General features: G+C 37.6%; 1 protein-coding gene across 4 annotated transcripts; it reads left to right on the forward strand.

Annotated features, from left to right (window-relative positions):
• Positions 1-5288: 5288 nt before the first annotated feature.
• On the forward strand, positions 5289-40288 carry VRK1 (VRK serine/threonine kinase 1). Of its 4 annotated transcripts, XM_030452079.1 has the most exons (14): positions 7343-7350; positions 8257-8294; positions 11087-11248; positions 12760-12815; positions 17377-17446; positions 17852-17939; positions 19323-19431; positions 19570-19662; positions 20659-20791; positions 21952-22072; positions 23095-23153; positions 24210-24388; positions 27928-28018; positions 39036-40244. In XM_030452079.1, the coding sequence occupies exons 3-14, from the start codon at positions 11092-11094 to the stop codon at positions 39116-39118; spliced, it is 1239 nt and encodes a 412-aa protein (XP_030307939.1). In that variant the 5' UTR covers positions 7343-7350; positions 8257-8294; positions 11087-11091; the 3' UTR covers positions 39119-40244. The 4 variants fall into 4 exon arrangements, with proteins under 4 accessions (XP_030307938.1, XP_030307941.1, XP_030307939.1 ...); XM_030452078.1 differs by lacking the exons at positions 7343-7350; positions 8257-8294 and adding an exon at positions 5289-5381 and having other exon boundaries at positions 39036-40288; XM_030452080.1 differs by lacking the exon at positions 8257-8294.
• The last annotated feature ends 31801 nt before the right edge of the window (positions 40289-72089 follow it).

Raw genomic sequence — 72089 nt, forward strand, 5'->3', positions numbered from 1 at the left:
GCTTTGGAATCTATTTGGTATTTACTTAGTGTAATATCTTTTAACACATTTTATGTTTTCCTCTGTATATGGCTAACAGTCTGTAAGCTTTGCTTGCTAGCAAGAAATAGATAGTAAAAATACATAAGCAAAATGCCATGTATTAAAGTTAAATATAAAAAGATAAAGCTGTCATTTTAACCTACTTTCAGAAAAAGAAAACTTCAAAGAGATTGCTAGAGAAAGTAACAGTTACATGGTGATATTTTATTTTTACCATGACATAAATATAGTGGGTTTTTTGGTTTTTTTTTTTTGCTATTTACAAGCAACAGGAGTTAATGCTGCATTGTTCAAAAATCCACTGTGGAAAACTTACAACAGCTTGGTGACCTTGGAAGTCAGGTGATGTGTTTTAGAAGTGGGCAGCATGGAACTGTAAATAGGGAGTAATTATACAAAGTCTTGCAAAGCATGAGGCTCTGCCTGTTTGTATCAAAAGAGGGTTTAAAAATATATAACCACATTCTTCCTTGCATTTTCATAGAACCTAATCTCCTTGAGAAATCACTATTTGATCAGTCAGTCTATTGCTAAGGGTAAGGTCACCTCATTCAAGAGATTTGTATCCTCTGAGCTACAAAGGATAGTAAATAAGTTTAAAGATTCCTGGTTTCTTATTTAAATAGCGTGTACTGAGAACACCACCACTATTTAGCAGAGAAGTGTTTGGAGGTATGCTAATAACCACAAGAAAATTTCAAAACTCCATAATGTGCTTTAATCACCAGCTGGAGATCAAAAGCCACCATGTGATTTTATACAGCATGGGTAGCTTCCAGAACTGCCTTACATGGAGAGAGATCAATGGTAAAATTGGTAGATACAGCAAAGCTTTTGCAATAAAAGCGTTTTATGTATCTTGTTCAAAGCATTTAAGTGCCTTTTAGATCACTGATTGAACCATAGACATTATAAAGTGGAACCTTTTAATACCAAAATAAATTTGCAGAATAAAATTGCATTTTAGGAAAAAGCATGGCACTGCAACAGGACAGATAATAATTCTTTCACATGTAATAGGATATATGAAGTGTTTGATGATAAACAGAAGTTCTTTGTGTCATTTCAGTGAAATTCTATGTATTGTTGTTTGTATATATATGAATGCATCTACAGAGTAGGATATGTAGTGCTCCCCAGATAAAAATGTATGCATACCTATAAATATAGCTTCTAAGATGGGTGAAGACACTTCACATCCAAACCAGTCCAGTCATTTGTTTTTAAATAGAAAAAAATGTCCATGCATATGATTTTGGACCTCGACCAAAGAAAACATACAAACCCTTTAGAAACTCAAGAAAGTCCTCTAATTTGGATTAGTTTAATGGACTTCAAACAAACTTAGAAGCTTCTTAGGAGCTTCAAGTTATTTAAAATTATTCCCTTTAAGAGCTTCATATCACGCCTGTAAGCATCACAAAACTTCCAGAAAAAGTGAAACTTTCAATGGATCTGACTCAGTGGCTTTTCTTCAATAGCATTTTCATTAATTTTGATAATACTCCATCCCCTTTCCATTAAATTATTGGGTACTCTCTAGAGTTTGTACCTCTTTCCTAGATTCTACTCCTTTGTCTAACTATTTAACTGCTTATTTTTGGGAATGAATAAAGAAGAGATTTTCAAAGAGCTTCAAGATTTACAGAGATCTTTCCTGCATTGGCATCTTAATTTTGAATTTAATGTTTTGAACAGCACAATTACTAATACCTTGTCTTACTTTTGGTCTTACTTTGACGTTTGCTACAAATTCTCTTCATCACATAAAGCTAAAAAACTTCACACAGCATCCCTGTGTCTGATTCTTCGTGTGTGTAAAAAGGGGTAAATAGTTATTTGTCAAAGTGATTTTTTTATTAAATTCTTTAATTATTATGAAACCACATTGCACCTTCCTTTGGTGAGGTGAGCTTGGTGACAGCTTTACTGCATGTTAAATTTTCTAGTCTAGACAGATGTGTAATAACTTTAATGAGCAAAAAAGTTGTCTCACCAAATGAATGAATATTCAGTAATAGTTGATTCCCCCTGTATTCTTATTTACTGCTTTCTGAGGGAATTAGTAAATAAAAATTCAAATTCCCATCTGATCAAATACTAAAATTATTCTTAACTTGCAAAAACACCTGGAAGGATCTTAAACACATGGCAAAGCTATTTTTATTCCTAGCTCGCTTTTAACAGGAGTCAGACACAATAGGATGTTGTACTGGTCTACTGAAATACACACAGGCTCTGAGGTTACCAGGCAAATAATCTTAAATACTTTCAGAATGGATGTTAGTGGCTGAAAGATAAGAATGGATAACTCTGGAGTTCCATACTGCTATTCCTAGGCAATAGTGATTACCCTTTTAAAGTTTAATAAAAGTACATTAGAGAAAAAAGCCCCACACCCTTAATTAAATTTATACACAGCTTTCCACTGAGGAAAATAGAGTGAAGTCTCAATGAGAGGAAAAAAAGAAAGAAATTTTTCAGTAATCACATTTTTCCCTAGTGTCAATATACTCACACTGCAGGTCAACACATAAATATGATGGGAAGCATAATTTTTTGTGCACCACAGTATGTACACTGTGGGTTGATGGTACTACAAGGCTACTGAGTTAAGAACTGCTATGTGGAAACCCCACATAGGACAGTGCAGATGCTTTCATCAAGCATTTGTAGTGTTACAGTCTCCCCATTAATTTTTTATTTGTTTGTTGATTTTTTAAAATTTTCTTGAAATATTTTTGCTTTTTAAAGCACTGCGTTTGGTATGGCAAGGTGTTTGTGAAATGTACAAGGACTTTTCTCATCTTATAAAATAGTTTAAAAAAAAAAAGACTGCTGGAAAGAAATACATGTTGGAGTTCTGAGTTATTCTATACTTTTTGGAAGAGTGGAAATGTGAAGATCATCATGTAAAAAAAACGCTGCATCATTTAAATCCAAACTCCACAGTCCACAGGTCATTTAATGGTTCCATAAAGAAATAAAAAAAAATCATGTGAGTTTTTATGGATATAACTTTAATGAAAAAAACGTAACAGAAATTTCGTATTATTTTAACATACAGGTTGTAGGCTGTAGGTCACCCTGCTCTGGCTGGGGAGTTGGACGTGATGATCTTTTGAGGTCCCTTCCAACACCTAACTTGCTGTGACTCTGTGATCTTTTGTTCTATTATTCCCTTCTGATGTCTTGCAGAACTTTAGTCCGTAAACCACAGCATGAAAAACACTATGCTAAAAGAGAAATTAGCATAGCAGAAGTATAACACACTATTTACACTACTATTATTTGGAATTCTCCTATTTGATATTTGGAACCCTCACATTCATGAATTCCTTTGTTACATTCTATCCATCCTTCTGAGAAAGCACTGATCCTGCTTAAGAGATCTGGGTTACATTCCTGACCTTGCCTAATAATTTCTAAAGACCTTAAGAAAATATTTTAATCAATCAGTGCCTCAGTTTTCTTACTGTAGGATGAAATGGTGGGGCTAAATAATGATCTTTTTGCTATTTTGAATCTTTGAGGCAAATTAGGCAAATTATTATTTATTAGGAAAATTATATTATTAGGCCATTTCTTAATATTTGCCTAATATTGAGGATATGACTCTCATGTCTTCTAGACTTCATGAGTATATATAGCCCTCCCAAAAGAATAGACATTTATGGAATGACTGTTCTTCATTTACTCTGGATATTTCCCAGCCTTCTGAAAATCTCAAGGTCAATCTAGGTTACTTTATGAGATACCAGTTTAAAAGAATTCATACTGTATTTTGATCACTAGTTCTTGAAGCATTCTTGTCAAGCCACATAAAAAATGTCATACTGCTCATCCCCATTGCTATCTTCAAAGTATGAAACTGCCTATATACTACAGTACAGTAAATATTGCATATTTACAGCTATTTAGAAGAAGCATTTGAACTTTTCTTAACAGCTGTGTCTGTATCGCACACATAGATTGGATTGCTCATTTCATTTAAGATTAGAGAACTTTTAAGGCAAAGAGATAGTCTTTCCTCTAGAGACAAATCAATTGCCAAAGCTAAAATAATTCTTCAAGCATATTTGAAAGTTCTAGTCAGCACATTCCAGGAATGCTCTTACAGTGAAGGATGATAATGAGAAACCCATTCTATGCTTTTGAATGTTTGGTCAATACTTGCTTTTCTGAGTTCTTGTCAAACAATTGACAGTAACAGGGAACATATAAGAAAACTTGCAGCAGTATTGAAGCACAAGCATCCAGAGAGGCTAAACAAAGTTCCTGCCCTTTAGTGTATGGACACGTAACATATGAAAATCTTTTTGAACAAACTTATAGATGGCATGGCAGGATTTACTTTACATCCCTATGGCCTGATTGTTAAATTGTTTTCAGACTTACACTTTCAGCTTTTCACTAATGAATGGATTATCTATGAATTTTTTCATTTTCTATTTTCTATATCAGCATAATCCCAGTAATCTGACATTAAAGATGATGGTGCTTCAAGTGGAACAGACTACTGCACATTATAGTGTTTCACTATAGTTTCAAATAGTCTTTTGGTCTTTCGTATGAGCAGTAATACCTTAGAACATTCAGAACAGTTCAGATTCTAGAATATCTGTAGAAGTACCTAAGATTCATAGTATCTGTTATTCTTAATGTAGCCCAAGTTTTCAAGGAAATATTCTATTGAAGTTCTGTCATAATGAACATCCTATGACAGTTGTCTTAAACTATTTAGTATCTCCAAAATTGCAGCATATGGAGCTGGTGGCCATGAAAACAGGTTTCAGATCCCTAGAAAATTAACAACACAAGACAATTATTCTTTAGTTTTCCTTCTTCATTCCCTAAATTTCATGTTTTGGCATATCTTTGATCTTCCGTGAATGTCTCCCACTCCTCAGCTTGGCAGCAGCAAGTGTGGGCGTGCACACACTTGTACCTGGCAACAGAAAGAGATGTAGTAATACGGGGGTTATCGGCACACGGCATCAGCCTGCGAAGGGGCTTTCGAGACTTATTTTGGCTGAAAAAGCAGAGATTTCGTGCCGGTACTCCGTGAACTACACCAGATCTTGGCCAATCGCCGGCGCGGTGCCTGCTGGGAACTGTAGTCCATCACCTCGGACGGGCGAAGGTGACGAACTACAGTTCCCAGCAGGCACCGCGCCCGAGGCGGGGCTAAGGCGGGCAGCCGTGTCGCGGCGGTCCAATGGTGGCGAGCAATGGTAGGAGGTGGGCGCCGGGGCGGGCGGGCCGCCTGAGGGCCCCTGGCAGTGCGGGAATTTCGGACGGGGCGGAAGAGGCGGCGGCGGGGCCTGTGCGCGGAGGAGGTACCTGAAGCCGGAGTCTGCTTTTGGGGTGTAGTTTTTTTAGGAGGCGAGTCTTTGAGGCGCTGTTTCCCTTCGCTTTGGGCGCGCCGTGTGGCCCCGGCCCCTCTGGCGGGTCGCGGCCGGGTTTGCCCGCTGCCCCTCGCGAAGGAGGCTGAGGAGGCTGGGGCTGCCGCCCGGGCCCACTCGGGCCCTGTTCCTCCCTCTCGTCTGCGGGAGGGCCCTTTCCTTGTGCTCCCCTTGTCCTAGCCCGTGGCACCGAAGGCATCTCCCTTGGCCGGCAGGGAGGGAGAGAATGGGGGCAGGTGGGTAAGAGCTCCCCCAGGTTCTCTCCTGAGGTCTGGTGCACTCCCTACCCCCCCCCTTCAGGGGCTGCTTGCCTCTGGGGGGAGCGGCCTAAGTTGTTTTCTTTAGGTGTGGGTTTTGTTTGTTTGTTTGGGTTTTCTTGATTGTTTGGTGGTTTTGGGGTTGGGTTTTTTTTTTGGTGTTTTTTTTTTTTTTTTTAAACACTAAGGCAGTGAGAGGGAAGTGAAGTAAGAGGCCTACTCATTGTCACTCATTGTCCCCTTTAGGAACATACAGTGTGGCTAAAACACCAAAATATAACCTTGGTTGGGAGGCATTCCTGAGTTTCACCATAAAGTGAACGTAATGTTTTCTTTTAAGTACAAACTCTACGAATGACTAATAAAAATCTGCACTTTAAGGATTAGGACAGGCCGTTTGTGTAGAGCTAAGCTGGTTTCTGCTGGTCAGTGGCTGGGGTTTTTCTTCACTTCCTGTTTGATGTTGTTTGCCTTCTTTGCTTAAGACTTAAGCAATTGTAGGCACTGCAAGCCTTGTTTTCTTTTGTTTTCAATTTGTTCTTAAAGCTTTTATTAATTCATGGTGAATCCATGGGCTCTCTTTGTCATTAACAAAAATATAAAATCTAATGCGAAATTTCCTGTTGCTTTGACTGTGCTAGAAGACTTGTGCCTTCCTCTATAGGAATAAGCTGTCCAGTCAATAATTTGGTATAGACCCCAAAAGAGGTAGGGATTTCTAATGAATTTCAGCGCTGTTGATTTTATACAGTGTGCCAGACTATCAGAAGTATTTAAGTGTCTTGCACACAGGCAGAGGTTCTTGCTGGTGGTGCGGTGATTTGGATTAACAGATGTCTTGGTACCTTGTAAAACTCATTATATTTTTTTATTGCACTGTCTGAGTGATCCTTGGAATATTCAGGATAACCTTAAGAAGAAAATGTAGTCTTGAGAAGCCAATTTAAAATTAATTATCAGTACAGTTATTCCTCTTTAAATGACAGTTTCCTCTCTGAACAAGCTGCATTCTGAAATTTTAAGAAGTCTGCCATGCAGCAGTACCTTAAAAAAAAAAAAAAAAAGTGTTGTTTGCTCAGTATCCCAGTATGGTGTTATTGGGATGAAATGCTTCTCATTAATTGTGGTTCACCAGTGTAAATTTATTCATTTTGTCTAAAAAGATGTTTTCTTATTTCCTGGGGAAAAGACCCTAATGCCTCTCCCTCCTTAACGACCATTAATTAATTATCAGATGCCTTAGTTGCCAAGAAGTGAAATTATAGCAATACTCAGAAATGTAACACAATGATAGACCAGACACAGAATGTTCAACTTCTGGGAGAAAGTCTTTGTTCACTTTTTCCTTCCTTTGGTTTTGTAAGTCACTGATACTTTAGGTAACCTTTTTTTTTGGGGAGGGGGTGAGGGGGGGGGTGGAGTTCCTATGAAACAGTTTGTAGGATTCAGGAGTGTTCAAGTGTCATGTTCTCTCCCTCACATGGCTTGAGCAGCAGCTCCATTCTGGTTTTTGTTTGTCTTTATTTTCTTTTTTGCAGTTTTGCTATGACTGATGAGCAATACATATTGATACATAGGTTTCAGGTCTTGTGGGACTACCTGTTTATGAAGAAGAGCCCAGGTCACCAGCATGCCCTCTCTGTCTTGTGGGTGAAAATAAGTCCTACTGAGACAACCATAAAACCAACAAATTCCAGAGAATAAAGGATGATCAGGAATAATCCAGTCTGTCTTGCCACACAGTACAATGACTTCCTTGAAAATAAATTTGACTTACATTAATTTTGGAGTTTATTGACAATGGATGCCAACATAAATCGAGAAGTGGCTATTCATATTTATTTGAAGAGTTCAAGTATCTCTACAGAGTAGCAAGCATTGCAGACAACATTTGTAAAGATAATAGCACTGATGCAAAATTGTCTGCATATCACAAGTGTGCCGTGTTCAGTTTCTTCCAAGATCTTTTATGAGGGAGAAGTAGGAGAAACAGCCTTTATAATGCTAAGAGGCTTTTGGAGAGAGTTTAGACACATAGACTTGTGTTAGTCATACTTGTTAGTGGCAAATCTTTGTTTTCAGGATACTGTAGCTGCATAAAATGCTGCTGTTTACAATACTGCACCTTGAAAACTGTTCTTATCAGATACCTTACCTTAAGTAGGGTCAGGTCTGTTTGATACTTGAATAATAGTATAGTACTTGACATACGTGGCACTCTGTTTCCAAGGACTTAGGATGGTTGCAGGCACTAATGAATTAATCTTCACAATACCTGTGAGTAGAAATATTCACTGATAGTGAGAAGTAATTGAGATATAGTACAGTTAAAGTGTTGGCTTTTTTTTTTTTTTTGTATGTATGAATTTTTAAAGGTGAAGAAGTAGGTGACTTTATTCCAGTTGTGCAGTGTACAGTAGGCAGCTCTGAATCGTGTTTGCTGGTTTGGAAGTTTCCTGACAAAGCCTTCGTGTTTGCAGTATCATGAGTTGAAAAGCACATAGAATCATAGAATTATCTTTTTTCATTATTTTTTTCCTTTTTTTTCCCAGTACTATATTTTCATGTAGAAAATTCTTGCAGTCTCCAGGTGTGTTTGATTTCAGTCCACATAAGATCCTTGAATGGATTTATCCAAATAAATGTGAAAGTGTGTGCAGCCAATGCTTAAATATTTCCATGGATAACAGCTCTTTTGTAAAAGAGTGAGGGCTTAATATTGTGCATGCTGCCCATTGAAAGCGATCAGTGTTTGGCACCTATGGCCTACTGATAGTTTGACCAACTTGTAAGTAGGCACAGTGCCATCTTAACAGATGGATATGAATATAGACAGCCAAGAAACCATGTATGTGTATCTAGTGTATTTGTTAAGGGCAGGGTTCCCAGCTGGGGATGTTCAAATGTCCATTTTGAATTTTTGCTTTTATGGATAAAGGGAAGTTGTAATTAAATTTTTTTAAAACTTTTTTTTTTTCTTTTTAAATGAAATACCTTCAGGCATACAGTTATTGACCAAGGCAAACAAAAAATAATAATAAAAAAATCTGGCAACACCAACTACTTTATAATACTCCTGAAGAGCTAATTTAATTCCCTTTTAAGTGAGGCTGCTATCAGGAGACTCAATGTGAATGTCAAAGATGTGAAATGTATCAATAGTTTAATTACACTGGCTTGCTAGCTTTATTGACAAAGAGGCTATACCTTTTACTGGACAGCAATGTGTTCAGCAATCAGGCACCCAAGTGCATCTGTCTAGGTTTCACTGGAATTATTTTCAGTTACTCAAAGGTCAAGGGATGCAACCCTTCAAGCCCTCTTCATGTTTCTTATATTGTTCTTAGCTTGAAGACATTATGCTCATTTCATATACATTTTTTTACCCTTTAGATGACTGATCTTGTCTCACATCTGAGTCATTAGGAACAGCTGCTGAGTTTTGTACTTCTTTTTCCTTATCTGAGTCAGTCTTGGGGATCCAGACTTCTGGTTTGTTTTCTCATTAGCACTTCTAATAGTTTATCTGATCTGAGTGTCCTCAGAAGCTGCTTACAGGTCTGCTGTGTGGGGTCTCATGGGAGCAGAGGAGAGGGGCAGAACCACCTTCCTTGACCTGCTGGCCATGATTTTTCTAATGCAGCCCAGGATACTGTTGGCTTTCTGGTCCGCAGGCACACATACTGGCACATATTTTGCTTCTCATCAACCAACAACCCAAAGTCCTTCTTGTCAGGGCTACTCTCAGTCCTTCTCTGCCCAGCTTGTATTTGTTCTTGGGATTGTCCCAACCCATATGCAGGACCTTGCACTTGGCCTTGTACTCATGCATTTTGCATGGGCCCCAAGGAATGTTGCTGATCTCCACTTGCATATCAAGCTATTGACTGAACCTCTTTGATTGTTATCATCCAGTCAGTTCCTTACATGCTGCTCTGTCTGCCAAGTCCATGTCTTTAGAATTAAGAGACAAGGGTGTTGTCAGGACATAGTCAAATGAGTTGCAGCAAGTCCAGGTGGATGGCATTAAATGCTCTTGCATTATACCCTAACCTGTAACCCAGTCCTAGAAGGTCACCAGATTTTTCAGGCACCATTTGCCCTTAGTGAAGCGACGTTACCTGCCACTGATCACCTCCTTATTTTCCACATGCCTTAGCAGAGTTTCTAGGAGGATGTTTCAGGATCTTTCTGGGTCCAGAGGTGGCTGGCCCGCAGTTCCCAAAGTTGTCTTTTATCTTTTAAAAACTAGGATTATTTTTCCCTTTTCTAGTCAGTAGGAATTTTTCCAGACAACTTCTTAAATGTCATGCATAGAGGCTTAGCAATTTCATCCACCAGTTCCCTCAAGACCTACAGGTGCATCTCATCAGGTGCATATAATTGGGCACCTTCAGATTCCTAAGGTGGTCTAGAATCTGCTCTACATCTCCTGTGGGTGGTTCTTCACTCTCCCAGCCACCAGAAGCTTTTCTTGTTGCCCCTGACATTGCTTTTAGATTTAATTCTGTCAGGGCTTTAGCTTTGCTGTTGTGGCTCACGTCTGCTTGGACAATTTCTCCATATTACTCTCAAGCTCCCTGTCACTGTGTGCATGCTCTGCAGGCTTCCTTTTTGTATTTTGAGGTTGTCCAATCTGAATCTACCATAAACTCAAAACATTTGCTTGCTCAAAGCGAGACCTTTTCCACAGAAAGATGCACATGCTTGGTTCCAGTGGCCACTATGTTATCGCTGGTAGTACTGCTTATCTGAGACTGCTGCTTTCTTCCAGCCTCAGGTAATACTTTTACATGTATGATCTCAGAATTTATAGTGATTTACAACTTTGTTGATGATCTTCTAAATGCTGCCCTGTAACAATACAGATTTTCATTTTTGTTGTTTGTGGTTACATAGGAGAAAAAAACTCACCTACTCAGTGGTTTTGGGGTTTTTTTTGTTTTTTTGAGTTTCTTTTTTGGTTTTGGTTTTGTTTTTTTTTTTTGTATTTTACAGCTAAAAGTAACTCCTCATTGTTACTGAAGACATGTAATATGAACTTTTTCATTTACTTTTTCTAAGCTTAGACCTAAGATTGGTTGTGATTGAGTATGATAAATAGTGAGATTTTTCTAGCATGTATTATAAGAGACCTTTTAGTAGGTTTCTCTTGCATAGTATTTTGCTGTCAATTTTTTAGTGATACCTGCAAAAATTGTTTTTCACTTGGAATTTGTTCCAATGAAAGTATTGGCTACATTTCTTTTAAAGTATCTGCATAGTAACAAGTTAAAACTTAACCATACTTTCTCATCCATATAAAAGGTTTCTACATAAAATAAGTCTCCTCAACATCATATAACATGCTTGGTTTTTTTTCCTTCTCTCTGCTCCCTCCAGGGAAAATGCCTTCTAATAAGAAGAATACTGGAAAAAGAGCCCCCACAAAACGGAAACTTGCTGAAGTGTTTGCTCCAGGGGAGGTTCTAGCAGATACATCAAGAAAAGAATGGAAGTTAGGTGTCCCTATTGGGCAAGGAGGCTTTGGACGCCTATACCTTGGTAAGTGTAGTTGTCTCTGATAATGCTTTAAAATGGAGAGTGATATGTTTATCCTTATTCAAATCAATAAAAAATTGACAGTAAATCAGAAACACAGGGTGTCCTTAAGTGATTTTTTTTACTAGAATCTTAGCTTGGTTCATATATTGGAAAAAAATTATAAGAGTGGGCAAATGGTCATTGTAAGAAAAGTGGTTATATGAGATTCTGGTGGTAGTTCATTAATTTTTTTAAAACCAAAATCTTTGTTACTTTTTAGCCATGAGAGAGGATACCTTAGCATTTTTTGGTCTGGTTGAAACATGGAATCTTTGTGTGAGTGTCCTTACATCACAAATTCCAAACTGAAAATGTCCAAGGATATTCTGTGGAGGACTGATGAGCCAATATTTTGGCTGGCTTTGACTTTGCTGCTTTTGACTTTTTCATTGCCTTTTGAACTTCTGACAAAAGTAAATTGTTTTGGTATTTTTATGTAACCAATGCTCAGAAAAATTGAAATCCTGAACTTCACAGTTTCAAGCCTGAACTTTGCAGCCACAGATCTTGTTTTCAATACTGTTTATTGAATTTAAGGAAAACTTCTATTAGTGGATAGTGTGCCATACTTAGTATCTCTGTTTTTGAACAGATGAAAAGATTAATAAAGGTCTTGAGGATACCTCAGGGAATGTAAAAGGACTTGAGTGTCCTTGGTCATATTCCATTACACTTTTGAAGTGATGAAAGTTGATGTGATCATGATGATAGGTTTCTTTTGCTGTGCATTTATGGTCTTCCTTCTCTTGGTGAAAAGTTGCACTGAATTCATACAAAGTTGAAAATAATTAATAATCTTTGCTGCTTTCAAAATAAACAGACTGCTGCATAAATGGATTAAGATGAAAAACAGCACCAGTGGGTGGCTTCTTGCCAAAGAGGCTCTCTAATACTTATCAGCCTTGCTGAATGAGCTACTAAATTTACTGAGACTGGAGTTCCATCTTACTCAAATTGTGTACTTACTGCTTTGTTCAAGCCAAGCTTGCCCTCTGTTCGCTTCCCATAATTTGGTGCAAAGCTCTGCTCCTGACTGCTCCTGTAATTTGTGCTTGCATAACTTTGCCTGTGTCTTCTTCTGTCACAAATAGCAACAGCTTAGCATCAAAAGAAAGTCACTTTTGCATATGTGACATAGCAAAATAATAGTGGGGTTTTTTGTCTTTATGTCCACAACTGTTTATGTTCATTACACTCCTAGTAAAGAAAAGAAATGCTATTGACTAGGAAAAAATGACTACATTACTAATTAAAGGAGTTTTTTATTATAATTCTATTCTTATCAAACAGAAGGGAGAGTGCAAGACCAGATCCATATTGAATAGTCTTGCTATATAGAGTAGTTGTCTTACCAAAGTCTGTCGTCTGATATGTTTTCACATCAGTGTCATTTGTCCATGCTGCATAGCAGTTAAGTGTATTTTTTGTGACTGTTTCCTGCTACTAATAAATAAATGCTTCCTTTTTAACAGCTGATGTTAATTCTTCAAAATCAGTTGGCAGTGATGCACCTTATGTTGCAAAAGTGGTAAGAGAGCGTTTGAATCTTTACTTCACAACTTGAAAATGTTTGTTGTAGAATAGCATGTGTAATTTAAAATTTCTTCTTACTGAAAATAACACAGTTGCATAGTGCTGTTTAAAAAGTGTGGTGATACTGAGAAGCACTGCTGAAAATCGGAACTCCTTTGTACGGGGGTGAATAATGAAGTTGAAAAAGGTTGATGAAATGGATCAGATCCTGTTTCAGTTGCTGCTTTTTGCAAACAGCTCAAATATCACAAAATTAAAGAAATCTGTCTGGCTCTTGGAGAACTTCAGAATCACAGAATTGTCATGGTTGGAAAAGACCTCTCAGATCACCACATCCAACCGTGAAAAAAAATAGAAAAAAACCTAGGAAAAAAAAATCACCCTGCCTATTAGACCATGTTCTCAAGTGCCTCATCTACACAGTTTTTTAATACCTCCAGAGATGGTGACTCTACCACCTTCCTGGGCAGCCCATTCCAGTGCCTGTCTACTCTCTCAGTAAAGAAATTCTTTCTAATATCTAGTCTAATTTCTGTGATTCAAGTGAGTCAGTGTGAACTGTTGCTCACCACTGGATGTTGGTAAGCTGACAGATGGCTTGGGAGTATAAACAGCAAAACTTTGATTCCTTAAGTCCCCACAGATAGAATTTTTAAAAAATGTTTTATAGTTAAGCACATAGATATTCTAATTTCCATTGAATTAGAATGGGATTGACACACAATTTTTTCAACCTCATTATTAGAGAGAAGAGAAAGCATCATTAGCTTATTGTAGCTCATTGTAGTAAATCAGCAAATTCTTTTTATGAGTTAAAATAATTCTAATGTTTTTATTTATTTAACTTGATTTGGCTGTAGTGTTGTGTTCCTAAGTTATAACACATTTTCCTTAAATTTTTCTTTATTATTTTGTATAGATTCTACTATTGTGTATGATTCACTGGTATAGTCTTAGAAAAAACCTGGAAATAGCTGTAGTTGATCCAGACCACTTATTATCTTAGCATTACTTCTGTTCCTGTGGCATAATCAAATAGCAGAAAGCTGTGCAAGAACTTCACAATGTAAAAAATCAGTTCTTCAGCACAGTTCAGAACCAGCCTTTTATTTATTAAACTATCTGACAATACTGAAATGCTTTACTGCATTAGTTGGCCACTTTAGGGAAACATGGTAATACTTCTAACATTTATTCCTGAAACTAAAAGATCAGGTTAATTTAGAATGAAATAAATTTTATCTTTAATCTTGATATTTATATCTGCTGACGGTGGGTAAATTTTGGACTACTGGCTTTGATACTGTTGAGACACAGCAGTATACTGTTAGTGATGGTTCTCTTTCTGAATGTGTCTCTTGCTGAAAAAAGGCACTGCTTATGATGCAAGTGCCAAGCTACCAGGCTTTCAACAGCATCCTGATGCTGCTGCATTAGGTGTTTCTGGGCAGGAATTCCACATAGACCAGGAGCCCTGCCTGCAGCTGTTGCATGGTGGCAACTTGCTTTTTTCTGTCCAACCTGTGACATCAAGGGCAGAGGTGCCCATTACACAGCAGCTGTGACCTGTTTTAAAGGCAGATAACAGACATTCAGGTCATCGGCAGTGGCTTGCCCATAGAGAGGCAGTGACTGCTAATTCCTGGCTTCTAATGAAAATGGACTCACAGAAAGCAGAAAGCCATTTAACTTTCATGGAAGAATCCAGTTGGACATACTTGGAAAACTGTCAGATATACATTATTTTATGCTGTGGATAATTGCTGTTGTCCTGTTTTTCTGAGGCTGAACCTGTCTCTGTGTTTCTCTTTTCCACTATGGACTCTGAATATAGGAAGAGTTGTTGTAAATTTGGAGTTGTTTTTATACTAGGTTCACTGTGTTGCAGCAATTTGTAAATGCTTTCATAGCTGATCTCCCAGATGACTACTTGCTTTTAGTCTTTCTGACAATAAAGAGTAGCCCAAATCTCTCTGCTGCCCTCACAGATTGCCCATAACGTATTAGAATCACAGAGTGCTTTGGGTTGGAAAACATCTTAAAGATCATCTAGTTCCAATCGCCCTGCATGGGTAGGGACACATCTTACTAAACCATGTTCCCCAAGCCCCATCCAGCCTGGCCTTGAACACTGTCAGGGAGGGGGAGTCCACAATTTACCTGGGCAGAGCCTGTTCTGTCCCAGCAAATATTATGCCTCTACAGTCTGCAGTAATCTAGTATAAAACAACTATGGATAAGGTCCTATTTTCTGATGCCTGGGTAATTCAAACTTGATCCATCATCTGAAGCAAAGTGGTTAACAGCTTTAAAAAACTATTAGTGTTTAACAAATATGTGCTTGTATAGTGATGTTCTTCAAATTCCCAGTTCAAGAGGGGCAAGGAACTACTGGAGAGAGTCCAGCGCAGGGCCACTAAGATGATTAAGGGACTGCAGCATCTGCCCTGTGAGGAAAGGCTGAGAGAGCTTGGGCTGTTTTAGCTTAGAGAAGTGGAGGCTCAGAGGGGATCTCATTAATATTTATAAACATCTAAAGGGTAGGTGTCAGGAGAATGGGGCCAGACTCTTCTCTGTGGTGTCCCGTGGCAGCAAGGGGTAATGGTCTCAAACTGGCACACAGGAGATTTAACTGGAATATGAGAAAATACTTTACTGTAAGGGTAGGAGAGCACTGGAGCAAATTGCCCAGAGTGGTTGTGGAGTCTTCATCCCTGGAGACATTCAAAACTGGAAGTGTTCTTGTGTAATCTGCTCTAGGGGATTGTGCTCTGGCAGGGGTGTTGGACTAGGTGACAGAGGTCCCTTCCAACCCCTAGAATTCCATACGCGTTTGACATGTCCTCCTTGTGTTTATGTCTGAGCAGTATGAAAGGAATCACAGTTTTTATTAGAAATGCTTTTTAGCATGTGTACCTTTCAGGTGTCATTGTTCAGGAATGGGTGCAGGGTTTAATAACACTTTGCTAAATTACTGACTGGAAAAGATCAGAATTCTTAAAATGCTACTTGAAGAAATCTGTTGGGTTTTGACATATGCTCAATAATTTCTTTTATTATGGTATCTTTTCTAATTAGAATTTAATTTCAGGTTTGCAAATCATGTTTAGAATGACCCTAGTCATAAAGTTGTATAAATTTGTCTTTGAAATATTTCTGGTTTTAGTATATTATAAGATGACTAATAATGACACTTCCTGGACTTCATTACATGAGCCTTTTTAACATCGCTTATGTGTTTATTTATCTGTATGTAGAATTAATGGTATTATGAGGCAACTGCTTCACAGTCAGTGTGAAGATCTGTTTTGTGGGTAAAACGTTTATCCACTCTCTCAGGTATGGAAAGATAATGGATATTAAGCATTGCTCTGACTGGAGAAAGATTTATTTGTTTTTCAGAACTGAGACTTAATTTTTTCGTGGAATAATTTATTTAAAAATAAATATTTTAAGAATTTTTAACACCTACTTTTTTTCTCTATTTAGTAAGAAAATAACATTCTTCAAAACTGTAAATTGAATGAAAATCTTATGTATAATTTATATTCTAATTAAGTTAGAACATTAATGGCAATGCTACACAGAAACAAGTGAATAGGTCAAGTAACATTTGTTCAAGATAACTGTTGTATATGAAACCAGATACATAACCCTTCTACTCTCTCTGTTTAATCTTAATATCACTAACTTGCTTCTTAGTATCACTAACTTGTTGTCCCTAGTGGATAAATAAATTAGCTGAAAGTAAATATGCATGTACCAAAGTTTGTGTGCATTGATCAGTTGGTTTAGTTGGCTTTTTTTAGTATCATGGCTTATTGGTCCCACAGGGAGGGGCCAGAAAATGCTGACTTGGCTCCATTGTTTATCAGGGCAATGCTGCTGGGGAAAGGGAGGTGGAGATAGGTAGGAGTTTTGTAATCACGTGTCCAGGCCTAGGAGTGGTGCTGGAGCTGGTGTCTGCTTTTATTCTGACCAGCCTTCCTCCTTGCCCTCTGGGACAATACATCAGGCACACCCTATAGCCCATGTGCATCTTTAGCCTGCTTTGTTAATGCTGGACAGCAGTAAAACCTGTATTACCTGGGTGGCTCAGTCAGGCCTTTAGGGATTCTCTGGATACGTACATCTGCATTTAAAAGTTACAATTCAAACCATTTCAGGTTGGTATTATATGACTTTGAACTTTTGCTAGCATCATGTGCTTGTGTTCTTTATGGCATTCTTTTCTGGTAATCAAATACTTTTTTAGCTTGAATGTAGGATACTCCAAACAAGATATTTTCCCTGAGACAGAATGAATTAAGACATATATGAGTAGATAAAGTAAATTGCTTAAACTCATCTCACAGTCAAAAACTTAGAAACTGCAAGATTTGGAATAACTTTTAAGAGCAAACCTAAAAGAATATATTCTATTGGATTTATCAGGACTGGGTAGAGCATTTGAGGGTGAAACTGCTTTTACAAGGGGAATGTTACTTTTTGTGAGCTTTTAATAGTTATTAGGGACTAACACAGCAGTTTTTAACTAATTTTAAATTGTCTTAAAGGAACCCAGCCAGAATGGACCTCTTTTTACTGAGTTAAAGTTCTACATGCGAGCTGCTAAGCCAGATGAAAGTAAGCAGTTTATTAAAATGTTTTTAATAAACTACAGCAATTTAGGAAAACAGAGGCTACAGAAGTAAGGTTGAATGTTGAATTTTTTTACTTAAAAGTAATTTTGAAAATTACCTAATTGAAATCTTATTCTGACTTATAGTAAAATTAGGTTTTTTTTTAAATAAGATGTTACTTAGTTATTTTGGTGGTATTGTCTAAACTGAAACTTTAGTTCCACCTAAAGTTAGTTCCTCTGTCCCTAAAATGGATGAATCATTAACATTGTACTGTACTTTGCATACAAGTTTCCATGAAATAAACAGTTCATATATGTGCAGAAACTATAAGCCATGTGAGTACTCCCTTGTTATATAAGTCTCTACTAGTAGGAATTAATGAACTTACTTTTATTTTTATTTTCAGTTCTGAAATGGACGAAGTCCCATAAACAGAAATATTTGGGTGTACCAAGATTTTGGGGTTCTGGCTTGCATGAAAAAAATGGAAACAGGTAAGTATATCCTTTGTTGGAATATACTGGGATTTATTTAATCCACAGCCACAATTGCTTTTAGCTTAATTTACTTTATAAAGTGCTTTTTCCACCTAGCTTCATGTTATTAGTGTCTGCCACAAAGTTTCATGTTCATAAAAATGTGTGTTTAAGCAATAGGTACATTTTATCTGTACTGTTTTCCTCCTATTTGTATCTCATATTCTTTGTGATTTTTTGATTTAGTTTTCATTTGTCTTGAACATTGCTGTAATACAGTGATGCTATATATATGTGTAGATTAGAAGCTTTTCATGTTTGAATTTAAGTTGACTTCTAATGTATAAGATCTTGAATAGTATGACTACTTTAAAGTTTTTTTTCTGGTACAGTGTGCACTTAAAAGGGTATTTTCATTCACACTTATGAAGGACCACTGCTCTCTTTAAATGTATTTTATTTTCCCTAGGGGCAGCTTTTTGACTTAATATGTGAGCTAGAGTGATTGCTGGTCTTATGATAAATTTGTCTTAAGTCTAGGGACAGTTTTAGTATTGTTGGGTGTCATGAAGGATTATTGTTACTTGATCTTGACAAAGAGTATGCCTGTTTATGTAACAGTCCTCTTTTCCTGGTGGGATTTCTCTCTACAGCTCTGCTGCAAGGGAGTTTTAGTAGTTCCCTGGCAGCTTATAGTAGGTCAGCCTTTTTTGCATGGAACATTACATAGAACAGTTTAGAACAGAATAGTGTATTCCCTAATATCTCAAATGTCATTGTTTCAGTAGGTCCTCAACTTTAAAACTAGCCTTATGTAAAAATAACATCATTTTGAGAGGCAAAAGTAAACATATAATTTTTTTCCACCCCAAGTAAACTCTTCAGTCAGTATTTAATGCATGAGATTCTTTAGTATAGGTACTGTGGGTTCTTACAGTAATAGAACCTGTTTGGCTGTAGCATTGAATAGCAGAAACACCTTTGGCAAGTGATTGATTTTTGCTTTTAATAATAGGTTGCAATAGATTTCATTTAAGTAACCATGTTACATCACTTAGTAATTTCTAAAATAAAGATGTACTTCAAGTAATTGGTTTGGTTTTACCTATGGTTCATTAAAATATAGATATTCTCCTCTGTGGGTACTTGTTTTTGTATTGCATAACTACCAAGGTATAAAGAACAGTTCTTTTAATGAACTTTTGATTAACTGATGTAAAAAAAAAAATCATATGTGACATTAAAAAAGAAGTCAAGTATTTCCCTCAGACTTGTTTTCTGTATACTTTCAGTTAGCTTTTGAGAGAGATGTTTACAGTCAGTATTATGTACAGTTAACACACTGAGTACTTTACTAAATACAATTCAGTTACTTGGCTTTTTTTTTTCACTTTTATTTAGTTACAGATTTATGATAATGGACCGATTTGGCAGAGATCTTCAGAAGATGTTTGAAGAGAATGCAAAGCGATTTTCCCATAAAACTGTACTACAACTAGGCCTGAGAATAGTAAGTTTAAAAAATATTTTTACAATCTGTCTTCCCTGTGTTAATCTTTTGGCTAAATCACACTTTTGTGCTGAGTAAAGGTCCTCTGCTGGGTGGAGCTGGGTATTGCATTTATATGACTGTATTTTGTTTTGTTAGCTTGATATTCTGGAATACGTCCATGAGCATGAATATGTGCATGGAGACATTAAGGCCTCAAACCTTCTCCTGAGTTACAAGAACCCTAATCAGGTATTTCTGATGCATTTTATTCCTCATGTTTTAAACCTTCTATTTGACAACACATGGAAGCACTTTTAACCTGTGAAATCTAGCAGAAGCTCATTTTTAAGAATGTATTTGGTAGCATTATTTCTGCTTGACATTTATATCTAGTTAATATTCGATGATTTTTTAAAATGCATTTTTCTGGACAGTTATCAAATTGACTATTTGCCCCAAAATAATATTCTAGAGAAATTCTCAAGATTAAAAAAAAAAATTGACTCACAAATAGCTATGTGCAGGTGGAAGCTTAAAATTATATAGCACACTGGTAAATTATGTTTGCCTGTCTGCATTGTTCCTTCATTCTTTTATTCAGCAAATCCATCTGGTAAGTGTTCTATTACTTGGAAAGATTGGTCCTTAATGTGTTGATTGTTCCACTTGATTTACAGGATTTTTTCTTTTTTTTTTTTTTTTGCATTTTTAGGTCTCTTTACTATTCAAACCGTGTGTATTAGGCTTTCAGAATTATGTATGTCATCTTGTCCAAATATTTTAGCTCATTCAATAAGTAAATAACTTCAATTCTCTACACGTAAGTTGTGGTGTTAGTGAGAAGTTACGGTATGTAGCAGTGTTCAAATGGGGTGGCTGACTCTAAATAGAGAGTAGGACATTAGCTTATAACTCCGTGAACATTGCATCTTTTTTGTTGTGGTTGGTTTTGCATTTAATTTTACTGATGATAATTATTTTAGTGCACTAGTCCTCTGTATCAGCAAGAGAATAATTCCAGATCAGACTGCTGTATGTGAAACAAAAAACCTATCTGACAAATTTTCAAATCATATGTAGTAATAATCTCAATAAAGCACTGAGAAAGGACCATTTAAAGTCAAAAAGCTCACGGTTTTTAATACTTCTTAAGAAGTTCTGAGAATGATTGAGAGTTACATTTATTATTTGTGCATTTTTTGTACTTAGTTATTTAACCTTTGAATACTTTGTGGAAATTGCCAGGTGTACTTGGTGGATTATGGACTTGCTTACCGATACTGTCCTGAAGGAGTTCACAAAGTATATAAAGAAGATCCTAAAAGATGTCATGATGGAACTATTGAATATACCAGTATTGATGCACACAAGGGTGTGGGTAAGGATGACACTTTGTTCTCAGCAATAGGCATTTGTGCGTCCTTATAATTAATATGAAAGACTTCATTTGATTTTTTTCTTCTCTATAGATTATGCTGGCATTTGTCTTATTTTCCATTTACTAACTTTAACTTTGATATTAATTTATTGTAAGTTTCTTAAACGATTTATGAAGACTGTTAAAATGTTCAGTGTATTGTTTTTATTTAAATAAATTAAAATGGAATAATGCTTGAGAACTTGGTAGAAAACAGGTCTTGTTTTCAAGAGTTAAATAGTTTTTGTTATCAATGTGAACATTGTTCCTTCGTATTTGGCAAAAAAATGCACAGTATTCTTTATCTTGTTTTATATCTTAGTATTTAGAGGATTTTTTTTAACAAGACTATTTATGCTTATAGCTAACAAACAACAAAAGGCAACTAATGAGAAAAGGTTAAATATGGTTAAAGGTTTAAAAGACAGGTCTGCTTAAACATGGAGGTTTTTTAGTGAGAAACAATTTAGTTTTCTTCATTCTAAAATTTTGTTTTATTAGGCAAAGAAAGACGCACTGGAGTATGTCCTGCTAAAATTAAAACTGAACTTGAACAAAGATGACTTAATTTGCCCATTTATACTTGTAGACTGTGGTCAAGGTGCATGTGAGTTGGGGTTTTCTTGGCAAGGCTTATGGATCTGATCTCTTATTGTCCTCTGTTCAGTTTTGAGGCCACATAAAATATTTCATAACTGTGGAATATTTTTTTTCAGGCCCTGAGAATTTAGCACTCTTACCTTTTTATAGAAGAAGGGAAGTAAAAACTGTTTTGAACAGAAAGTCAATCACTTCAGTAACTTGCTCTATTTTTCCACATTCTGAGTACTTAAAAAGCTTCCCAAATTAGGATAACTGCAGCATGTCATGTCCTTGCATAGAAGAAAGAGATTGATAAAGGACTTGAAAATAAATTTATCCTTCTAAACGTGGGAACAATATTTTTTCCTTCCTTGCTTTCAAGCTAAAATAAAGCTAAAAGTAACAGATACAGTAGTATTACATTGTTAATATTGGCTCTTTATTGTCTTAATATATTTACAAATTTTAACTGTTGTTTAAACTGTGTGCTTTATTAGCTGCTCTTATGTTTCTTTTTTTATTTGTGTATATATATTTAGCACCATCAAGACGTGGTGATCTGGAGATCTTGGGTTACTGTATGATTCATTGGCTTAGTGGCCATCTACCATGGGAAGATAATTTGAAAGATCCAAATTTTGTCAGAGACTTAAAAATCAGGTGAAAAGCTACTTACTTCTTTAAAAAATTCTTTTGAAAAAATAGGAAAGAAAATGTCTTAGCTTAGAAATCTTTGTCCTTTCAGTATATTCCTTTTTGGTGAGTAGGCTGCTGTTTCGTATATCTGTTTCCCTTCCTCATATCTCATTTATCCTTACCTTGTAATTAAAATTTACCTGTACTGTTCTACTTTGTCTTCTTTTGCATGTGAGAGATGCTTAGTTACCAACCACAACTCTGTTGCTTTAGATTGCTGCTGTGATTAAGCCAAAAAACACTCTTATCAGTATGCAGGTAACCATTAGTCCTGCTTTACAGAAGAACTGAAGCATGGAGTATGGTTAGCCTTTATAGTACCATGCTCTGAAGTCAGTGGCAGTGCTGAGAGGTAAAGGTGAATCTTAAATGTTGTTAAGCATCATTTCAGCTAAAGAGCTACTAATGTGGCATTTTTAAATTTATTTTTTTTCCTTCTCCCTCACTATTCATCTTCTCACCACTCCTGCTCAACCCCTCTCTTGTCAGATATTTAATGTGAAGAAAGCTGTCCCAGCACAGCAGTTTGTCTCATTAGCAAGTATTTGTAATCTGTCTTACTTTACTCTTAATACTTCATCCTCCATCTATGTTACTGAAGCTCCCTGCCCTTCCCTTCAGTTACTGTTTTAGCAGGGAATCTGTTCTGAATTTCAGCTAAAGAAAGAGTCCTCTAGCAGGAGGAGAGATCGTTGGTATGTGCAAGTTTAAAATGAGCCAGTTCTTTGCCTTCAGTTTTCTATTTGCTTGCTTTTGATAGAATCAGAAACTGTTGAGCAAATCAACATGTCTCAGGTAGCTTGTCTGGCATGCTCTCAGATGTGCTATGCTCCTAAAAGTGGCTTTACTGTCATACCAAAGGTTTATCTGGTAGTGTCTTCTGTCTCTGAGTCAGGTACTGAGTTAGACCCAAATTAGATACTTAGGAACTTTATCAAAAGAAGACAAGGTTCAAAGTATCAATAGCTTTGACTGTTCTTTTTCAGATGTAGAGATAATGTTTCAGTTTTGATGGACAAATGCTTTCCTGAGAAAAATAAACCAGGTAAGGGCAGCTATTTTAAGTTAAAATACTTGGCTTTGTGCCATGTGGCAAGCATTCTCTAATGTCTTTTTCATTAAAAAAATATAATTCTACCACTCTTTCTGAGTGCCATCACCAAATTGTAGACAACTTCAGACAGCAGGTAGGAGCTATGAAATTTATATCTATGTGTGGCACGTTGAGTGTGCAAGGCAAGACTGCTTCTCTGAACTCAAATAAAAAGATCATTTCAGTTTCTGCAAGAATTGAGGAGCTGTCAGATTGTTGGCATCTTTTTTTTTCCTGAGAAGTGTATCTTAGGCATTGTACTCAAAATCTATTACTTCTTTAAGTCCCCCTTGTTTACTTAATTTGTACCTATTTTTCATCTTAATTTCATCGGCAACAACAAAGGGTCATGAATTAAGTTGTTGATTAGGAGAAGTTTAGACTGCTGCTTTTGACTAAAGACAGTATTAAATATTTCCAAATGTGAAATATGCAAATAGATTTTTCACAACAGAATTTTAGAAGGCTAGATTGCTTGCATTTGACACTGGCAATTTGCTGAATAGATTTCTCTTTTTTTTTTTTTTTAAACCCAGCTATTAGAAATACATTTTCTTGGGATCTTAAATATTTAGTTATTTCTGGGTGCTCTTGGTGATCAGAAGAGTTTTTTGTGTCAAGTGTGACTTTTCTGGGTTTTCAGTGGTCAGATGTTTATTTTTTAATATATGCTTCAGTCTTGAACTGATGGAGTTTTATCAACATTTTTAAATACAGACATAAGAAATATGTAAACAAGCATTTATTGGTGAAGATTGGCCTATTACATTTTTTTTTCTTCATTGCAAGGAACGTGTAAAAAACAGTGATGCTGTCATCACTGGGTAATGAACCTTGGTGTAATTTTTTTTCTAAAATGTGTTGTAGAAAAGTCATAATTATGAGTTTATAAATAACCATTTCAAAACATGGCATAAGTAGTGCATGCTTAATTTCTGACTCTTGTGGTTAAAGTGAATGATTAAAATGTTTTAAAAAAGAAATTAATTGGAAGTACTATTTCTTTAGATGAATTAGCCAAATATATGGAAAAGGTGAAGCTACTGAGCTATGAAGAGAAACCTGTTTATCAGCATTTCCGAGAAATACTTCTGCAAGGTCTTAAGGCCATTGGGCAAAAAGATGATGGAGTGCTTGACTGTGGCGTATCAGAGAATGGAGAATTGCAAACAAATCCTGTGCAAAAGGTTTTTATTTTAAAAATTCATCAGCTTTTAATGCATCATTTTCAACTAAATAAGAGTTAAGGTGATACTGGAAGTAGAGGTTGTAACTGCATCCAATAGAAAATAAGCAAATAGTGAAATGTTCTTTTGACTAAGTCCTACTCTTACTCATTACTTCTCTATTTTAACTTCACTAATTTTTATTAAAACCTAACAGAATGATTTTTATTGGTGTACTTTCATAAGAGATAATATATTGGATAACAGAATGTTTACATATAGTTGTAATGACATTTGAACAGATGAACATACAGTTAATGTACTTATTTTCCTTAAATTGGTAAAACTCCAGATGGGTCAAAATAGGTGTAACATAACAGAAGTCTAGCTTTTATTTCACATTTGTTTTCTTTCTGTGACTGAAGCTTAGTTTTAAGTACACATCTTTATGCAAAGTACTTGATTCTGGAATTCACATGTGGAATTCACTGTGAGCTAATATTTATGAGTTTTAACCATAGTGGTAGACTGGGGCTATTCTTTGAATTTAAGAAAAATTCATCTCTAGCTTTGGACTCCCATTTGAGTGCAGCATAAGAACTTTTTAAAACTTTGGGAAATCATATGTTAAACCAGTTTATAATAACAATTGAAAATAATCATGGAATCACTTATGTTGGAAAAGACCTTTAAGATCATCAGTTCCAACATAATGGAATAATAAGTATTATAATAAATGTACTGTAATAAATATTTTTCCGTGCTTCAAACTGCATTTTTAATTGTTTGTTTGCATTCATTATTAACAGGTGTGCAGTTTACTGGTTCCTTTATTATGCATTGGGAAACTGAGGATTATAATACAGGATAATAGTATAAGAATTTAATATTCTTACTGTCATAATCAATAGTGTGTTAAAGATGGGCAAAAAACCCCCCAAAAATATAAGTGTATAGGATTTAAATCATCTGAAGATGTATATCCAGCTCTTTTCTTACTACTTTTTGCATAGTAAATGTTACTTTGGATAAAATCATACAGCTGTGGTCTTTGAACTGGATATAAGGTCTGCCCAAAAGAAGAGATCCTTAGCATAAATTCTTCTGTTAAACCTATGGATTGACATGGCTTGAGACCTGTGTTTTAAAGGAAAAAAATAGGTTTATTTCTAATGATTGACTATTAGTTTTTTTTGTTCTGAATAAATTGGCCTGCTGCAGAGCTAGCATCTGTGACCTTTGTTGTCCTTTTCCAGAAGAGATGCCTGGTGCATATTTCCAATGGAATAAAACTTTAAAAATCTTATTTCTTTAGTCATTATTGGTCAAGAAAATTCCCAAAAGGTGGGATAATACTTTCCCATAGGTTCTTACTTACTAGAATAACTTATGACTTAGTTTTTACATTACATTTTGAATGTCTTTTGGCATACTTAATTTGGAAAAGAAAAATGAAGTTTGTCACCCACCCTTGAGAAGATGGTGACTTCTAATATAGAAGCTGTAGTGGTCTTTTGTTCACAACAGGTTTTAACACCTACTCTCCAGTTCTTTAAAGGCTTTCTTAAAACAGTGTTATTTTGTGCTCTGAAGTTATGCAATTTCATGTCTAGGAGACAATATTTCTAGCTTCTCTGTAAATAAATTCTTAGAATGCAGTATTCCCCTGTGCTTTCAGCTCATATTGCTAATTGAGCCATTATGTGCATTATATATTGGTTATGTGCATATAAGTATTGTTATTTTGGAATCTTGGGCATTCTGCAGTTCTGGTATGTGGCTAAAACTTGAATGTCTGCTATATTAAAAGTTAACATTTTATTTTCTATATCATGACTCAAATTTTGCCAGATGTATAAGTAAATGAAACACAGTCCACAGTTCTGCTGGAGTCTTTTGACAGTTTTTTTTTCCCTTTCCTTTTTTTTTATTTTATTTTACTTTTTAAATTTTTTTTTATAAAATCTGTAGTTACACATATGTTGGTTTGTATATGTGCTATTTTATAATCATTCCAGCAAAACAAGAAGCTAACAGTATCATGTACTGAAGGAAGTATCTGGAGCTCTTGACTAAAGTATTCAAGGCAAGGACCACGTTACCTTTGTTTAGTGCTGAAGAGTTGCTGGAAAGTATTGGAAAATAAACTGGAAAAATAGGAATCTTAGTGATTTGTGGTTCCTTCTAATGTTCAGCTTCAGATGCGCGGGTGTTGAGTTTTTCAGATGAATGCTGTCTGATTTCTACTACTATGTAATTCACTTGCATCAAGATTAAGAAACCACTTTTTATTAAATAAGGTTGGAATCAAGATAAATGTATTTTGCTTTTGTGTAGCATGTATTGGAAATCTGTTTTTCTGATGAGTGTTTAAAATGTTTTCTAGTACAATTGGGAGGAATGCATTATCTCATAGAAAAGCAGTGCAGTGCTGAAATAGTCCTCCTTAATTTTGGTCAGGATGAACAAAAGTGTCTGTGTTTATTCCTGCCTAATGCATCACAAATCTGCTGACATGCTAACCTTGGAGTCTTGGCTGGCAGTAATCAGGCCTGTGCACCGGCAGGAAAGATGTACCTAATGCACTCCATCAGTGCAGTTTGCATATGGAAGTTCTCACAGGGGAGCTGCCCTGTGCCAGCTGAGGGTTACCTGCCCACTGCAGTTATTGTATGTAATTATCGAACCAATCTGTTCAGCCCAGCAGGGTTTAGATGGTAATCATGAAGCAACACTTTGGAAAGGAAAGATGTAATGCACTCTCCCCTTCTCTCATGACCTGTGTGAAGTTGTAGCCACTTTTAAAGCTGTATTAGTGAAGCTCTCGTCTAACACAATTAAAAAAAATTTAAAAAGGAGATAAATTTCTCTAGTATTCATCAAAGTTATCATCTGTGTCTGAAGCAGGTACAGACCAACTCATCCTTACCAAAAATTATGTGTCTTCCTTAGGAATACTTTGCAATAGTAGGATTAATTGCCATACACAATTAATAATAGTTCTATTAATTTAGAGGTTTTAAGATAATGTACCTTGAATAGAGTTCAGATTTCCCAAGTACCTCTCTTTGGAACAGAATCCATAGTTGCTATTAGAAAAAAAATAATAATCTACCATCAGTGGGTGTTAGCTACTTCTAAGCTGTGCAAAGAAAACCTTAAGAAGCAAGGATCCAGATAAACTTGAATTTAATGGGGTGTAATTGCTTTTTAAAAAGCAATTAACATCAATTTGGGGTAAAATGTTTTTCTCTGTTACGATTTTTCAGATTGCTCTTTTTGAAACAGTTGTTCAATGTAAATAAAAAAAACAGGCTTTGATCATTAAAAATTGTTTTCCTACATTAAAATTTCAATTCTTAATGTGATCTGCAGATAGGGGAACTGAACTTTTAAAATGTCTGTTGCCTAGTACTAGTATTCTTGCATATGAATACATTTTCTCTACAAGTGTAGACATTTTATAATACATGAAGAAATATTGCTTAAAGTTGGGAAATACTCTGTGAGGATAAGGTGTTTTGTTCTTTGTGTGATCTTATTTTTCTTTTCTTCCTCAGAAAAAAAGGAAGGCAACAGCTGCATCCAGTGAGAGCACTGAAGCAGAAACAGAAGATACAGGAAGTCCGCAAAAAAAGAAACGTACTTCTAGTAAGTCAAAGGACTCTTCTCGTGTACTGGTGTCACAGGTTAACCCTGGCTAAGTGCCAAACTCCCACCCAGCCACTCGCTCTCCTTCCTCCTCACGGGGCAAGAGTGAAAAAATTTGAAATGAAAACTTGTGGGTCAATACAAAGATAGGGAGATTGTTTACTGTTGTTGGAAAAACAAGCTTAACTAGGGGAAAATTAATTAAATTCATTGCCAATTAAAATAAATTTAGTTAGTGACAAAGACAAATATTAAAACACCTTTCTTTTGCCTTCTCCCAAGCTCAGCTTCTTTACTCTAGACTCCTCTACCCCACTCCATGAGAGGTGCAGGGGGGCATGGAAGGGGAAGTGTGTTATGGTCAGTACATAGCATTTTCTCTCTGCCGCTCCTTTCTCTTCGTATCTTTCCCATGCTCTCTCTCATGGGCTACAGGCCTTCAGGAAAAAAATGTGTTTCAGTTCCCTCAGGAAATACCTGTCTGCTCCAATGAGAGCTCTCCCATGAATTGCAGGGGATATCTGCTCCACCCTGGGTCCTTCATGAGCTACAAGGGAATATCTGCTCTGGTCCTATTGAGTACTACCTCTGACTGTTTTTTTTCACCATCTCTCAAATGCTTTCACAAAGGTGCCAAAGCCAAGTTGGGCTCAGATTTGGCCTATGGTGAGTTTGTTCTGGAGCCAGCTGGGATGGGCTGTGTTGGGTGCAGGACAGCACTTGGCCTCTTTGCACAGAGGTTTCCTCAGTAGCCAACCCCAGGTTACCAAAACCCTACTATATGGCCACGTACCAAATACAACTGTTTACCTTTAGCAGTTCAAGTGCTTTTTATGTTGTTTTTGGGTTTGTTTTGTTTTGAGATTAACTGATATTTAAATTTCTGCCTAAGAAAGGTATACTGCAATTATATGCTACTTAAAGCTGATAAAATTGCTAGGTGATAAAAATTGGTGGTTGTACCCTGTTTTTTTGCCGTCATTCATTCTCTCATTTTCATTTTGTCCTGTTATGACCAATTCACTGGCAGAATATACTGTCTCCTCAGGACTTCCTCACCACAGTGTGTTTAAGCCAGGGGCAAGCAGTAACAGCTTCCAAAAGTGAGTCTATTTAAAGTCAAGGAAAGGAGCAGCTATTAAGACAGAAAATGCTGAAGCTACATCTCAGATAATTTAGCATAGTTTCAGATTTATCTGGAAAAAGTAATGGACAGATAAAGTAAGATTATTGTAAGTCCAAGTTCAGAAATCTTCTGTAGATATGTATAGGGTAAGCTTAGGGTGAGTGTCCAGCCAAACTTTTCTGGATCTAACCTTCTAACTGCTGCATGTAGATGACCTGAACTCAACTATTACAAAGATATATTCCCTAAGGAACTTTTGTCTCAGACTCTTTTTAAGTAAGAGACAAGATGTTGACTGTATTCAAGTAGTCTAAAAATAATGGAAGCAGTGACACTAGAGTCTACCACCCAATAAATCCACCTGTTTAAAAAAGTTTTTAAGGAGTATGGCAGGTTAGGAAAATGTAACATTTCAAAGACAGTAATAATATTGGCAAGTTATGGATTTACCCTGGTATATTTAACAACAAACAAATAGACTATTTATTATTAAGTAAATAAGTAATTAAGCTAATGTTATTCCAGAACGTGACACTAGTCTTCATTTTCAGCTGTTCACACTACAGAATTCTGGTCATTCAAATCCGTGATTATTTCTCTTGCTGGTTTAACTTTTGAATAGTTCACTTCAATATATGATGAATTTTCCAGTCTGTCGGTGGCTGAAAAAATGTTAATTAGATTATACTGCCTTTGAAGGAAACACAGTTATTTCATATGATGCTGACATTTATACATAGGTTTAGCATTTTAGGTTTTAAGATCTTACAACTATTTAATACAGTAAATATTTTCTGGTTGTGATTTGGTATGCATGAGTAGAATATATTTTAACTAAAAATATATGTTGCACTCCTTGTTTTCTGGGATTGTAGGTTGAAATTATTATTGATAGAGTTGAAAAAAAACTTGAGGAATTGCAGTCCAAGTGGTTAGCATCAGCTTTTTTAAATGCTAAGTTTTTTCAGGGAATGTGTTTGGTAGGCTGTATTTATTTTCAACGTCCAGTGGTTAAAATGAGTGATGGACATAAACTTAGATTTAAATCTCCTCTTGGCAATTAATTAGAATTAGAGGTGAAATAGTTCTAATTTCGCCTTTTTATACTACCCAATTTAATGAATATCAAGTGGGAGGAGTATATAAAATGATTTCAGGTGAAAAGTGAAACATGTACTTACTCATTTTGTTCTCTTCAGTTTTGGAATTAATAACGTTAGAACTTATTACATGATTCATAAACCTGTGTTGAAGGAAAGGGCAACGGTTTCATAATCCCATGATTATGATGTTTTTGAAAAAATGAAAATAGCTAATTATTACAGAAATGTTTAGAACTGTCTTTGCAAATCTGACTAGTTTTATGTTACCATGGATTTCAGAGAATCATAGGATCTGGTTGGAAAACACTTTTAAAATCATCAAGTCTAACCCTTAACATTGCTGACTCCACCATTAATCTACGTCTTCGAGTGTCACATCTGCAGGTCTTGTAAATACTTCCAGGGACACTGGAAATATTTAAAATCACTGGACCACTCCCTGGGAAGCCTGTTTCAGTGGCTGGCAAGTCTTTCAGTGAAGAAACTTTTCCTAATATCCAATCTAAACCTTCTGTGGCACAAATTGAAGCCATTTCTTCTTGTTTCCTCAAGTTTCTTGCAGCACCTGATACTTGACCCTGTTGAATCTCACACACTTGTCCTCAGCCTATCAACCCAACTTCACTAGATGCCTATGCTGAGCCTTTCTACCCTCAGGCAGGTCAATGCTCCCTTCCAACTTGGGGTCATCTACAAATTTACTGAAGCTTCACTTTCTACCCTTGTCCAGATCATTAATAAAGATATTAAAAAGAGTGGCCCCAGCACTGAGCCATGAGAAACACCATTTGTTGCTGGCTGCCAGCTGGATTTAACTCCATTCACCACAACTTTGGGCCCATCCACCCACCCAGCTTTTTACCCAGCAAAGCATACACTTGTTATGAGAAACCATAACTTCAAGAGAATGCTGCAGGAAATAGTGTCAAAGGCTTTACTAAAGTCTAGGTAGCCTTTCCCTTATCCACTTAGCAAGTCACCTTTTCACAGGTTTTTCAAGCAGAACCTGCCTTTCATAAACCCAGGCTGATTGAGGTGGATCACCTGGTTGTTCCACAAGTGCTGCATAGTGACACTCAAGGTGATCTGCTCCATAGCTTTCCCCAGAACTGAGGCCAGACTGACAGGCCTGTAGTTCCCCTAATCCTCCTTCTTGCCCTTCTTTTAGATTGTTGTCACATTTTCTAAGTTAGAAAATAAGGATCCCCTGGTTAGCCAGGACTGCTGATAGATGATGAAACTCGTCCCTTCTGGATGGGTTTCTGTGTGGCCTGCCCGAGGTCATCCTGCTTTGGCAGAGCAGTTGGACTTGATCATCTTCAGAGGTCCCTTCCAACCCTACCATTCTATAATTCTATCAGAAGTGGCTTGGTGAGCACTTCTGCCATCTCCCTCGCTACCCTTAGGTGGATCCCATCCAGCTCCATGGACTAGTGTGTGTCTCAGTGGTATGGCAGGTCTCTAACCATTTCACCTTGGATTATGGGGGCTCATATCTGCTCCTTGTCCCTGTCTTTTTTAGTCCAGGGGACTGGGTACCTGGAGATCAACTGGTCCTATCACTAAAGACTGAGGCAAAGAAGGCATTTGGTACCTTTTACTCATCTTTTGTCACTGTTTTTCCCCCCTGTATTTGATAAAGACTGGATATTCTCCTTAGCCCTCCTCTTGTTCTTAATGTATTTATAGAAACATTCTTCTTGGTTTTTACAGCAGTAGCCAGATTAGGTTCTAGTTGGCTCTTCTCATTTTCTTCCTTCATTGCCTAATGACCTGTGTTTCTCTGTTAAAGGATTAGTGCTGTGACTTTTTTTTCAGTCATAAAGTTTACAGTCCAGTAAAATGAACAACTTCTTGGTACTGCTTAATTGTAGAAATTGTAGAAATCCATGCAGCCTCTTGCTGTTCAGCTAATCGGCATTAACTGCATCTGACTTTGCAGTTTGTCTAATCCAGTTCAAAGGATTAGCCAGCCCAAAAGATCCAGGGTGCTCAGTGGCTACAGGGACTCTTCCAGTAATGAAATCTGCTACTGCTGAGGCTGAGGAGGCCCCAGGCTGGTCAGAGGAAGAAGAAAGAATGGCACTAAGAAAGGCATGGGATCTTAAAATTCTTGGAGCTTCTCTCTGCTCCCCCTGGTTGTAGCAGTTGCCACTTCAAATGAGTTCAGTAAAGGCCATCTCTTTTCATCATGTCAGCCATCAGTGTTTCTGGAGCTGTCAAGCAAGAGTGTTAGACTCTTTTTAGAAAGCAAAAGCCCTCAAGAAGCAGGCTGTGTTGTACTTCCAAAATAAAATGCACTAAATTTTGTGGTGTTCTTAAATTGTGTTTCTTTAAATTGTTTAATTAGCATGCTACCAGCTTCCTCTTTCTCTTTTTCTTCCATTTGTTTTTCCTGTGCTAACAAACTTTTTTTTTCGTAAAAGCTAGAATTTAAAGGGGTATCCTTTTTTAAGGTAATATGAATGATATTGAAATATTATACTGATCACTGTCTTCTACCAGGAAAAATGCCTTCAGGTATGATAGTGAAGTATACAGCCTTATAAGTGATGATAGTGTTAAAGCAGAATACCACATTTTGGCATACACTGTACATATCCATCAATACTTCTACAGGGGGGTACTGCATTACAGTAATAGGACTAATATGCTTATTTTTAATTACTTTGGAGGGAATAGGCAGCTAGTATAGGGAACTTTGGTGAAAATGGTAAACATGCTGCAAAAATAAAGAGTTTCATGAGAGTTTGTAAATAATCTGAGGTTCAAAGCTACTAGTAAGAGATAAAACCTCTAATACTGGCAGTTTTTTTAAGCTTGGGGTTGATGAAGCTTGGGTTATAGAAATACGGACTTTAAGAATTGATTTTTGTTTTTTTTAATCCTAGCCTTTTTTATTTTTATGTTGTGATTAAAAAAAAAAACAATTTTGAGGTTTATTAATTGGGACAGTGTAGAAAGAAATACTAGAATAGACATGACATTGGAAGTACTTTATTTTTAATGTGCTTTTTAAATAGTTAATACTGCTGGGGTAGGAACTGTGCCCGTCTGTATCACTGGATAGTGTCTAGCATAGTAAGGTCTTAACTGGGGCCTTTGGTTACTCTTTTACAGTACTTCATTATTACTTCATGTTGGAATAAATCTACATGTAGGCTCATTTTTCTGCTTAGAGAATTATTGGCCTTGTCATCCAGCAAATTCAGTGTTATGTTACATGAAATTGCCAGTATTAATGAAATTTCAGTTCTGTCATAAGGCTGTTCTTCTGTGGCACAACTGGATGTCCATACAGAAATGGTGATTAAGATCCATCTATGTGGAGAGTAGTCTGAGAAAATCTTTTCAAGAAACCACTTGAGAACTCTTCACCACATGGTCCAGGACTCCAGATTTGTTCACCTTTGTTTCTTAAAGAGATAAATATATAGCAAACTTGTTGTGTCTAAAATTACACACGTGTGCATGCATTAGACTTTTTGTTTGTTTGTTTGTTTTTTTCTTAAGAAAAGACACCTTGCCATGTCTGATCAATGTACTCAACTACACATGCTTCTTTTAAAAGCAAAAGATGTTAGTTGTGTTAATGATGTTTGATAGAAGTGTCCTTTAAGAGCTTCCACAGACAAGGCTGGAGTTCTTCAGGCATACAGAGAGTGGCATGTACTCAGTCTTTGTCAGGTGTATATTAAGCATATGCAAGTGATGCAGTTGCTAACCTCCAGCATGTCTACTACTGGGTGTTTTTCATTTACCAGATGTTTGCCTAGAGTCTAAAATCTGTATGTGGTTCTCTTTTCAAATATTCTAGCCTATCATGTAACCTAGAAGTCGTCATCTAAATCGTACTTCTCTGTAGCTGTGTTTTCATGTTCAGAATCTCACTGTCCTTATTTCTGTCAAAGCAAGCAATGCAATGGGAAACTTGTGATTCTGATGTCTTCTTATTTTTACCAAGTCATTTTATAGAAACTTTTATTTTTTTACTTAAGTACAGTTTTATTTCTCTTGCTAGTAAGACATATGTGTGTTTGTAAAACTGTTTATGTAGAAATGGAAAACGAGATGAGAAGGGACATCAAGAGGTGATCTGCTCCATTCAGCAGCCTAGGGACAGGCTTATCTATCTACATCTGTTGATCTTGGTACATACCAATATTTTCTCATAAAGCCTCTGATTAAGATTCTGAACATTCCTGGCCAACACCACTTTTAATACTTAACTACCCTTACTGCTAAATAGGGTTTAATAATTCAGAGGTTTGTGGGGTTTTTGATAGTTTTAGTACCTAATATGAATTTCTCTCCTTAGTTGTCCTGTCCACTGTGAACATGAAAATTGCTCTCATTTTACACAGCAATTATAAATTTATACGTATTTGATTAGTAAAAAGGGCTGCACCATCACATCTCTCCCTTTTTTCCTTTCTTCAGATAAAATAGTTAAATTTGGTTCCTTTTTTTGTTGTTGTAAGAGAACTAGAAACTATGATCCACCATCCTGATTTTATTTTTCTTGCATTAACTCAGAACTTTCAGCAAGGCAAGAGCCTGAAGACTTATACACAGTACTGCTTGGTTTCACTGTAAAGTTGCTGTATAGTACTGTTCACACACGGAGAGGTTCAGATATCACAGTCAACTTGTCTAATAATTCCTCTAGAGCCTGTGGGATTCTTTATGCCTCTGCTGAACTCTGTTCCAGTCTCAAAACAAGCTGTGCAGTGACACCATCTGGCTTATTTTTGCCTATATAATTCGTCCTCATTTAAATTGCAGTTTCAACCTAATTCAGTTTAATCTGCTTTATAAAAACCCTCTCCTTTGCTTTAATACCTTTGTTTGTGTCCTTATTCAGTGCTGCCCACACAGGACTTCTCCTCTTTTCAGAAACAGAATTGATATTTGTCCCACAAGAAAAGTTTGCAGGAAGGGGACAATATACATTATCAGGCTAACTAATTTTGAAAATGGACAAGCTTTTTGGTTCAGAAAACCTTTAATTCTCAAACAATGAAATAACTGCGCACTTTGAAGCTAAACATGGATTGAGATCAGTCATTCTGAGTTTAACATAGTTACTTTAATTAGATAGCTTAAGAGAGTATTTTGCTTCTTAAGTTTGAAATTATGAATAAAAGAATCATGAAGAGCATTTTTGTCCTTTTTTTTATGATTCACTTAGAGATTATACATGGTCACTGAAGTTTAAAAAATCCTTGAAAGTAACTCATTATTGCAGTGAAGATAAAGGCAAAATCAGAAGCAAGGTAGCTCTCTTATTTGGTGTTCCAACATGGGCAATTAGAAGTTAGGAATTAGTAAGCTTATTGCTTAGATTCTCTATTGTGAAATAATACAGTCCTGAAATACAAGCATGAAAATCTGGTATCTTGATTAGTTTTTCTTTATAAACAAACACCTGTATTATTTTACTACCTAAAGTAATAATTTTCATATTGACAGCATTTCTCATAGTAGAAAATTATTTTGACCTGCCTTTGCAGCATTTGATTTTACAGTCTATGATTGGATGGGAGGAAAATTTGGAGTTACTTCAGTCAAACCCAGCAAAGATTAATGAAAGGGAAAAAGATCAGGTTATTTTTTTTTTGTTGTTTGTTTTTTTTCCCTTGAAAAATGACCAAATGACAAAAGTAATTCTCTACTTTTTTGTTGCAATACAAAACTTCTAGGGATAACTCTCAGGAGGAGCTGGAGAAAGGAAAAACAGTACCTTTATGTGTGCAGATCATAGGATAACTTGGCCTACATACTACTAAGGCTCCTCTATTTGAAAAGCTAGAAGACACGTCTGTTCCTAGAATTCACATCTATAATAGCTGAGATATTTTGTGACTTCAGAAAGTAGAAACTTATTCTTGAAGATAAACCAGAAATTGACTGGGAGAAAAAAAAATTTACATAGTTACATTGCTGCTTTGGTTTATGATACCTTTTTTTATACTGCATTTTTTATACTTATACTGTATTTTTTAGCTCCCAGTTCTTGTTAAGGTAGCAGCATAGGTTTGATTTTTGCATAGCAGCTGGGGAGGTGATTGTGTTTTGTCAGAGCAGACTTTTCATTGATAACGCTGCTCTGTAACTAAGAGACTGCTATTGTTTTGGGGGTTATTAAAAGTGATTTATTAATCAAAGAAGCATTGCCTGACAAAAATCTATTTGTAGTTTTATGTTGAATACAGCAAATGGTTTTGGACAACAAAGGAGCAAGAATGATTTTTCATTCTCAGTTTAATTTTTGTATTTTTAATGTCAAATCAACATTTTAAGAGCAAACTAAGCTCTTATGTAAAATGTAAAATTAAGCATGAAAGCAAAAATGGTTGCAATACCTCTCTGCTTTTCTTGGTGAGGTTTAGGTTTTGAGTAGGCACAAGAGTGTTTTGGTTTGTTTTGCATTTTTTTCTGCCTCCTTGCTTTCCCCTGAATTTACTCATTGAGCTTGAGTGATCAGTGACTCATACTGCTCAAAAGCTGTTTTATGCAAGCAGCTTCTTTTGAGAGGACTTTCTTGAAACTTAGTCTTACCATTTTTTCTTTGTCAGTAATGCAGATGAAGGAGTTGACAGGAGCTTTAGAGTTATATAGTTTTACAAGCAAGAACTTCAGTAGTCATACTGACTTCAAGGAGGAAGTAATGACTTAAAAAAAACAACTAGAAAAAAATAATACTGTGACTAGCAGATGAAAATTGTTACTGTGTTTGTGAAAATGGTAGCAGTTTTAATTACATATAGTATTTTTTTCTTAAAGTACAGTTGAATGTGGTTCATGCAAGTGAGTTATGGTCTTGGGTTTTTTCCTGTTCCTTGCTACTGGGCAGGAAAGAATCAAAGTGCAGGGAGGTTTTTTGTTATTGCATTTAAGAGTGGTGTCTCTGAACAACCTGCCTGCCAGGTTTGTTAGGAATCTTAGTGAGATGACACTGTTAATAAAACAACTTTTTAAATAAAATACTGTCAAATAATAGCTTGAAATCTGTAGGTAAAACAGCATGGATAGATGAGCTGATTGAATAGCTGACAAACAAAAATCTTCCTCTTTTCTATCAGTTTTCCTTCCACCTCCCCTTGTGTAAGCTTCATTCAGAACACTAAGCTGCTGCAACTCACTAAACTATGAGAATACCAGACCCAAAAAAGTTCTTTTCCAGGTTACAAAGCTGAATCTGAAAGCTACAGGTCCAAAGAGCATCAGAAATTACTTACAAAATCAAAGATTCATTCTGGTTGAAAAAAACCTTTAAGATCAAGTCCAACCACTAACCTAACTACCGTGTCCTGAGCTGAACCATATTCCTAAGCACCACATCTATACAGTTTTTAAACACCTCCAGAGATGCTGATTCAACCATCTCCTAGGGCAGCCTATTCCAGTGTTTAATAACCCTTTCAATGAAGAAGTTTCTTCTAGTATCTAATCTAAACTTCCCCTGGTGCAACTTCAAGCCATTTCTTCTTCTCCTGCTGCTTGTTACTAGGGATAAGAGACCAACACTCCCCCTGCTACAACCTTCTTTCAGGTAGTTGTAGAGAGTGATAAGGTCTCCCCTCAGCCTCTTTTTTGACAGACTGAACAGCCCCAGTTCCCTCAGATGCTCCTCATAAAATTGTTCTACAGACCCTTTCACAGGCTTTGTTGCCTTTCTCTGGACTCTCTCTAGCACCTCAATGTCCTTCTTGTAGAGAGGGGCCCAAAACTAAATGCAGTACTTGAGGTGTGATCTCAACAATGCCAAGTATAGGGGGATAATCACTGTCCTAGTCCTGCTGGCCACACTATTTCTGATACAAGCCAGGCTTGCATCAGAGTGGCTTGTTTTCCAGCCACTCTTCAGTCATGCTTGTAGAGTTGCATGGGGTTGTTGTGGCCTAAGTGCATGACCTAATGCTTAGCCTTATTAAATCTCATCAAGTTGGCCTCAGCCCATCGATCCAGCCTGATCAGATCCCTCTGCAGAACCTTCCTTTCCTCAGACAGATCAACACTTCCTCCCAGCTTTGTGTCATCTGCTAACTTACTGGAGGAACGCTTGCTACCCTCATCCAGATCATTGATAAAGGTATTAAAGAGAACTGGCCCCAACACTGAGCCCTGGGGAACACCACTTGTGACCGTCTCCCAGCTGGATTTAACTCCATTCACCACAACTCTTTGGCCTGGCAATCCAAAGTTCTACTCACTCAAGAAAATGTCTGTCTGTGCCTATGTAGCCAGTTTCTCCATGAGAAACAGTGTCAAAGACTTTACTAAGACAACTCACCTAAGGTCCATGTAAATAACATCCATGGCCTTTCCCCTCCACTAAATGGATCACTTTGTCATAGAAGGAGATTAGGCTCATCAAGCAGGACCTGCTGTTCATAAACCCATGCTGACTGGGCCCATTGACTGGTTGTCCTGCATGTAACAACAGAAGGGATCATAGAACTGAAAGTTGGTGCAGGGGAAGGACTGGTTTAAGATTTGAAGGTCACTTTCTTCATCTTTTGATAGAGGTGAGCTATTAAATTGGCTTGACTGCATATAATAGTACTGTTGAATTGAGCAGTTTGTTTTTCAGGAGAAAACTGATGCTCAGGAATTGTGGTGAATTCTACTGAGTCTCTATCATGTGTCCCCTCATGCCCCCAGTCAAAATTGATGACTTGAGTCAATCTGTCTATCCCCTTAAAGACTACAAGTGTTTTCCCATGATTTGTCTCTGTTATTTTATCTTATAGGAAGTCTTGTCTTTTTATTGTTTGAATTGCAGATGCAGTAGCCACCAGAACCCGGAAGGTGACATCACCAAAAGCCAAGAGAAGCACAGCAACCAGAAGGAGAGTTCAGAAGTAAATAACAAACTAAATTGCTCTTCGGTTCATCCTGGGTTTTTTTAAGTTACTGTAGCACTGGAATCTTTTTCCGTTTTAAATGATGAATCTTGTAAAAATATGGACTGCTGTTTGTACCTGGTTTTGAAGAATAAATGTTTTCTTAAAATATTTGCATAATTTATGCATACTTTAATACTAAAGGAAAATTTTTGTAACTTTGAAGTGAGAATGCGTTTTTGTTCTTTATATACACAAATTTATGTCATAAAGGCAGACTAAAATAAAGTGTTTTTTCTGCTTTATAATGTAGAAATAAGGCTTTGTTTACTTATAGGTACTTTTTAAAGCAATAGCAGTGTTGCATCCAATTTCTTCTAATTCTGAGTAAAGTCTTACTAGAGGCCACTTAGATGTACTCTGAGAATGAAGTCTGAAACAGCAGAGACATCTGTTAAATATTTCTCAAGTGTTTGAATTAAAGCAAATGTAAGACAGAAATCACATCCTGCCATTCTAGTTTGCTTCAAGTGTGTTTAAACAATTTTGCAGTACAGGTAGTGAATTGTAGTTATTTTTTGCATAGTATTTATGTTTGTATCACTTTTCCAATTACTCAGAATTTCAAGCATAGGAAGCTGGGCAAAAAAAGAACCAACCAGTTCATGCCTGCTTTCAACCTCCTCTCTCAGGTTTTCTTTTTTTTAATAGTGAAAAGGCTAGAAAAGTTACCATTATGAACTACTTTTTGAAATATCTAATTCCTTCAAATGTTTGGCTCATGTGCTTCTCAAAATAATGGTTTACCTTTTCTTAATAGAGAAGCGTGTAAGTACTGCCTTGCTTGCTTTTGAGTCTTCAGAACTGTAAGTAAAAAAAATGCACTGTGTAATTTCAATGTAAAATACCGCTGCTTTTCATTTAGATCTTGCAAAAATACATATATTTAGGGCATGAACATAATTCTTATCAGGGAGACTGCTTTATGAAGTTTGTCAAACCAAAATGAATCCATATGAATCGGTGGGTAATGTATTTGTGTGGATGTCCAGTCTGCTTGCTTGGTTTTGTAATGTTTGAGTAGCTACTCACTGAAATAAACTGTTGTAGCATAAAATGTGGAATGAATGATAAGATTATGTATTGAAAACAAGGGAATCCATTGTTTTGAAATAAAACTGGAATAACATATTTAAAAGTTCTAGTGCCATCTCACCTCTGTCCTGATTTGTATACACACTCATTTCCCTCAGTATTAACAAAGTGTAATCATAGCATTCTCTTTGTTTCAGACTGCAAAAGCCAGTCTCTTATTTAAGACTTTTCAAGCCAAGCATAATTTTAATGATTTCATTTAGTGATTTTCTTCAAAAAGTATGCTACACTGTTCTGGAGAGGTATTGTCAAGAAAGCATAGTGGTTTTTTGCTTGTCTTGCATACTGAAAGCTAATGTCATTCTTTTGTAGTTTAGTTGTTTGACATTTTATTTTTTGCAGTAAGTTATTTACTAGCAAACTTCTTTTCTTTACTCCAAGTTTTCAAAGAGCATGTTTTCTTTTGACACTACCAGATTGACGTTTCCATTTATTTGAAAAGGATGTTTTGAGGTACAAATTTCATAAGCCACCCCTACCTTTTCCCACTCCAAAAATGTCCTGGAAAAAATTTTTACCAGCCAGTGTTCTGTAATAACAAAAAAGTGCTTTCCATTCTAGGTGACTTGTTTCAGAGCTTGTCTCTGCTCACAGGAGACTGTGCAAGACTCCAGTCTTCACTTGCAGGAATGTCTGGCTCGCTGTAAACTGCAGGGATCTTTAAAGTGTGGGATGCTCAGGATGAGCCAAGTGGAAGGCTGTGCTCATACCTGCAGTGCTGCTGTATGTATTGCATACAGTGTGTACTTGCACATATGTGTTTATGCTGTTTTGCAAAACAGTGATGTGGAAATACACCCCTTCATGCGAGACGGAGGACAGAGTTGTTTTTTGTTGACATCCCCATTTGAAAGTAAAGCCCCTAACACAAAGGAAGCAAGCTGCCTTTAGACTGCATTTACTGCTCTTGATGACTCCAGTTGTGTGTAAATATTAGAAAACAGCAGGGTCCTGCATTCCAAGAATCACTTGAGCAGTGCCATGAAGACAAGTGTCCTTACTGGTATTGTAGTCATACTCCCAAGCTCTCCTGCTGTTTCTAATCTGTGTGCACAGCCGTGAAAAAACTGGACTGACATTTACAGGCACAGCAGGGAGACACTTGAGTAGGGAATGTTAAAGACTCCGCTACCTATGTTTCAAAGTGGCCACCGTACATGATAAATCTTCACAGGAGAACAAGTCGGCACTTCAGCTGATGGTGTAATGAGGGTATTGATAATGAAGCACAGAATGCTTCTTTCAGTGCTTGAACATTTTGCAGACAGATTGTTTAGGTTTTTCCCCCTAATCTAAAATATCGAGAGAGAATCTAATTCGGGATGAATACAGGGTATTTTTTTAGACAGTGCTGATTTGATAATTTTTACAGAATTATTTCCCAGTAAGTTAAAATAAAATAATAACAATTCCTGATGTCTGTTGCTGCTAGCATTAAAAAGGGGGTCACTTGCTTTGCTGAGTAGTTTGACAGACTTTACTCACTGTTTTGTCCCAGTGAGTTGCCAGATTTGGGATGCCATAATACCAGTAATGCAATTAGGTTTTCTGCATGTTGTCTGGTTGACTTCTCAGTTAAGAGTTTCTTTCCCTTTGGGAATAAGACGAGACAGACTGTCATTTGCTATTACTAATTCTGCTTAGCATTATCACTGGAGCTTTTTCGTAATTAGCTATCTTAGTTGGCTCTTAAATTTTAATAGCCAATTGAAGCTACATTTTAGCCAAGTTCCATATCTAAATTGCATTCAGTCCATTAACAAAGTTGGTTAAAAGGCTATTAAAACAAAAGCCAATATATGGTGGTTAGCACTTACATGTTTGCAGCCGTAGCAGCACCAGCCTCCAATGAATATTCTCAAGAAATTGCACTTCCTTCCAGCAAAGGAAGTGCACAAAGAACAACCTAAGTTTGTTTTGGGAACAAAGGCTGGTTATGCAGAATACTCATAGAAAAAAATAAAATTGAAGTGTGTCTTTTCTGGAAGAAGGTGGTAGAGATTGAGGGAAGATGCAGAAGGGGGCAATTAATGGTTCTGCTCAGATTTGACAGGTTCTGGAAAAGCCAAATAAATGAAGTGATGTTTTTCTCCATTTCAACTGATCAAAATTATTAGCAAAACCATCTGAAGCACCTTCTGGTGGAATTGTCATCTTGCTGAGTTTAGTTTGTAAAACATCCTGCCAGACATTAAAAAAACTGTAAGCATGCCAGCACATAGGCTCAGAGCACTGCTACTCTAATTGATAGACCCTATAATTTTCTTTTTCACTAAAGCCCATGGCTGGATACCTCAGCCTCCTGAGTAATTTAATGTAGCATCAGTCTGAATTTTTTATCCCTAGTAGCACTTGTTTAAATTAGTTTTTTCTCCTCTTTTCTTTCTTAAGGTATATACAGGAGATTAACAGCCTTTGGATCTTCAGATGACAAATAATGGCTTTCTCAGACTTCTCTGCTTTTTTTCTTTTGTTTTTTTGGGGTTTTTTTTGTTTGTTTTTGGTTTTTTTCTTTAAGGCATTGTTGTGAAGGCATTGCATATTAATACAATTTTAATAGACAGTCTACCAATTGCTGATGAGTTGCTTCAAGGATGGCTTGCAGTGCCCTGTGTGGGTGATGATAGGTAAGTATTAGTAGCTTCATTGTAGAAGGTGTGACACAAACCCCAGATTTATGTCTGAATAACTGTACATATATGTATACGCTATCTAAATCAGCATTTCCATAGTTTCATTGTCAAACAAGACTTAGAGCTGGTGATCATTGAACATAGGTTGGGTCCTGTTGTTTGTAGCTGAACTGCAACATTGAACTGCTTGGAAAAGCTCTATGGCATTAAGTGCCAGGTCCTTTGCATCCTGTGTTGTTTTGGGGGTGCTGAGCTTTTTACAGTGATGCAGTACTCAAAGGAAGAAGAAATCTATTACCTGTCCAAGAACTGATTTTCATTATGTCCTTTGTCATAGAGCAGGGAGAAAGCAGGTGTGGTGGTATCAACTTATTTAGAAATTTCTGGAATTCTACTTGGGATCTCATGGATACCTTTATGCAACTAAATGCGTTTTAGTTTTCTCCTGTGATATTTTCAAGAATGAGCAGCTGAATATTTAGAAAGGTGATTTACTCATTTTTTCTTGCTTTCACCTTTATGAATGACACCCCTGTAACAACAGTTTTGTTTGTTTTTTGTTTTTTTTTCTTACAGAATGACAGAATGGTTTGGGTTGGAAAGGACATCAACCATCTAGTTCCAGCCCTCATGCATGGGCAGGAACACCCACTACACAGCGTTGCTCAAAGCCCATCCAACCTGGCTTTCAACACCCCAGGGAGAGGACATGCACAACTTCCCTGGGCAACCTGTTCTGGTGTCTCACCACTCACAGTCAAAGATTTTCTCCTAATAGCTAACCTAAATCTACCCTCTTTCAGCTTAAAACTGTTACCCCTCTTCCTATCACTCCTTGCCCTTGTGAAAAGTTCTTCAGCCTTTTTGAAGGCCTCTTTCAGATACTGAAAGGCTGCTGTAAGGTCCTCCTGGGGCCTTCTCTTCTCCAAGCTGAACAGCCCCAACTCTCTCCACCTGTCTTCACAGGAGAGGTAACCAACTTCTGATCATCTTGTGGCTCTCTGCTGGATTCTGTCCAACAGCTCCATGTCCTTTTTGTGTTGAGGTCTCAAGAACTGGACATAGTACTCCAGTCTTGTGGGAGGAGAGTAGAGGGTCAGCATCACCATCCTTGACTGGCTAGCCATGCTTCTTTTGATGCAGCCCAGGATATAGTTGGCTTTCTGGGCTGCAAACAGACATTGCTGGCTCATGTTGAGCTTCTCATCAGCCAACAACTTCAAGCCCTCCTCAGGGGTTTTCTCAGTTCATTCTCTGCCCAACCTGTATTTGTTCTTGGGATTGCCTAAACCCATGTGCAGGATCTTGCATTTGGCCTTTTTGAAGTTCATGCATTTTGCATGACCCCTGACAGGCATCTCAAGCCTGTCAAGGTTCCTCTGGGTGGCCTCCCTTCCTTTCAATGTGTCTACCACAACACACAGCTTGGTGTTTTTTGGCAAACTTGTTGAGTGTCCACTCAATCCTTCTGCCATTTCTTCAGCAAAGGTGTTAAACAGTGCCAGTCCTAATAAAGACCCCCGAGGAAGGCCACTCATCACTGATGTCAGTTTGGACCACAGCTCTTTGAGTGTGACCAGCCATCCAATTCCTTATCCACCAAGTGTTTCATCCATCAAGTCCATGTCTTTCCAATTTAGAGACAGGAATGTTGTGCGGGACAGTGTCAAACGCTTTGCACAGAGCCAAGTAGGTGACATCAGAAGCTAATCCTTTAGCTACCAACACTGTAACCCCATCATAGAAGGCCACTGAATTTATGAGGTGACATTTGCCCTTAGTGAAGCTATTTTGACCATCACCAAACACCTCCTTATTTTCATGTTCCTTAGCAGAGTTTCCAGGAGGATTTGCTCCAGGGTCTTACTGGGCACAGAGGTAATACTGACTGGCCTATAGTAACCTGGGTTTTTTATTTTCCTTTTTAAAAAGAATTATGTTCCCCTTTTCTTTTCAGTGGATGCTTCACTGGGCTGTCATGACTACTCAAATATGATGGACAGTGGCTTAACAACTTAATCTGCCAGTTCCCTCAGGACCTGCAGATACATCTCATCAGGGCCCATGGAACTGTGCACCTTCAGATTTCATAGGTGGTTTAGAGCCTGATCTGTATCTACTGAGGGTGGTTCTTCACTGTCTCGGTCCCTGCCTTTGCCTTCTGTGATTTGGGCAATGTGGCTTGAGTACTTGTCAGTGAAAACTGAGGCAAAAAAAGTCATTCAGTATCTCAGCTTCCTCCATATGTCAAGTAATCAGGTTTCTGGTTTCCTTCCAGAGAGAGCTTACATTTTCCCTAGTCTACCTTTTTCTCCTGAAAGGATTTATAGAAAAGGGAATATACTGCTTTTGTGAATTGAGTTTTGCCTGGGTGCAGAATAAGCCAGACAGCTCAGAAAAATGCAGCAGCTCTAATTGGATGCTACAGACTTAACTTTCTCTACACTGACATGCTATGTGTTTAAACATGAAGTCACCAGCAGTATTGCACTTGAACATCTTTCTAGTGGCCTGTGTTCCATCTTATTCCAACCAAAACAGACTGGAGCATATCCTGCCAGTGCAGGCTTCTTTACCAGTTTTCAATGCCCTTGAATTTAGGTCTACTGTATAATAATACCTCAAATATTTTCAAAGGAATCTCAAGCTCTGCAACTACCTAAGCTGCTAACAATTGAATCCTGACAGCACTTTCCTCACCATCGTGAATACTGCAACCAGCCAAAACTGAGATTTGGCATTTTCTCAGGTATACTCTAATGGGTAAAAAGTTGTGGAGAAATTGTCATTTGATGGGAGAAAGATTGCCTCCTGTATTTCTACCCCTTGTCTTGGAAGGTCAGCTTCCCAACCCTGCAGATCTTAGCTAATGTGATGTGGCTTTTTCATAAATATACTCAAAAGAAAAATGATGAGAACACAATGAGACAGCTGAGAAGTACAGTAGAAGTGAAAAGAAAATATACATTTTTATGAACTTTCATGAACTAACTCCTTTTGCCAGAGCACTCCAGACAGGAAGAAGCTGGCACAGGGGTAATCCGCATCTGCAGCTTCTGAGAGAAGAAAAATGCTTCTTTGGCAAATAGAGCAAGAAACCTAGGAAATTAAGGATTAATATGTTCATTTTCACAGAAGCAGTGAGAACATAATAACATGAAATACAACCAAGGAGGATGCATTTAGAAGACAAAAGAGCCCTGGAAGGGAAGGCACTTAGCTTTGTTCAGAATGCAAACTATAACATGCAGTTCTGGGAATTGGTGAATTGCACAGCTGAATGTTAAAAGAAATTACTTCTTACCACAAGAAATACACAATCTGTGCCTTGAAAACCTGAAGGTACTTTCCTTTTCCTTTCTGCCAGGAGAGGAGTGGAACTCTGGATCTACTTGAAAGTAAGTAACCCTCCAGCTAATTTTGTCTATCTGCTGCTAAAACTGGACAAAAATAGTTTACTAATAAACTGAATTCCTTTCTGAAAACAGATATATCTATGAAAAATGAAAGTGTCTTTATTCTTATATTCTCACTAATCTCTCATTATGGAACGGTTTCCTTTGGCATGTTGAGGGTGGCTCTGCCTTGTCAAAGGTGCAGCCCCTGACCACTTCTAATAGTGCTTGGTGACAGCCGCAGCGGAAGGTATACAATAAACAGCACTATATCTAGAACCCAATATGGTGCTGAAAATATCTGGACATGGTCTAACTACTAGTTCCTTCTGTCACTGACAGAGATGATCATTGGTTATGTATAGCCTGTGGGTTTGTTTTGTTGTTTTTTTTAAAATCAGCTTTGTCAAATTTGGGAGAAGGTGGAATTTAACACTCGTCTCTTATCCAGAACAGGTTTCACTTAGAGACTGGCAACATTTTTTTGCCTCTGTTATCTTCATGCATTAGCTGGTTCCATGTGAGGCAGTGAGTTATCTCACTGGTTGCTTGTTTCCTTTCCTCAAGTCAAAGCCTTCCTGCAAACAAGTTTGAAACTTGTGATCCATTTCTGGTATAAAAGCAGCAGAAGGTTTTCTCTAAGTCTGACCAGAATACTTTTTTGTCTTTCTGGAGTTTATTTTGTTTTGAGGGTGAATTCCAGTTGTGTATATGGAAAGCCTGACTTTTTGGATATAGTACTGCATTAAAAAAAAAAACCCAAAACTGAAGCCAGTAAGAGCTGCAGGTATTCAGTATCTCTGAAAATCAAGTTTATGTTCTTCCAAAAATGTAGCCCTTGCCTGCAAGAAAGGTAATTATATTTTTGGCTGTTTAACACACTGCTGAATTATCCTTAAGAAGTCGTGATAGAAGCGAAATCACAAGAGAGGCCCTAACAGGAAATGAGTGATTCATAAGTGAAATTGCACTCTGCAGCACAATGAGTGTTAAACTAACCCACAGAACTTATGCTTGAACTTGACATTCTTTGATTAATTAAGGGTAATGTGACTGAGGTAATGAGGAACCACAGGAGTGAGAAACAAATGCATTGAAATGTGTGTTTTTGTTGTATTCTTCACAGTTTTTGCATGTTGGCTTTGTTTTAAGCTCTTTCAAAACATGGTTGTCTTCTTACCCATCTTGCATAGCACCTGGTGTACTAGAATGTGAGATGTTGAGTGCCTCTAGTAAAATGAATTTGCTTTTATTACTTTGCTTACCTCATGTCAGTATGCTTCTTCCTTCTGCTTTCCAAGGGAATTTTTTGCTTATTCCAACAAGTAGTTTAGCTTTATTAGAATAATTATTTACCCTCATTGGGCTAATTATTAGCCTTATTGAATTTTACATTGCCCTGAAGAGCACTGAAAATAAGGGGAGCCAGAACAGACCTGAAGCATTGGGAGGGATCGAAGCGTGCCAGGGCACACCAGATCGTTGTGCTTAAAGCTTAGAAAATGTGATTGGTGTTCTGGACAGGCTCTCTGCTTCTTGCTTAAGAGTGAAGATTCAAGGTGTGGCTCTTCCCTACAATAGTGGTTCTTTGCTGCATTCTCTCCATTATACCTGCCTGGAAAAAGCAAGACAGAGCCGCCCACCTGGGGTTTTTCCTTCCTCTTTGTTTTTCATTCCTATTTAGTCTGATTCCTGGCTCCTGTAAGTGCAGACGACTTTAATTGCTTTTTGCTGCACAGAGCCATACTTGGAATATTCAAAGCCCTGGCATCAGAAGTGTAAGTCCTGCACAGACAGCTATTGAGGGACTACCTGAATAACTTTGTGCCAAGTGGGTTTCTCAGCTTGGTAAGGACTGTGATATTACAGGGAAACTTCAAGGGGATCCGAAGAGTGGAGAAGGGTCTGTTCTCCACTCTCCCCTAAATGCTCTGCTTTCAGTCCTCTCTTCCATCATAGCACCTCCTGAGATCTTTATAGGATATACAAACATTCCCCCTTCCATCTATTTTCCCTCTACTTCTTCTGCACAGGCACATCTGAAGGCTCATTAGAGAAGCCCACTTCACTGTTTCCACATTTTGATGTTGCCTTTCACAATTCTATTAGTTCTTCTGAAAGACCATCAAACTGGGAATGAAAAAAAATATACCAAAGAAGTTATTTCTTCTGAGAATCAGTTTTATCTGGAGGTATGATGTTCAGTCAGCATTCCTTTACTTCACAAGAATGATAGACTTTGGTGTATATGTATTGTAGTTAGTATGTAGTATGTATTTAGTATGGTTTCTGGGACTGTTTGAGTTTCTTAATATATTAATGGTCCCCTAGGGAGAGACAGTACAGATTATAAGTCCCTAATTATCTCATGAGTTCTCCAGGATCTAGACTGGAAGACAAAGATTTTTCTATATCATATCACATTCCACTGGGAGCTTATTTATTGTGAAAACCTTCCTGATAGCCCATGTTGGTCAGCAGCAAGCAGTGAAGTGTCTAACATCTTAAAATTGCAGGTTTTATGTAGAAGTGCAAGATCTCTTTAGGAAATTGCTGGGAGAGACTATGGGCCCACCAGTTGATCAGCCTAGTGGAATGCCTGCCAAACAGGGATATGAATCTCTGGTGGCAAAGGGGCTTGCATAATTTTCTGTCTTAAGAATGAATGCCTCTCCATAAAGTGAAATTTTAACTAAGAAACAACATTCAATGAATAGACTGTTCATAAAGAAAAAAAAAAAAAAAGTCTACTAAAATGTTACTGTTCCTTTTTTTGTCTTTGTCAGAACTTGAAGAAGATATTTTTGTCCAAACTGGTAAATTTCAAACTCTGCATTCCAGCTATGGGCAAGAACACACCTGCCTTTGCACCACAAGAAGTGACATGTTTCTAGTACATGATCTGCTGGCAAGTTATTTAAACCATAAGACTATCAGACTTCACATAAGAAGACTATCAGACTTGCATACCTACATACATTATAGCAGAATTTGCAGGCATTGCCAGTTACTTATGTTTGTACCAATCATGGTGAAGGTGTCATCTGTTCTTCCCCAGTTCCTGGTGACATTCCAATCTTTGCCAAAGGCATTCTTCAAGAGAAAGGGTAGGGGAAATCTGGTGGCTTGATGGAAAAGAGGGATTTCAGGATATCTGGTCCACAGACACCTCTCTCCAGGAGGTCACAACTTCTGTGTAGGGATTGTGTCTGCCCTTGGTACTAATCTACTGTTGAATTTACTGGCACTATTGTAGGATGCACTAGAAACTTTTCCAATCCTGAAATAGGTTCTTCCGCATCTTATTACAGGATCTGGATTTCTTTCTTTGTGTTTCTCTGGAAGAATCAATGAAACATACATGATCACTGTAGAATTTTCTGCATTAGATATTAGTGGTAGGTTAATCCTGCTAATTAATGATTCACTATCAAATTAGTAAGGTAGACTTTTCTTATGTTTTTAACAGGAAGGCTGGAAAGAATTAGTGACTTTCTGAATGGAGCCCTTCCTTCCTCTCCAGAAGCCTGGTTTGTTTTTTTTTTCTTTAATTTGTCTTTGTGCCCAGTCTGAGCACAGAAACAAAGTAGGGGAATAAAGCTGCGATTTATCTTTGATGAACAGACTGCAAAAACTCAGGGCAAATCCTTACTGTTTCTTTCTGCTTTCAGAACAAGGTTCTTGAGAGCTGTCAAGTTCAGCAATTACTATTTTGGAAATTTAAACAGATCACTAAAATATCTTTTTGCTCCCTCGTCAAAGTACTACCATTTGATGGCTGGAGAACACCACAGTCAGAAAGCCTTTGCCTTGCTCTATTGTATGCCTTGCAAAAAAGAAGCTGAGTTCAAAACCTGCCCCAGAATTCATGCCTACTTTCTACCTCCTTTTGAGAGGTTACGGAGTGTTAAGAGTTTTACATAGCTTACAGAGAGCACACACATACATAGTACCAAATGGAATTGAATTATTTCTGAAACGTGTAAGAGTACTTCTGATGTGGAGCACAGTTCTTTAACAATTAGGACATGCTACTCCTCTACAGTTCTTTGATGTGGTAAAAATTGACAAGTTATTGCAGTAATTATATAAAACTTTTATTTATTTTTCTTTCACATTAATGATGAGGATAGCATGCATAGAAAGTTATTTTTGCATTCAGAATTTCTTACATTTAGCCTATTTTACTAGCTAAGATTCAGCCCATTCTCCATCTGATTTTTGTGTCCTTATCATCAATCCTGGCATTTTATTGATTAGATATAAATATTACAAAGGAAGACTCTATAACCTCAAACTCAGAAAAAAAGGGCTTTTTATTAAGGCTGTTCTGTCCTCCCTACTCTACAAAACAAAACCAAGCACTAGAAGATAAGAATTAATCCACAGCAAACCAAATGATATAAAGAGAGACATTATTTTTTACCTGTCCTTTTTAGAAGGGTAATGGAAAGAGACAGAAGTCAACTAAATTTAGTACACTAAAACAATGTAGAGTACTGTGAGTTCCTCAGCCTAATGGATCAAATATAGTTCTTTAAATCCTTAGCACTGCAAATCCAAGGGGAGACTATAAAAAGAGGCTTTTTTTTCAGAGTTGTTATTCAGTTAACTGTAAAATAATTTCCAAAGATAAAAAGACATCCTTAATACTTTACATAATGTGGATGCACATTGTAATTTTTTTGTTCTGCAAAAACTTTTCATCACCAGAATCCCTTTCCTTCCTTCTTCAGGCATTTAAAACACACATTCAGATCTGGCAAGTCTTATACTTGGAGAATAAGACTAATTTTGTTGATTCCTGTCTCACATGTTTCTATAGATAGGCTGCATATCAGTCAGAGAATAGATCACATTACAAGTAAGTCAGTCCAATGGGTACACAGTCCTGTTTCCTTTTGCTGCTCTCTAGTTGTGTGTTTCTGCCCCTTGTGCTGTGCCAGTAATGTGAGCCCACCTAAACGTGCCAAATGCACAGCTCTTTTGTTAAAAGAAAGGTCGAGGCGGGGTTGTGTTTTTGTTTTCAGAAGGAAATTTTAAAGACCCTTTTAATCTAAGAATTACTTCTTTTTCCCTGGGCCTTAATACTTTCATGACATGAAAATGTCACCAGTTACTGGGCTGAGTGTAAATCATTCCATCACTGGCCAGAAGTAGCTGTTGGGCAGCTCTGAATACCTCGCCTGTTCTAAGACTCCTACACTTCTTTCTCAGAAATTCCTTTCTGCCTTCATACAGGGGAGAATTAGCCAAGTGTCTGATCAAGCTGCATCAGTGTACCTCATTGCTGATATTTTCCTAGTGAGAAATACACATAATAAGTAGCATGTGAAAATCAGTTATGGAAAGCAAATTTTTGCAGGCCAAAAGGCGAAATGGAAAACCTACAATTACCTCCATTTTCCAGCATTGCTTCTACCAATGGAGCCTCAAGCATCATGAGGCATTGTCACTCCCAGCCCTGTGCTGGCACTGCACTTTGCTGCTCTTCTTGTCACCAACTAAGCAGGTCACAAGGTTAATTCTAGAATGTCCATTTCAAGCTATTAACTTTGTAATCAGAAGAAGTGCTAGGTTGGAATACAGTGAACCAATTTAGAATAATTTCCAAAGCTGTCAAGATGCCTGTGCTAGCCCTATGATTCCAAGTGGCATCCAATGAAGCTGAATGATTGGAAGGGATGAGTTGGAACCAGTTTGCTCCTAGGCCATCCTGTGTGAAATGGATTACTAGAAAGTCTATGAGACTTTCACTGTAATATTGAAGTCTATGAAAACTTTTCAGTGTAATATTGAAAGGAAACAAAATACACATCCTTTCACACAAAAGCAGTAGTCCTCATGGAAGTCATTGGATTGGAAGGGTAAAGAGAGCCTTCAGAATTTTAGGCCTTCACATGGAATGTGTATGTTTGAAGCTTTGTGTGCTGTAATTATGGAGGAAAAACATTCTTACCACAAGTATACAACCTGTTTGAAAGAAATAAATTACAAGAACATGGAGTGTAAAATCAGTCTTGATGTTTTAAATAGTATTGACTAGGGACTCTAAAGATTTCCATGGGCTGCTTGATAAAGTAGAAAGAGACAATAGAGAATTTTCTACATGCTGGCTTTGCATAAGCATGTTCTATATTTGATTATTTTCCTGAGTGCAGCAACAGAGTATACAAAACATTTGGGATCAATAATAATTTTTTACATCTTACTTCCAAAGATCCCAAGCTATTCTACAAGTATGGAGCCTTACAACCTTAGTAGGAGGAACTCATCTCTAGGAACTAGGTACCCTCTTCCTTTTAAAGACAGGGAATCAGGCACTGGGAGACAAAAGCCTGTCTGCAAGACTCTGGGAAGTACACTGCCTCGGATCTGGTGACTTAAGTGCTTGCAGTGAGGCTCAGTCAGGAATTTATCATTGTAGGGGAAAGCTTTGCTTTTTACCCACAGGAGAAATCCTCTTCACTTAGGCTATAGCTTCTGCTTAGCTCCATCTGCAAGTCCATAAAGGCACTTGAAATTTTCCAGTATTTCGATGCTCATCTCAGGCCCAATAAACACACACTGGACCTACATCACAGTTCTGGCTGACAGACTGCCAAAGCCTTTAAAACTTTACACAGTTATAAACATATATAAACTATGTATGTGCACTGGAAACAATCCAGATGTGAGAAGCATCTGAGAAGGCATGTGGTAAACACCAAGTCAGTAACTTTTGTATTTCATAAAAGCTACAGGTTTGCCTCAGAACTGCAGAGCTCTGACCACAGTGAATTTGGAAAGCGGGGGAGGCGTGACTTAAGGCAACCAAATTTCTGTGTTGGAGAAGTGATTTCATGGGTGTTTGGGGGATTTGAGGAAGAGGTAGAAGAGTATTCTCTGTTTGTTAAAGGTGGCTCCATGTATGTGAGTGCCTTATGCAACTAACTTCACTAATTCCACAATATATGCAGTTCTCAGCCAGGACACTGACTGGATCTGAGGAGAGTCCGTGAACAGCCATTTTCTTCCACCATTGTAAATCTAGTCAAGTTACATTCTCTTTTCCCTTATACATTTATATTCTGCAGCTGCTTGGAAGCCTGTGAGGTGTACCCAGTTCAAGCCTCCTTCTTCACAAAGATAATTTACAAAAATGTAGCTCTGGGCCTTTGTCCATATAAAACTTGTTTCAGATGTGAGTGCCTATGCTGTTGCTGAACTATTCGCTGATCTTTCAGACTTCTGTAACACATTTCAGACAAGCGGTGTGTTTATTTAATAAATCCTCACACGTATTACGGACTTAAAGCCAGATCCCACCAATAAATGACAACCTTTGACTGCCTTGGGTGGAGATTGTTGGTGTAGTGGAAAGACATTTTAGTAAGCTGAGGAAACCCCAAAGGAAGCCATCAGGCCTGAGTGGCTGTGTTGACAGAAGGCCACACAAAGCTGTAGAGATGTTCCCTGGGCAAGTTCTGCAGAGACAGCCTCACAGCCACTTGCACTGACTTTGTAGCAGTAAAGAGGAACTTTGCTAGTAAGTTGCTAAGAAAGGATATAAACTGTTTTCAAAAGAAAAATAATCTTTATGCTAGAGGTCTTAATCTTCTGTCAGAGGGAAGACGACTTAATACTGGTTTGGTTTGGCCTAAGGACCCAGGCAGTGTCGCAGCCCCCCCAGATGGTTCAGTAACAGAGCACAAAACTCTAGTCAGGAGCTTCTCACCATATTTTTCATGATTTGAAGGTTTGTTTTCAAAATAGTATTTGTGCTCTCAGTCAAACTTCTCAGCTTCTTGTTTCCCTGTTGCATTTCCTCTGAAAGAACCAACGAGGGAAGTGAAAGCCACAGCCAAGAGACTTCAGAGGGAAGCAAGGTCTGAAGGCTGGGAAGGGCTGACGCTCAGTAAAAGGGCCTGGACAAAGTATGAGGCTGTGCCAACTGGATCAGTCTTCTGGGAATATGTTTTAAGAGGCCCCAGGTCACACAGTAATGGACTGATCACCAAGTAGCCATTTTTTTGGCCATTTAGGTGGGGTTAGGAGCCTGTTGAAGCATTTGTGACCAACGAGTGTCAGCAAAGAAGTGAGTGGACTGAATGACATGCCATTGGAGGGCAGCATTGCTCAGATACAAAGCTGGACGCCTTTCAGTCTTGTCCTTCATTCATCCATGGAAGGGCTCCTTCTTTTTTCAGGAACATTGCACATTCTGTTTCATGGAGCCCACCACCCCAACCTGGGACACTGTGAGGGAGGGCCAGGCTCATGGGGGGAACCAATGAGCCTGTAGCCTGTATTAGCTGCTCACCATTCTCTCAGCAAACGCTTCTGTCCTTGAGCTAGTTCATGTGTTTGATGGTTTTTTTCTCTTTTGTCTTCAAGTGTCTTCAAAAGATAACTACAAGGAATTGGGGCTGTTTGCTTAAGTTACTTATAATCCCCGTGGTGGTAGTAATGAAGCATGTACTGTACATCCATTTTACTAAAGAGGTGTATAAGGGCACACTTGACTTGTTTTCCCTCTGCAGGTGAGGAAGGACATCACTAAGAAAACAGGTTTGCTACCTTACTGGAGCCTTCAAACAGGTCTCCTAGTCTGGCTCCTTTGGAAGAGCTGCAGACTGAGTCTTTGAGATCTTTGTTAAATGGCTTTAAAATGCTTCCTTTCGTAGTACCATATAATAGTTCGGGTTGGAATGGACTTTAGAGGTCATCTACTTCCAAATCTCCTGCCATGGGCACCTCCCACTACACCATGCTGCTAAAAGCCCCATCTATCCTGGCCCTCAACTCCTTCAGGGAGAGGACATGCACAACTTCCCTGGGCAACCTGTTCTGGTGTCTCACCACCCTCACAGTCAAAAATTTCTTCCTAATATCTAATCTAAATCTAACCTCTTTCAGCTCAAAACTGTTGCCCCTCTTCCTACCACTACTTGCCCTTGTGAAAAGTTCTTCAGCATTTTTTCAGCCCCCCTTTCAGATACTGGAAGGCTGCTGGGGCCTTCTCTTCTCCAAGCTGAATAACCCCAACTCTCCCCACCTGTCTTCACAGGAGAGGTGCTCCAGCCCTCTGATAATCTTTGTGGCTCTCTGCTGGATTCTGTCCAACAGCTCCATGTCCTTTTTATGTTGAGGCCTCAAGAACTGGACACAGTACTTGAGGTGACTCATGGCTTAGACAGGGTTTGGGGATTTGGGTGTTCACATGCCTGCTGAACTGCTTCATGCTGGGTGCCTATGGTGCTGGTAGAGGACAGACATTTGCATGTTCATATCCTCCTTTCCCAGTATTTGAATGCACAGAAGTTACAGCATATGCACAGATGTGTGTTTTGTTATTATTTCCTGAAGAATTGACTCCTTGGAGCTGTTCTCCATGGAAGCACTGTCCTGCGGCCTCTCACAGAGGAACTGATGACAGGGATTTAAATCAAGCCCTTCCCATGTGTCAGAAGAGTACATAACTCCCCAGCTGAAGTGCAGTTTGAAGCTGAGATTACACTGGAGCTTTCAAGCTCAATATATTTTATATAAAGTAATTATGCAGTCTTTTGTTTAAGATACCCCCTCAAGTTTTGGTCTTTGATCTAGAAAATGCTTATTTTCCAAAGTGGAACAGTGTCAATAAGAGTCATACCTCAAATAGCTTTATTGCTTCAGGGCTGGGGTGCTGTCCTGGGAGGCTGAAAGCAAGTCTGTTCTGTTCCAAGTGATCTACCTAAGCATTGCAATTTGTGAATAAAAGTCAGGAGTGAAAAAGGGGAAAGTTTGCATCAGCAGTTCTGTAATGATTTAGACTTGCATTTTCTCAGGGTTTTTTGTTTTGATTTGTTTTGTTTGGTTGGTTTTGGTTTTTAAAAGAAGTTACAAAAATTGATTGTTTAAATCCAAACAAAATGGAGGGATTTTATCTTTTTCACAGAAAACACAAAAATGTATTTCATTTGGTTTAATTTAATTTGGTTTTCTCCTTTCTTCTTTTCTTTTGGTTCACCTGGTAGATAATATTATGAAATTTAATAGGAGGAGTCTATACAGAGATTTATTGAACAGAAATCTGTTCAGACTTTTACAAAGCTTTGGTCACTGGAATTTCAGTGTTTGTCAAGGCTTTAATTGACATGATGACATAGTGATGCATCTTTGTCCATGGTGACTACAACATCCTTTGCTAGGATGGAAGGGAAAGGCATTGCTTTTTCATATTCGCAGAGGGATACATTCACCAGGAGGGGATAAATTCCTAATATTCGTTGATTATTCACCTTTGTGTTATCCAGACATTCTTCATTTCTTCGCCCAAGTTTCTTAATGTCAAGACTCAGTAACTTGTAAGTTTTAGATTAAAGGTAACTGAGGCTTGAAGCTCTTGCTTATACGATCAGGGATTATCACCCTAACATTGAAGCACCCCCACTATCTCTTAAAAATACCGAGCCTACTACTCTGTGTTAAAAAATGCCATGAATTAAAGCATTGGGATATTTAGTAAAAAATATTTTGATTATAATAAAAAGCCCATTCAGGAAAAAAAAAAAAGTTAATTTTGCAGTGAAAAAACAATAAAAGTAAAAAATCTGAATTTCCCAAAGAAGGTTTTCTTATGGCAAACTCAGGCAGGTAAGATCTCAGGAGGAACTGTAAGGAGAAATTCCTGTGATGTTAAGACTTGCAGTGTGCTGCTTTGTAAAGTGCAACATAAATGGACTGACAAAAATGTTTATTTTCAATTATATGTTACTGATGAAGCATGTGTACTTCCTTGAGAGCTTGCAGTTCACTTTAGTGTTGCATTGTTATGCTGTGCCATCATTATTTCAGAAGTCAGTTCAGATTTCTTTTCCACATTCCCCTATGGCAGCCTTAAATGCCTTTAATTTGCCATGACGCAAGATAGGTACCAGTCTCTTTTCTTCCTTTTTTCACTGTATCTCAACTTGAACTGAGCTTTTGGTGGGCTCACCCCATGCTTCCCTTAGTATCACATTTAAGGCGTCCAGATGGGGTGACAGAATGGAATAAGACACCAGCCCTCCATCTGTTAAAAAAAGAAAAAAAAAAAAAAGAAATTAAATACAAGGTTTTATTGTTCTTTAAGTAAGAACAGATACAGCGTGTATGTCAAGGCCAAGCTATATGCTATTAAATCTATCCTTTGAAGTCTTCCAATGGGCTGGCCAGGGACAGATGGTAAACTGTTATCATTTGATATGGGATTAGGTCAAGTCGAAGTTCAAGTTTGAAGGTAACAGTGAGAGTCTCAGTTCAGCTGTCAAATGTACTAGTTTATATAATGAATAGCACATAGTCCACATCTTTGCTACTGTTCTGTTAGTTTAAAAATTGGGAGATTTATTTAGCCACAGAGCTCCACACTCTGTAGAAGTCTAAAATGGCAACATGTTTCTGTTCTAACTTAGAGCTGAATATCAATACAGTGTTTATTCTTTTGAAGAAGAAAAGAGTGTATGTCTAGGATGTCTCAGCCTGAAATATAATGATATATATATATATATATACGACATATATTTTCATAATTTGCGTTTGTGTTTCTGTTTTCTTTGTATACGTACCAAACCCATAATATTCTCATTGGAGGAACCGATTACTAGTATCAGATGTAGGGAAGGCTGGAGCAGCATTTAATTTCTTACACTTTATTTTCACACCCAAATAATGAATGAAGACCATTGACCGTGAAGCTGAAATGCTGCATACATGTCAGGCTGTCTGTTCTCTAAATTTGGCAGAGGAAATGAACTTGCCTTAAAAAAACCTAACCAAACATGTTTAGAAACAGCTTTCACAGAACTGGCTGATGTTTGCCATATGACACATGCAATGGACATTAGACATAATTTGGAAGCAAGCAAAGCAGTTAAGCGTATGCTAGTTGAAAAGCCAAGACAAAATGGACTTTCAAGATCTGGTCATAATCTTACACAATAATCTTGTGGCAGCCTCCTGACTTAATAATGTGCACTACTTATATATGTTAAGAACTGATGGGATGAGCCTTTTCTGTCAAAGTTATAGTTAAAGATGCTTAAAAACCTTCCTACAGAACAGCTTTTATGTATAGGTCTATGTAATGTTTTTTTTTCATAAACTTTAGTAGAAATTCAGTGAAAAGGAAATTTTTTTCTTCTGCATGTGTTGAGGGAGAAAAGAGGACCAATGGGCATAAATCCTGATAATGCAAGGTGCTGTACAGTCACAGGAGAAAGAGAGTGTTATTGCAGCATAGGCATTGTGTTTCAGGTATGAGTCAAGAATTTTACACAATCTAAGGTTCTTTGGATACTGTTCACTGTATTATGGGTACACATTGATTTCTCATCTCCATATGACATTTGTTCTTTTATGTACTTATTACATATGTTAATGTGTCATGTGAATAAGTAAATATTGCCAGAAAAACAGGACTTTTGAAGTTGTGACACTTAGTGCTTCATCACTTGACATTCAACAGCTCTTTTTAATTTTTACAGTTGGGATGATGTGTAGCTGACTGTAGCGTTATACTGTGTTAGTAACACATCCAAACTAAAAAAAGAGACAACCCTAGAACTGTTTCTAGTTTACTCTCAGCTCGAAGAGGTTTCTGTTGAAAGACTCAGGACTCAATTCCCATTTGAACAGATTTTTAAGCCTGGCTGGGAGTGGTGGGAAAGTAATTTCATACCATTTTTCTTGTCCCTGGGACTTAGTCTGGCTGAAGCCACTGTTATAAAGAGCCTGCAGGCTTCCCCCTGTCGCAAGGAATGCACACACTTCCTGAGTACTGCTGAAGTTCAAGGCTCAAATGCAACACTGTCTTAACTGCTGTGTCCTTTGCTGTGCTTCTTCCTCCCTTTGCTGCCTGCTTGCAGTGCTAAGCTAGCAAACACCAGGAAAAGTGATGGGTGGGACCTGGCAAGCAGAGAGGTGCTGTGCAGGTGATGGACAAGGCGTAACATGGCCTCACAATCCTGCTGCTTCTGTAGAGATCCACAATGCAGTGCACTCTATTTGACCAGTCTCCTCCCCCATACAACACAAATTCTTTCACTTCAACCTTCAGTTTCAAGACTGGTAAAGCTTCTGGAAACGTCAGCTGTGCAAGCTGGCCTTTTCCTCATTCACCCTTCCCAAGGAGCTATACCAATGTCTTGGTATGGGAATGAAGTGAATAAAGCAATACCACTTGGAGTAAAATTCCTTGGAGAAGAGAATTTAGGAACTTGTTGAGCATTTCTGTGAGCTTTTACCAATTAGCTACCTGATGTTTTAATCAGTATTCTTTTTTCTTTGGGATGGACCATGAGCACTTGGCCTCCCACATCCCGTGTAAATGTTTGTCACTGGGAATCTGTCTTGAAGGTAGAAAATTCTGGGGAGATCTTGAACTTGCCTTCACTTAATTTCTGGCCCCAGAGACCTGGATAGTCCCTAGAGGCTGATGTTGTCCCAGTGACACACAGGAAAGCATCATCTCCTCAGGGTGTGAGGTGTTGGGGTCAGGAGGGTAGGATACCCTAAAGCTTGGAAGTCTCTGTGTGCCTTTGGGGCATATCTCCATATTCTGTTCCACTCAACATGGCCCCTTGTGAGTTTGCAGCAGGACAGGCATAATGCAAACAAGAATGGCAATATACCAAAGCGGATTAGTATGAACTGACAATTAGGCTTGTTGTCATAATCTTTCTCCATATATAGCAACATCTATGATATAATAAGTATAAATGGTACTATCAGAAATTAAAAAAAAAATAAAATCCTGTTCTGCAATGTCTGGAGGCCATGGCTGTCAAGGCCCAACACAGCCATCAAGAAAGTCTAAAATGAAAACAGACAAGTTGCCAATGCATAAAACTGCCATCATTGTGTTCACTTCCCAGTTTGTTTCAATGGCCATCCCATCTGTGAAACATATTTTTGTGGGACAGTTAAGGGTTGCAAGCATAAACCAACCCGTTTGAGTGAGTGCCACAACCCAGGTGCCTCTCTTGTTTGAAAAATGCCTGGGTGGCCCCACTGCCAAGGAAATAACTGCAGATAATACGATCCAGAAATCCTTTTCCAAAGTGGTGAGTAATTGAAATTTATGTACTTGCATAACTCATTTATTGCCGGGGAGAGTGGCGAATCCAAGTTTGCTAGCTTCAGCCATAGGGGTTGTTCCCTGATCCAAGAGGCCTGGTGACTTTATTGTTCGAATGGGAGAGCTGAGGCTGGTGATTGGCATTGCTTTTTAGAGGCTGCATTGTATGGCTGGGGACATGCTGGATAAGAGGTAAGGGCACAAACTGCTCTCCTTGGCAGGGAGAAAAATACCTCAATGGGAGTAATTTACATGAGTAAGGGTTAGAATCCAGGCCTCAGGACAGTCTGATAGGCTTTGATTATTTTCTATAACAGAAAATTTTTCTGATTTGCCCTATTCCTAGCAATGCAATAGCACTCACTGATTCTTTTTTATTTCAAATCCAAATGGAAAGACTTTCAAGATAGGTTGTTATTTTATATGTTATTGAGATTGAGATTTGGGATATCCAAAGAGTATCATGTTGGAAAAACTCCCTTCATCCAGGAAATTTGTTTTCTCTATTTCTCCTCTGTCACAGATTGAGCTGAGTCCATAATTTCCCTGTACCTTATTCTGACACATACCTGAATGTAAAGTGGAGTTTTCTGTGAAGTGTCCATGAAGCTCTTAAATGACAGATGCTATAGAAATACTAGGTATTACTGTGACTACTAAAATACTTTTCCACTGAGGTTTGCTTTAGCAAGCAGGTACTCTCATGTTAGGAATATAAGCAGGTACAGTCTCAGCTTCTGAACTTTTGTGTCTTTTTGTGAGTTTTCATGCTGTCTTTTTTTTACTCTCTCTTCCAAAGCACTCATCCATCCTACCATTTCACTGTGTGTTATGGTAGTTCTTTTTGTCTTTTAGAGAGATGAGAAAGTACTGTTTAGGAAAAGATTCTCCTAATGCTCCACATATTAGACAAACGTTATAATATCACCCACTAGCTTTATTCAGTAGTAAAATCTGCTCATTCCTATATATAATATTTGAATACCAGATGAGCAGCCACAATGTTGCTAGTACCTCTTCATTTTTTAAAGCAAAATGAGACAGTACATGTATTGTAGGTGAGAATGGGATGAGACTTTAGTTTTCACTTTTAGACAAAAATTTATAATTTTTTTCCTCTCAAATGGGAGAAAGTCACTGACAGCTGCTTGTATGGTGGCAAACTTCTCATACATTAAAATTAATATAAAGAAGCTTTACACTCTGAATTGAGGCTATTCTTAGCCCCAAAAGCTCTGTGTGCTACAGATGGTCGAGAAATTAAGTTTCATGGCAGCCTTTCATAATCAAAGAAACTGCAGCATGGAAAGGTCAGTCAACCTGCTCGTGGCAGTCGAGGGACCACAGGCTCTACTCACTTTTCTTTAACTGACTTCAAGTTTTCCACTGCACAAACTGTCCTATATCTTGCCCTGAATCCTGAGTCAACCAGATCTATAGAATGAGGTCTGCAATAAATTCTGTTAGAACATCTCTTCCTTCCCTGGTGGTGAGAGACACTGCCTGAGCTGAATATATGACTTCCTATGTCCCTTTAACCACAGAGCTGACCTTCTTCATAAAAGTCTCTAGGTTATGATAGTCTAGTCAGGATTTAGTGGTTGTCCTTATAATTAATTAAGAGGTACTAAGTTTAAAAAGTCATTGGAAATCAAATCACAAAGGATAAGTTAAAAACCTTTCTGTGAACTTTGACATGCCTCCGTATTACCTCTAAACCCACATCAACAAAAAAGGGCATTAAAAAAATCATTATATATTTGAAGAATAACACCTTGTCCATGTAGAGTTTATGGCTACAAATGAATACATCTCAGGGAACGCCATCAAGTCCATTAGGCCAAAATATTTCACTGATGCTATTCAGAGAGGATGGAACTTGTACATTGCGGTGATGGACTGTAGCATAAAAAATTAAGAGGCACAAAAGATCCTTTCTCTTTTTTTGCTCCAGCCTTAGAAGCTGTACAACTTCTAGATAAGTATGAATTAAAATATAACTTTTTCCTATGACTTACTCATTCATAAATTTTACTTTATTTTTGTTTTAATCACTAGAAATCTGTTCCAGTGCATGTAAAGTCTTAATGATACCTAGCGACATTGTGAGTGCTGAGAGCAATCGCCCTTCAGCTTCATGCCTGCAAACACTCTCCAGGCATGCATATATCTCATTATGGCCGAACGCCCTGTCATGTGTTATTCCTTACTTAGTGACAATTTGTCACTGTCACCCTTGACATGTCACTCTGCTGCAGAAGGATTTGACTTCAGTGCAAAATGTGACAATCAGATGAGAGAATTTTGTAATCTGAAATGAAATATGGGACTGAGAGAGACTCATTTCAGTCAAATACAACCCTAATATAACATAAAGGGGAAGAAATATCTGCATTTAAGGATTTTTGTTAAGGTTCCCTTCCTTTGCCTCTTACCAGCCATGGCTCCCCCACTTCAATTATTCCTTAGGATAATACTTTTATTTTTGAAGGATGGAGTCTTACATTTTAATACCGTGCATTTTCAATTAAGTGCACTAAGATCCATGGATATAACTATTACTTAAACTGTAAGTAATGGTTACATGTAAAAATTAGGGAAACATATTGTGCTTTAGACAAATTACATTCAGATTACTTCTTATTATAAATGGGGTAGAAAATGGATTTTTAGCTCTGGCTGGCCAAAGAGCCAACATTTGTATCTACTTCATTTGTTTAAATATATTTCAAGCCAGATTGAAATCCATATTGCCTGACATTAATTGAATACTGAAGCATCAGTGTACTCAAGTTCCATAAACCACTGATGAGTGAGTTTCTACAGGCTTGATTTAAAAATACACCATCCCTTTTATATGAAAATTATATTCCGTTTATAGCGTAATTCCTAAAGCCCAACATTAAATGGTATAAATCTTAATAAGATGAATGTAAATATGGCATTTGTACTGTTGAGTTGACATCTTATTTGCTAAGAAAATTATATTTCTCTACTTGGTATTTATTAAAATATTATTCTGTATGATATTCTAAGCAAATGTGGTTTTTTCTGTTGCAAAGCAAAATGGGGATGAGAGCGGTCTGGGCTGTGAGAAGGGCTGTTCCTGAAGGTCACTTGCAGGGTTCTGCTTAGTCACCTCATCCTGGTGCAGGGTATTCCATTCCTGGGGCATATTTAGACAATAAACCTTATCAGTTGCCCAGTAATTTATTGGCACTGTGGCACTGACAAATTATCAATCATTTCACTGGTAACCTGTAGGAACCAGGTTTGAGTTCATTTCCAGACGTGAGAGTCCAGGGCATTTAAACCCATTTTTCACACTTGTAATTCTCAGAGCAAACATGATTTGAACTATATTCTGGCTTCCACAAAGCAGGTGAGAGGCTATGATTTTTACAAGTTTCATCAATTTTTTCTGCATAAAATGGATGAATGAATAAGTCACTATCTAACTAACTAAGGACACCCTCATCAAGCAGCTTTTACTGCCTGAACCAAGTGTCCTATGGCCTTCATCAAGCTGTGCTCTCTCTGAGGTAGAGAATGACTGCTTTTAAGTGAACACATTATGAAGTACCATCTGCAATGTGCCGTCCTCCTGGATATTTTTAACAGGACTAACATAGCTGTCAGGATGTCATGCAATGAATGTTGGATAATTTGTACACTTGAATTTTTTTTTTTTATAAAGCTCTTCCATGCTATTATTATAATGATAAAGGCAGCTCTGTGCCTTAAGTGCATTTCCTGCTTTCTGAATGTACGTACTGATTTCTTTGTTTAAAATCTTTAACCATACAGATTTTTTTTTTATTAAACAAACATTATGAAGGAAGACAATACATACTGAATAATCAAGGTTTCTTTGAGGAGTATGGTATGGGTGGATTTTTTATATGAGTTCTATAATTTTTCTCCTTAATTCATTGCCTTCATTGTGGTCTTCAGAACCAGGAGCAACTTGTCCTTTTCTGTTAGCAACAGAGAACTTGGAAATCCGAACCTTGGGTTCGGATACCAGACAGACCTCTGTTTTCTCCGGGACTTAATGTGAATTATTTGAGTGTTCTCACAGTTAACAGAAATGAACTGAAATGGCTGCAGGCATTCATACAAGAGGTGGGTGAGCATGTAAAGCACCAGATGAAGCTTTAAACCATGACCAACAACTTTTGTCTTTTTTGATCCTCCATTCTTCACATGCTGAGCTGTGCACTCTGTCCCTCTCCTGTGGACTGGCTTGGAAATTATTGAATACTTTTTTTAGCTAAGTCATCTCTATAAGCCAGTTAAAAAAACCCATATTTTTTTCCAGTGGCTTGTTTCCTGTTGATTAAGCAGATTAGTTGCCTTAGTGGGACCTCCTACTTTTCGTAATGGTAAGCTTTAATTTCCTCAACATTTTCTCTGGACTTAACAGAGTCATTTCATTTTTTGTGTGTCCCAAGGCATATTTCCAGAACCATCTGATCCAATGTACCAAATAATCAGTGTCAAGGAGTAAAGCTTAACTCTCCTGTACCCTAACTCCTAGCCAGTCCCAGCTCTGCACATCTGTTATTTACCCTGTGACAGGTCTGGCTTCTGGCAGGTGCTTTGGTTAGGCAATTAAGTAACCTATATACAGGAACTCTACCAGGAAAGAACAACAAGGCATTAGATATTTCTCTGATAAGTTATAAATGATTTATTGTGGCACCAGAGCCATTGACCCAAGAGAGGAAGTAAGCCCAACTCCTTTTAGTAGGGGCAAGCTGTTAGACATAGCTTTGTGTGTTCTAACAGGATGGACTAACAGTTTAACGTGGCTGATACACGAAGTTCCCTTCCTCTGCCCCTTGCTATAAGCCTCTGCTATTCACCTCATTTGGTTACATGGGAAGGAGATCCAGTAAATAAAACATCAGAAAAAAACCCCAACTTTTCAGCAGAAAGAGGTAGATATCTCTTTGCCAAGCTGATGAACTGGATCAGCAAGCTGTAAACAGATTTAAAAAAAAAAAAAAAAAAAAAGTTAGATGGGTTGTAGCGAGGAAGGGGCAAAAGAGGAAAAGAAAGGGCAGTGGACAGAAATGGAGTGAAAGCAGAGCAGAAATGCACATCCCCAGTTCCCCAGCATCTCCTAGGGAGGTCACACTGGTGATCCTATATGCCTTCCTCTCTTTCCTAACTCCTGATTATTAATCATGTCCCCATTATATTTTTTTTTCAGAGGGACTCAAAGAACAGTTTAGGATCCATATCAAAACATTCTTGAGAATCTGGAGATATCCTAGGAAATGTCTCTAATGACTTTTATCTGTATTCCCCTTCTCATGAAGAGACACTTTCTAGCCATCAGTGATGAATAGCTTCCCAGTCTCTATGGTCAGCCTAGGTCTCAGCACCTCTCTGTGCTCAGCTGGACCTTATTTATAGGGAGGGACCTTGTATTAACTTTATCATTTGTTTGGAGTTTTGGGATGATGAATTAGAGCTCCAAAACCATTGGCTGGAAGGAATTATTTAGGGTGAATCTCAGAGTTAATCTGTTCCTAGAAAAGTACCAAATCACAGTGCAGAACTAATGCAATCTTCAAATTTATACTGTACTGGTAAGAGCTAAATTTATATTTTTAAGGAAATCAAAGATTCTCATCCTCATGTTCTTCTAGCAGTTGCTGTTTCTGGCATTAGGGTTACAGATGAAATCTATGGCTCTGAAATGTTATCTCCAGAGGCTTAGTACAGTACAGTGGCCACTAGGCCTGTCTCTCCCTTGACAGGGTACTTGGTAGTTGCTTTTCTTTTGCTAAAAGCCTTCTCTCTAAAAACAAATTGCATTGCCCCAGGATAATTTTCAGGACCATGAAGTCTTTCTTGTTTGATTTAGTTTTACTAAAATTTTCACAAATTTAAAAATTTTACTTTGATCTTTCAAAGCTCAGAGTAAGTTTTTTTCATCAGTGGGTAGAAAGAGAAATCCCAGGTGCTGGTGAATGATGGGTTTGTGGGTGAAACATGGACACCCTGTAGTTTGCTTTCATGTCTTTGGTTGCTTTTTTTCCCCTGCAATAACTTTGCAATTATTGCTCTGTGCTGCTTTTTGCAGGAAATGAGGTGTTTTTTTCCCACTGAAATATTTTACCAATGGAAATGGGACAGGAAGTCATTCTAGGAACATTCCATGAGCCTAAAACTCAGAAGTTCAGGTAAGCAACAAGGGAAATCTTTTAAATGTCTCTGCTAGACACATGCAAATAAATATCTGGTGCTAAGCCATTTTCTTTGGCCCTGTGCAAACCTTACTTATTTTCCCTCTACTCACTAGTAAATTCAGGGGACAAGCAAATTAAATATACTTCTTTTTGACTACATCACCAGCCCTTTTTGAAACTGAGGTTGCAGCATATATGTTAGGAAGTTCAGAAAATCTATTTTTTGAGCATAAGAAAATAATAGCATGTTGCATAAGTTTTCTTACTTGAAACCTCATTTTACCTTGCCAAATTAACTTTGTAGTATAGTTTTCTGTGTATTTTATTGTTAAGTAATTAGTTCTGTGTTTTAAAATTCAGCTTGTCATGGGTGTTTCGGAAAGGTGGTGGAATTATCTTTCCTGATCATGGAAACATGTCAGCACTCTCTTTCCCCACTGCTACTGAGATTAGCAAATTTAACATTTTTTTTTCATATCCACCTTCCTGATCTCGCAGAAAGTGCTGTGACATATTACTTCTGCAGAGGCTTAAACTTCACAGCATCTCGTTTTGCTTACTCTTGAAAGTTGCAGATATTGTGAACTCTGAGATACAATCAAGGTTAATTTCAGTATCCTAGTGCTTTGAAACTGATACTTATGGGTTCAGAAATCTGTTAGCCTGGTCACAGCAGAGCATGAAGTCAACTATTAGTGTCACATGCAAGCTGGTCTTTGCATATGGACAGAATTGCATTAGCAGACAATTAAATGATATCAATTTAGGCCGGGGACTTTCCTACCCAGATAGCCTTTGGAGCTATTGTGATTTTAAAACATCAGGTTAATTGAGAACTGCTGTATATTTAATAGAGGGGCCTTTGGGATATGAATACAAGGACTCTTTGTTGTTCAGCAGTCCATTAGGCAGAAACTGCAATTCTGAAATGGTCATATGAATCCCAGGAGGCAAAATCATTAAAGTGACACTAAGCTCCAATTAAGGGCATGGCCCAAAAGACCAAGGTGAAAAACGTGGTCCTTAGCACCCTTCCCAGAGGACCTCTTTGATCTGGCTGCTTGATTTCAGCTGCAGGAACTTAATTGGAAATAACAAAATATTTATTCTGAAAAAATCGTACTCCTTGTTGTATTGAATGTAAATAGGAACACTAACCAAAAGCAACAGCTTTTTCTAATGAAATTCACCAACTCCTCCAAAACAAGAGCAGAAAGAAAAGCTAACAGCATGTCATAGTTGCAAGTCCTGATCCCTTTCACTTTTTTAAGAGGAAAGATTTCATACACTTCCAGTCCAGCCCTCTAAACTTCATCTTAAGTCTTAATGTCAAATCGAGCATCTCCACATGTTTCTGTTCAGAAACTATGAAGGCCTTTCCCCTGGGACCCTCTGTAAGTTTTCTTCCTCTTTTTGGATTCTCTGAGCTCCGTGAGACATGACTACCTAGTTTGGTCAATGTGCAAGTTACTTTCTAAATAAGTTACTGGGTCTTATGACCTAGTTCTGCACAAATACTGCAGTTCTGGATCACATATACCCAGATTTTCTGGAATGCTGTAGATAAATATATTCTGAGAACTGGGTCATGAGTCCAGCTGAGAATCCAGCATAACTGGTATCCTTTGGATTTACCCTTGATACTTCGAAGACTCTCTGCTGTTAACTTAGGAAGTAATTTGTTGCTGTATATTAATGTCTTCCACTGTCTTAATCTGTTTATAATACAACACTTTTCCTGAATGTTTCCAGAGATAACCTAGTAGTTTTCCAGCTACACAGACTATCCGAGTGGGCTGTTAGTTAATATGACACTATGGAATTCATTTTAGTGAAGTACCAGAAAAAAGGAAATTCATTTCAATCATTGACAAACTTGTCAGTTTAGTTGTATTGATTTTTTGATACTTCTACAGCATATGGCAAAGTTCATATGTTGTAAAATACATCATTATTATTGGCTTAGTCTGCTGGATGTAAGTGGACAGTTCTTTTTTCAATAATTTGACATTCTTTAAGTGTATAAAAATGCAAAAATATATAAATGGCTTTCATTACTATTTTTATTACAGTATCAGTTTGCTGTTTTTAGTGGTGTTTCTCAACCAGTGAGTTATTTCCCAATGCCTGAGTGTCAGTTGGCTTCAGAGCACTGTGCAAACTCAAGTTTCTAAATAAGAAATAAGAGAGTTTCTGGGTTTGACAAAGTTTAGCAAAGAAAAGCAGATGAAGCTGGCCATTAGCAGCCACTTGAGTGGCCAGTGGCAGCTGGTGTTCTTTAGAGACTCTAGGGTCTCCTGAGGTTGGTGTGATTGCAGGCCCCTGGGATGAGAAATGTCAAGCACTGAGTGTACCTACCTCTCCATTTCTGTCCTTCAGGGCTGTGGTGTCAGGCTGAACAGCAAAGCAAAGCACTCACTTTAAGAGTGCAGATCAGTCTATGAATGCTGTGTTTCTACAGTTTTTTTGGAGTCTGTGTCCAACACTGTATTTGGCTTCTGTCAGACTTCTGTGATGGAAAATCAAAAAAGCAATTGTTGTTTAGCTGAATCCAACTCCAGCAAAAATAAATTGAATGTGTTCTGATTAAATTTCTGATTTTGGTCTGTCTCTTCAGAACATATAGAACAGCAGAAGCCAACAGGCAGTTGGCTTCTGCCTGTAAGTTTCCTGCTTTTTAAATGCAATACTCTCATATTCCCACCTGAGGTCATTAGCCACAAGGTAGGCTAAAAAAACTTTGAATGATGGGTGCAGCTGCATACAAACCCCAGCAATCTGCACTCATGTTTATGCTGATGTTTCTGAAATTCATCTTGTTACTCTGTTAAATCTCAGGACTACAGGATATAGTGCTTGTCTAAATTTTCAAATAGAATTTTTATAGTGAGAAGTGTCCATAATAGAGGGAGGGAAAGCATGGATGGATGATGAAATGCAATTGCTTTGCATTTCAGCATATGAGACAGGTTGTAATATTTAAGTTTGGGTTTGTTTGGGTTTGTTTGTTTGTTTGTTTTCTTCTTTGGAGTGTCCCTACACATAATTTCAAAGTCAGGAAAATACACAAAAAATTCTGAAACAGAAATATTGGGAGGGGAAAATAATTAAAACTCCCAAATCTTAAACACTTCAAGCTGAAAAGATTTTGTCCAAAATTAATTTTGTAATAATGGAGCCAATATTCTCTGTAGGAGAATGCATCTAGTTATTGATAAGAACTGTCTGGTGAATTTTAATCCTTCAGGCAGCTGAAACCTTTCTACATACAACAAAACGATTCAACAAAACCAAAATACACTTTCAGAGCATTCTCTTTTGCTCAAAACTTATTTATCTAAATTTCCATGGAAATCTTACAGCTTTTACAAGTCTAGTTTCTCATTTTTTAATTTAAATTAAAAATACCAGCAAAGAATAAACTCAGATTCCTTAAATCACAGTCTCCTTGTCTCACCTAAAATAATTTAGACTAGCTCCAGCAGTAGTAAGCTGGTGCTTTCATTTTCACAAAAAATTTTACTGGCTTCAAGCCTACAATTTCAAAGCTGCTCTGTAGGGTTACCTAATGTTCAGACCACCAACTCAGGATGGAGTTGAACAGTTAGCTCCTTTACTTGCTTATTAGAGTCCTGTCCTGAGAGTTTTTTAATAATAATGAAGAGGAGAAAATGTAAGGATATCAGTTAGCAGAAGCTTGTACTCTATCAGCAGCAAATATAAAAAGAGAAACTTAGGCAGAAATGGGCAGTGAGTTGTTTGATATTGCACGTGCTGAAGATATTCACTTTCAGTCCTGAGCTTAGAGTGTTTTTCTCAGTTAATATGCAATGCTATATTTTATCCTAATAAGGGAGCATATTTGCTGTCTCATTCCTGAGTAGGGGTATTCAGATTTAACTGTGACAGGAGGCAGTAGTTTCTTTAGTTGCCACAGCTAAATTTGACAGGGATTGTGAATCAGAGCCCTGAGGTGACACAGTGTTCCAAGAGGGAAGGACTGCTGGGGGTGATCATTTCTTTGCCACAGCAGGAATTGCTGCTTTTGTGTATTCATACAATTAGGTGCCTACAATTAGTTGGTCCAAGGACATAATCTGTCTATTGACCCAGATAGCAGGTTGGGCTCCAGGTCATCAGACATTACTTCATTACAAGGCTCTAATTATCTCCCTCAGTTTTCCCTTCAGGATGATAGGGGTAGGGATACCTCTCAGGAATGTTCTCAGGATTAATTAATGGTTTCACAGAAACTTGGAGACAAAGCACTGGGCAAGTACATGGACCTGGATCTCTGGTGACTTTTAGTGCCTGTCTCCCGCTGAAGCAACTGCTGAGTACATATATGTCCCTGGGGCTCTCAGTATTAATATTAGTCATGAGCACATGTATGTCTCTGGGGCTCTCAGTATTAATATTAGTCATGAGCTATGGCTGGAAAAAAAAGAGAAGTGATTCAGTCTGCTCCTCTGGATCTCCTGTGTCAGGCCTTCATGTACAATGCAGCTTTCTGGAGTGGCAGAAAGATTAATGTTTTGTTCTTCTTCTGCACGAACAGTGGAGGGAGGAGGAGGAGGAGGACAGCGGGTTGAGTTCTCTTGAGTGATAACTGATGTAAGACAAGGGCAGGGTTTGGCCCATAAGATTTATGCACCACTGCTAAAATCTACCCAATCATTAGCATGTCCTGGGCCTATTGAGATGCAAGTCTAGAAGACACCCTGGCAAACTTTGTAGCTGAAGTTCTCACTATTTCATCTGGGACTCATGCAGAGCCAAGGTGAAGTTTGCTGACATGATTAGGGCCAAGACAGTTAAGAAAAGCTAAGAACAAGACTGTCCAGAGGGTACAATTGGCTGTTCAGGACAGAAATATGTACGTTTGAAAGCATGCTGAGTAACAAGACACACTGAAAGTCAATGCCATCTAATGCATTTGGCCTTTCAACTATTAAACATTGCCACCAAACAATCAGCCAGAGCAATGTCATCTAGACCACTTTGACAAAATTGCATTGTACAATTAGCAGGCAATGAAGGACTTCCTAAAAGCATATGTTCGACACCCTGCTTTGTCATGGGTTTTTGTACTATTGCAGGGATTAAAAAAAAATTAAATTAACTTTGTGTCAGTGCATATTATATTTGGGCAAGGGACTAGATGAAACGATTAGAATAATAGCCTTAGAAAAGATCACATTTCCCTACTGTGCCAATGTATTTGACTGCATACAGCAACCCTTTTAGGCCACTCTTCACAGGGAATTGTAACAACTTCCTGCAAAGATCTAAGTTCTACATCTTTTGAATGGCAAATTATTAGAACTAGGTCAGGTCTAAGAAGAAATAACCATCTTTATTAACCAGAAATAACTAGCTTTATTAATGTGAATTACCACTTTCAGGGTAGTTCACATAAATAAAGCTCTGCAAGCAACATACAAATTCACTTAGTCCTGAATATCATACCTCAGCAAAGAAGGAATGCATCATCATATATGATTTCTAAACACTGTAGGTAAAAAAC

The sequence above is a fragment of the Calypte anna genome, chromosome 5A (genome assembly GCF_003957555.1).
Source record: "Calypte anna isolate BGI_N300 chromosome 5A, bCalAnn1_v1.p, whole genome shotgun sequence".
In the NCBI taxonomy this organism is placed as follows: domain Eukaryota; kingdom Metazoa; phylum Chordata; class Aves; order Apodiformes; family Trochilidae; genus Calypte; species Calypte anna.

Bases quoted from the DNA above. Each gene is read 5' to 3' on its own strand.
- VRK1 (XM_030452078.1), top strand. From the start codon at position 11,092: ATGCCTTCTAATAAGAAGAATACTGGAAAAAGAGCCCCCACAAAACGG. The intron at 20,792-21,951 runs GTAAGGATGACA...ATATATATTTAG, and splicing joins TGATGCACACAAGGGTGTGG to CACCATCAAGACGTGGTGAT. The intron at 24,389-27,927 runs GTTTTTATTTTA...TTTCTTCCTCAG, and splicing joins AAACAAATCCTGTGCAAAAG to AAAAAAAGGAAGGCAACAGC.